The following is a 72,089-nucleotide window of genomic DNA, read 5'->3' on the forward strand; positions in this document are numbered from 1 at the left end:
TATTTATATTTGCATTACTATGGGTTAGTTAAGTTACCATTAGTTAGGTTATGTTAGGTTAGTTTAGCCTGCGTTATCTATGGCTGGGTTAGGCCGTCCTACTGTGAGGCTAATACTGTATAAATATATTTGGGTGGATCTGAGTAGCTTTCACAAAGTCCACTGCCCACTTGATAAAAAAAAAAAAAAAAAAAAAAAAAAATTATTTTTCATGAATCTATAATTTCCACTTTCCAGGGCAGCACCCTTCCCCTTGTACACACTTACAGTCACATTCTTCACCCAGTCATCTGGGACAACACACTCATATACAGTATAATTGTAAATATCGTCAACAACCCAGTCCTATACCTACTGAGGCCTTCAGCATTTCAGTTGTCAACCCAGACACACCAGCCACTTTCCCCACCTGCATCCTGCCTATTGTCTTGCTCACAGTAGCAGCATCATTCAAAGGCCAAGGACCAAACACTGGATCTCCAGACTACAAACCTACCCTGGTCCAGTCATTCAGCAACCGGTTATAATGCTCTCTCGAGGCATTTTCAATATCATCACTGTCCACCACTATCATGCCTTTATCGTTCTTCACACACTGCTCACCTACGATATCCCTGTTTTCCCTCTTCACCTCATTTGAGACCTTAAACACCATTTTTCTTTCTTTCAGCACTATTTAGGTTATAAAGTCTCAGAGACTAGGAGTTTCCGTTTGTACCTCCTTCTTGGCACTACATTTGGCAGCTAATTATTCATCTCTGTGACCACACCCTTTCCATTCCCAGAAATGCCTCTTTCCTTAACAGCAACATCTACACCCTGACTATTTTTGGTGTGCCCCTCACAACATTACCCTTGACGTTCATACCTCTCACCCAACTATCATTATCAATCCTCTTTACCTATTTGTTCTATTAAAAGATGCTTAATCTGATATGGGGTGGCCACAAACAAATTGCCTCCATGTCGCCATGTCCCCCATCATTTCATTGCCCTGCTACCAGCTCACACACCCCTCTCTCATATACATCTCCACTTCATCATTTCATCTCATCCTTTGCCTCCCCCTCCCATTCCCCCCTTCCACCTCATTCACATCCACTCTCCTCGTCAGTCTCTTCCTCTCCATCCTCTCTACAGAAGAAGAACCCCTGAATTATAGACCAGTGTCCCTAACCAGCATGGTCGCAAAATTGTGTGAAAGAATTCTGAAAGATAGATGGATAAAATATCTGAAGAGATGAATATTTTGGCTGATGGTCAGTTTGGATTTAGAAGTGGAAGGTCATGTGTTTCCAACTTGTTGAGTTTTTACTCAAGAGCGATTGACGTGCTTCAGGAAAGAGAAGGTTGGGTGGATTGTGTGTACAGTATTTAGATTTGGAGAAGGCCTTTGACAAGGTACCCCACAAGAGACTAATGTGGAAACTAGAGCATATAGCACGTCTGAAGGGGAACCTCCTAGAATGGAGGAGAGACTTTTTGAGAGACAGACAAATGAGGACGGAAATAACGGATAAGATGTCTGGATGGAGGGAAGTAACAAGTGGAGTCCCACAGGGCTCGGTGTTGGCGCTAGTAATGTTCCTGATTTACGTAAATGATAAGGTAGATGGAGTGAACAGTTATGCAAGTCTGTTTGCTGATGATGCAAAGATCATGAGGAAGGTAGAGGTTGAGGAGGATTGCAAAATGCTGCAGGAAGATCTGGATAGGATACACGAATGGAGCCGGATGTGGGAAATGAAATTCAATGGAAAGAAATGTAAAATATTGGAAATGGGTAAAAGTACCAAGACGCCATCATTGAATTATTTGATGGGTAATGAACCAATCACAAAAGCGAGAGAAGAGAAACATTTGGGTGTGCTGGTCCAGGACAGTTTGTCACCTGAAAAACACATTAACAAGACAGTTAGAGAGACGTATAAACTCCTGACTAATATAAGAGTAGCTTTTCATTATATCGATGAGGAGATTATGAAAAATTGATAGTGGCCATGATTCACCCCAGGTAGGAATATGCAGCAGTAGTGTGGTCCCAACACAAAAAGAAAGACATAAACAAGATTGAGAGAATACAAAGAACAGTAACCAAGATGGTCCCCAGTCTGGCAGATCTGTCGTACAGAGAGAGCCTGGAAAAGCTGGATTTGCCTTCCTCAGAAGAAAGGAGAAAGAGAGGCGACATGATTGCAGTGTTCAGGACCATGATGGGAGTAGATAAAATTGACAAAGAAGATCTGTTTTTATGGGATAAGAGAGTAACAAGAGGACACGGCATGAAACTGAGCAAGCCAAGCTGCTTCAAGGATATCAAGAAATATAGTTTTCCTTATAGATGTATAGACCTATGGAATAACCTGGACAAAGAGATTGTCCAGTCTAAAAACTTAAACGCGTTTAAAGCTAAATTTGACTTATTGAGAAACAGAGACGGGACCCCACGAGCGTAGCTCATTTCCTGTATATCACAATTAGGTAAATACAAGTATCAAGAAGAGCATAGTGATAGAAAACAGAAGAGGACAGGACAGAAAGAAAGACTGGAGACAAAAAGGCCTCTTTTAGTCGCCTCTTACGACAAGCAGGGATACTGGGGAAGTATTCTTTCCCCCCTTCCCCAGGGGGTCCACACAATCAAGAGAAATTACAAGTTTAATCCCTTCCCACCTGCTGCTTCTCTATTCAATCACTAATTCCTTAGGTCAAACTCTATGACCTCAACCTATTTCTTTTACGGAATGTTTCTCACAACTTTACCCTCAGCATTCACACCTCTCACCCTCTCCACTCAGTTGTCACCCTCCATCCTCTCCGGCATCAATGTACCCCTTCTTCTCATATCACTAAAACATTCAGGTCCCATCCTTCCTCTAAACTATATATATACAATCCTGATCCCACCAGGCCAGTCATTCCATGCCCACTTCACTGTTTCTTATCACTGCTTACACAAAATCAGCAACCTTCCTTCCTTGTTGTACATTTTCAAGCACTTCACCCTCCAAACTTCAATCCTTACTGATCACACTATCCAAGTACATAAACGCACCCACACTTTCCATCTCCTCATCATCCAACATCACTGTGCATCCCTCATATCTCTCGAGGACCATAACTTTACTCTTCCCTACATTCACCATTACATTCCATATCTTACACACTCTTAGAACCTCATTCACCAAGCCTTGAAGTTCCCCTTTGTCCTTACTTAACAATACAGTATCATCTGCAAACAACAGTACAGGGAGTTTCCAAATGTTGCTCTCTCTCCTTAAAGTCGCTCCAACACAATAGCATGGCTCTATTATCTATCCTTCATTATCAACATATTCTAATGTCAAACTCTGTACGCTGAGCTATGAATATCCACCTCCATTACTGACCAATTCACACTACCGTACAGCATTAAAATCCTAACACATGCTGCATAAAAGCACTTATTACCCTCCTACCGAGGTAGCCCCACTTCCAGCGCATATCATGTCCCACAAATAAAACTCCTCCACACACTGAAGACACACTCCACCAAACTTCATCCTTTCCTACATCTCTGTCTTGCCACACTCTCCCCTCCACACCAAACACACAAAATCGCCATTATTTTGTTTTGGAATCCTACCTTCTAATAATACTGTATCTCTTATGCACCCACTTATCACAAACACGCCCAAGGTGGAATTATTCCCCACAATCTTGTGGCAAATTGCATATGGACAAACTCGCCCTCCTTGGACAGCACCACCACCTGCCCTAAATATCATCACCTCAGCTTTATCCGCTCTTACTCTCTAACACACAAGTCCCATTCTATCCCAGTATTTCCTACATCTTTCAACCCTATCTCTCTCTGCCATCAACACTGTCATTAGCATAAAACAACTCCCATGGCAGTGTAGTTCTAAAGTCTCATAAGAGCTTCAAGAACCATGTGGAACAATAATGGGGTTGAAACTGACCCTTGATGCCCACCACCATTCACAGAACATTTATCACCCAAACCTCCGTTCACTTTCACCTGAGTGCGAGCACCTTCATACACTGCCATAACCACCCTAACTAGTCAGTTCTCCATCCCGAGCTTTCCAATTCCCACTGGCACTCTGTTAAAGACCTTCATGAAATCAACAAAAAAAAAGTAGAACTCTGTCCTCCTTCCTATATATTTTCCTTGAATGTTGTCATAATGGTATTGTATGGTTTATGAAGGCTCCAATTCTCCATGCTACTTGATTAAAGGCAGTCTCCCTATTCAGTCCTTTAATCCCGAGGATACAGTTTATAAAGATGACAACTCTTTTTTTTTTTTTTTTTTTTTTTTTTTTTTTTTAAATTCAAGGAAGAAGGAACCAAAGGCCACAAGCCCGCAATTGTTGTTCCTTACAAAAGAAAAACAAAATACGAGAGAGCAAAATTCAAGAACTGATCATTTCGAGATGAATGGACACACTGCATTTTAAAGTGTGGAGATCATAGGAAGTAGGCAATACAGACAGAGGGAGACAGTTCCTCAGCTGACCTGTTCCATAAATGAAGGACTGGGAGTAACTGTTAACTCTTGCATTAGAAAGTTGGACAGAAAAGGGATGAGAGTTTGTTGCTAGATGGGTGCTATGCGACCGTCATAGAGGTGGAGGAATGCATGCAGACGCTTCAGAGGAACAGTGACCAGTGAAGTAGCAATAGAAAAGATATAAAGATGCAATAGTGTGCCGATGAGAGAAGAGGTTGAAGGGAGTCAGTAAGAGGAGGAGAGTTAAAGAGACGAAAAGCCTTTGACTCCACCCTATTGAGAAGAGCTGTATGTGGGGAACCTCCCCACACATGAGAGTTGTACTCTAGACAGGGACGAATAAAACAAAAGTAAAAGGTCAACAACTGTGCAGGGGTAAAGAAGGCACGAAGTCAGCTTAGCACACCTAATCTTTTGGACGCAGATTTTACACGAGATGTAATACGTTCTTTCCATGATAAATCCCAAGAGAATGAAACCCCAAGTATGTTTAAAGATGATGCAGGATTGAGCTGGATACTATTAAAAAGTGAAGGGTACTCCTGTAGAAGACTGTCAGGTTGACAGATGTAAGAACTGAGTTTTTGATGCATTAAAAACAACTTTACTTTTACCCCTGTCAGAGATATGAGCCAAGTCAAACATTTGCTGTACCATAGCCTCATCCCTTGTTTGTTGAAATTGCTGAGATGGACGATGCAGGAAGCAAACAGAAAGGTGAAGGGTGGAGTCATCAGGATATAAGTGGATAGAGTTAGATGTACTGCTTAGGTCACTGATGATAAAAAGGAAGAGAGCTGGTGATAGGACAGAGCCCTGAGGAACACCACTACTGATAACTCTAGGAGAAGAACAGCCGCCGTCTAAAACCGCAGCTACAGAACGACAAGAAAGGAAGGTATAGATGAAGGCACAGATAGAAGAATAGAAGCCATAAGAAGGCAGTTTGGAAATTAAAGATTTATACCAAACTCAACTAAAAGTCTTTGAGATGTCAAGTGAAATGGCAGAGCTTTCACCAAAATCCTGAAAGGATTGGATAACACTAGAGCTTGATGGAGCAGGAGCAGGGTATGTCTGTCAGCAGCCTATCTAGTATGAGCTAGAACTTTTAAAAGGCTCACAACTTTCAGCCAAAAAACCTATATCTGCTTTAAATGTGGGATCCAAATAAGACAGGGGTCACAGATGAGGCCTAAAAACCTCATTTCCATACCAGCAATCCTTTGGCCCGGATTTATGGGTCAGGATGGGCCCCATGTAACTGGCAGAAGTGCACTGCAATGGTCTCAGATGAGGAAAATCTAAAAGCCATGTTTCGGTGCCCTGGTAACAGAATGATTTATTGCAAGTTGCAGCCAGCACTCTGCCACCAACATACTGGATGCAGCAAAGGAGACAGAGACATCATCCACAAAAAGGAAGCTCTTCACTCCCTCTGCTAGGATCTCCACAATGCCAGTAACCCTTTCGACAGTTAGGATAGTGGTGCAAAAGTCACCCGCTCATTACTGGACAACGCAAGCTGCGTCGAACAAAATCGCCCCTTGATGGAAGAAAGAAACATCATAAATTAGCACGTAATTTATATTCGCCAAACGTTTTTATATATGCAAGCGCAACTATCTGAGATTATGTGAATAACAAATCAGGCACATAGAGGCATAAATAAAGGCAGGGGAAAATATAATTTAGCCAAACACCGCTCCCACACCGCAGCACGACCGTAAGGTAATTTCCTTTTGTGGTAAGTAAGACCAATCCAAATTGTTCAACAGTAAATGTTTATATACCAAAATGTTGCTAATGAAATTTTGTAAAACTCTTTAATAGTAAAAATTACCATGAAACATATACAGTAAGACCTCACTATAACGGACTAATTGGGGCCCAAACCATTCCGAAAAATGCAAAATTCCGATAAAAGCGACATCCGGACTTCCCTCTGCTAAACCGGACATTTTCCGATATGCTGTATCAGACATTAGTCCAGATAGAATGAACAGTTGTTAAACTGTTTTAACTACCACTGTGGTACCATACTGTGTTATATCTTCACTAGAATAATCTATCTATCTATCTATCTATTACCAGACACCATAATCCCGTATGGGGTGGCCATTTGACTCTAAGTTATTTGTTTTACAGGGAGGGGCACTAACCCTCCACCAACCCACTTGACACGTAGGGAGCACGTATGGTTTGGTCAAATGGTATAATATATATAATAATACTGTACCGTACACTGATAAACATGTTTTTTATTTACCTTATTGTGGTGAACACAGCTGAAGTGGTCAGGCAGTCCACACTGCTTCTGCCTTTATCGGACATTTTCTGATATACAGCAATTTAGTCAGGTAGATCCTCGAGTCCGACAAAAGCGAATTCTGAACTATTGAAGTCTGTTATATCGAGGTTATCCTGTATTTCCATGAGGAAACGAGAAAGAAAGAAACATGGTAAATTAACACATTTTATATTCACCATAAGCAAGTACAGTACAACCATTTGAGACTAAGTGAATACAAAATCAGGCAGATAGAGGCATAAATAAAGGCAAGGGAAAAAAATAATTCAGCAACAACTCTGGCCGTCCAAAACACCGTTCCAGCACTGCAGCACAACCGTAAGATAATTTCCTTTTGCGGAACGTAAAACCGACCCAAACGGTCCAACAGGAAATGTTTGTATACCAAAATGTCACTAATCAAAAATCATAAAACTCTTTCTCAGTAACAATTACCATAAAACATATATTTCTATGAGAAAACACAAAGGAAATAAAAAACATTGTAAATCAGCGCATAATTTATGTTCGCCAAACATTCTTTGCAACACCATAAGCAAGCACAACTATTAGAGATTACAAGGAATAATATCTATTTATCTATCCATTGCCAGATGCCTCAATCCCCCACGGGATGGCCACAAACAAACTGCCTCTATGTCGCCCTGTCCCACACCATTTCACTGCCCTGCTCCCAACTCACACCCCCCTCTCTCATAAACCTCTCCACCCCATCCCTCCATCTCACCATTGGCCTTCCCCTCCCTCTCCTCCCCTCCACCTAACTCACACACACTCTCCTCATCAGTCTCTCACCCTCCACCCTCTCCACATGGAATAATAAAATCATGGAAATTGAAGCAAAACCAAGGGTCTGAGGACAAAAAGTTTAAGAAGTACCGCGAGTGCAGAAACAGAGGGGGGGGGGGTTCTACCAGCATTCAGCCAAGGCCGAGCCGGCCCACATCCTGAATAATTGCTCATGGTTGGACGCAGTCTGCGTCATCCAGTAATGAGAGGGTTAACTGCAACAGCAAAAAATGCTACACTCAAAACGCTCCTCTGTGGCAACTCCTCCTCCTCAGAGTACAGGAGAGAGTTCACATCCCACACACACACACACAGGAAACTTCCTGTCAAAGAGGAAGTTCTGGATAAAAATGGGTAAGCAACCCCAAAGACCATAAAAATGGACACTTGATAAACTGCCATCACACCAAGCTGCATCAAACTCCTTCTCAAGTCCGATTGTATCTGGAAGCACATTTGGAGCAGATGGATGGTTGAAGGTAAATAACATTGTCCATGGTGGATCTATGGTTCTCCATAGTGGATCACATCTGCCTGAACCCACAGGGATTTAGATACAAACCCACCATTTTCTGATGACTGAAAACCCAGCCCCAACCTCTCCTACCGCAATCACCAAAATATGGCGCTGAAGGCTCTCTCCCGGAAACAGTATAAATTGTTCAGCAAAAGCAGTAGCAACCACCTGAGATTCTGACACAATACCTCTACTGATCCTGGCCACTGGTGGGTTTGATGAACATTTCCCTTGTACCTTCCAAACCTGGCATGGAGGAGTGGAGGAGTTAATGGACGAAGCACAGGTTGCCCAGGGGCTACACTGTGCATTCTTTATGGTCAACCTGTATTTTGCAAGGACTTGGTGGAACTGCACCTTTAAAAACTCACTCCCTGTGCAGGGAAACTTGAGTATCCAGCTCTGTAGGCTCTGCAAACTGCTGCACACTTACTATTGCACTATGGCACAGCCCTATGAGGAGAGCAGCCACTTGTTCGGGGAACTGCCCTCACACCTGCCTGGTAAAGAGTACAGGTGAAACACAGTACAGCTTCATCAACACTATGAAACTCCACCCCCAAGAATGAGGAACACTTGGGTCTTGAAAAAGGTCCCAGTCAGTCCAGTCCAGACACCAACAGGAAACCTGTGGTGTGGATGAACTGCCAGCTGCGTGTAGTAAAACTGGGTAGTGGTCACTGCCATGGACATCAAAGACAATCCACATAAAATCTAGTGCACAGTCCGGTGATGACAGAATGAAGTCAATAGCTAAAAAGGTACCATTGTCAACTCCTATATGTGTAGGATCCCATGTACTCAGGACAAAGAGGTCTCAATCCTCCATCACTGACACCAGCAAATAACGTCGTGGATTGGATAACACGTTTCCCCACAACGGATGGCTTCCGTTCAAATCCTCAAGGTGAATGAACTGCCATGGCAGCTGGTGAACCAATCCATCAAGGTTCTCTCAAATGGCAACAGTATTTGGAAGGTGACAGGGATTACACACTATGCACCTAATGCCTAGGTGCAGCTGAACTGCCACTGCCTGGAGAGAAGACTGCAGGCAAAATATGAAAGGCAAATCAGCACAGCGGAAGATGGCACAGCCACCATGATAACCACCTGCAGAATGTGGGGTTGAGAATATTCCAGCATATCCCCTGGGTAGAGAAAATATCTGGTTCCTCAGAAAAGTGTCAAGCATGTAGTTGTTGCTGTGTAATATTTGCCACACAAGGTGGGGCAAGGGCAAACGAAGAGCCCGTCAGAGACACTCGTAGTAATGTAACCACACACACACACACACACACACACACACACACAAAAGATTCTAAGACAATGTCAGTGGTGGTGTATCAGTTAACAAGGAGGAGGGTAATCCCTGACCGTTTGTAAGAGGACAGGGAAAGGTGTGCCGCCCACAACCCCGTCCGTATCTGCAATGTCGTTGCCGGATCGAGCAAAACTCCCAAGATTGAGCACAGAGCAGAGTAGTGACCGGGCAATCTAGAATGTACTGGCAGAGAGGCTCAGCAGATCATGACAGGCAGTGGGGACATGGGTCAGGCTCCAAGCCAGCAATCTGCCTATAGCACAGGAACCCCATACGCAATCGTCGGAGTCTCACAAGGAGATAATTAGGCATGCCCAGTGGAATCGGAAGAGGAGTGTAGGCCACAGCCGAAGCATACCAGGCAGCCGATCGAGAGCCGGCGATACATAGTTGATGATCCTCCCTGGTGCGCCTGCCAATAATGTTGGCCACGCCAGAGAGAACAATTGAGACACTAGGGGGAAGCTGAAAAGTCACCACCGGGAACGAGCTAGCTCCTTCTGCTGAGTCTGCAAGCTCACTGCCCGCGAGACCGACATGCCCGGGGACCCAATGAAAAGTCACCGAGCCACTCTGCTGCTGTATGAGGGAAGACATAGTGTAAATTTTGGTCAGTAAAGCCGTGTGCTCAGTGATGGAAAATTATTGCAAGTGCTGAAGGGAGGAGAGGGAGTCCGTATGTATAAACATACATCAGAGATGGTTGCGATGGGCATGGCACAGCACACAGAGTAGCACCACCAGCTCTGCCTGGAAAGCAGAGACCCCCGAAGAGATATGACAGGATTCCATTAGGTTCCCACAGGCAAACACCACCCCTGCAGAACAATCAGAGCAGACTGACCTGTCGGTGTAATTTGCTGCCGATGCTGTGGAGTCCAAGGCAGCAATCCTACTGAGTCCCTCCTGCCGAAGGACGGTCGGAAAGGAGTGGCGAGGTGGTGTCTCCGTGGGAAATAAAACGGAATAAGGGAGAGATGTCCAGGGAGATGGAGGAGAGAACCCCAGACAAGTCAGGTCAGGTTTAAGACAAACCTCCAGTGCAACACCCAAGTCGTGTACAGTAGCGGTGGTGGCCCTAGCACAATCGTGGTGCGGCAGTGGGTCAACGGGACGACCTGTTAGCCGCCGTAAGAGGACAGAGACTGGCAAGAAGGGCCGGCGTTGCACCAGTTATAGAGTGACTGCCGTCGCCCGCAATGCAACACGATGAGCAAGGAAGGGAAATCCACTCTCCTCACGCAAGTTAACTAGGCGTGTCCAGCGGGGAGTGCCCAGCATAACCTGCAAAGGTACATTCTGAAGCACCTCCAGAGAACAAGCAAAAGATGGGGTAAGACTGGTGAGACGGATCGCACTGTAATCGACCAGCGAGCAGATTCCATGTGTGTGAAAGGTGAACAAGGCTGTGCAGGAAGCCCCTAGGCTGCGTTTAGATAGATAACGCAGCGCAGAAATGCATGTGGTGGCTCGCTCTTGAAAATACCTGACGTGCGTGGAGAAGGTGAGCCTACTGTTGAAAAAAGACCCATAAGTATTTGTGGAGCATCACAATCCGATTGTTGCCGGGCGAATAAATGTTATTCTGTGCTAATGGCTCATAAACATTTATTTCTTAAGCATTCCTGCTGGCTGGAACACACGATGTCTGAATGTTGTCAGGAGTACCGTAATAAGGAAGGACCTCTGCTGGCTGGAACACACGTTGTCAGGAGTACCGTAATATGGAAGGACCTCAGCTGCCTGGAACACACGTTGTCTGAATGTTGTCAGGAGTACCGTAATATGGAAGGACCTCAGCTGTCTGGAACACATGTTGTCTGAAGGTTGCCAGGAGTACTGTAATATGGAAGGACCTCACCTGGCTGGAACACACGTTCGAATGTCATCAGGAGCAGGTTACGCATGTTTTTTCTGAGTGACTGTTGTCCGTCTCCCTGCACCCACCCTTATTCCTAAGAAGCCCATTCAATGAAAACTTTAATTCAGCATTCCAATTTGCAGTTGATATCCCACCTCTTACTGAGAATTTTCAAGTATAGTCAAATGCCAGCAGAACTACAAAATCAATACGATAAGATGAATGATATATTTGTCGCCAAGTGACTTCAGTAACTTTAGCTGGCGGGAAAAAGTGACTAGGGAAACAATGTGTTAGTCTACTAAGCTTTTCTGAGCAATAAACCTTGTATGAATAAAGTTAATATATAATGCAACTCCGCAGCCTACTGATAAAATATTGTGCAAGTACTCACTCATCCTTACGAACATTGTTAGAGTCGAAGGACAGCTGGACAGTCATCCTCCACATCCACAGCTGATGTGGATGGCACTGGTTCTGGCTGCTGCGGCAGTTTTGATGACTACTGGGCAGCTTTCTGGAACATCATTCTAATGTCACTTTGTTTAATTTTCTTGCACCTCTCAGTAATCATCTGGTTATTGAGTTGGTGTACAAACATTATGGATTGTGAGAAAAAAAATGGCTTCGTCTCGGCAAACTTGATGACGGTGTTCATTGCATTTATTCAATCACTCCACGAAATTTTAGTCTCTTCAGGCTCTTCCTCGTCACTTTCTTGATCCTTGGTGTTTTCTTTTCCTCTGTTCATCACTACATCTATTATTTGCTCGGTACTGAAATTATGTGCGACAGGAATATTTTCATCAACTTTCATCCACTCCCGAACTTCTTCCTGGGGAACAATGTGGCCTGCCAAGTCGCATACCTCCTCCTGAAGATCCTCACTCGATGTTTTTTCAGTTGGGAAGCCCTCAAATTGTTCGTCGTCATCAGAGCTTTTGGAATCAGTCATAACCCTATGCCATATCTTGTGCCAACACCTACTGACGGTTTGTTTCCTCACATTTTTCCATGCGATTGCCAGAGTGTAAATGGCTTCTCTTAAGTTGAACTCCTTTCGAAACTCGCCAATTTTCCCATCAGCATTTAGAACTTTACGCATAAAGTCCCACGTGTACAACATCTTGAGATCTTGAATGACACCCTGGTCCATGGGTTGAACAAGGCTGGTAATACTGAGTGGCATGAACACTGCAAAACTGTTACCATTTACGAGCTGATCAGCTGGGGGAAGCGCTCGGCAGTTATCAAGCACAAGCACCACTTTACTGTCCTCTGGCTTACCAATTTTCTAAAGATGATTCTTAACACTTGGAACAAAGACGTGGTGAAACCACCAAAGAAAAATTTCACAGTCCATCCAGGCATTATTCTGTGCTTTGCAATAAACTGGCAAAATAAGACAACCCTTTAAAACACCGTGGCTTGCCGTACTTGCCAATAACCAGCAGCTTGAGTTTGTGTGTACGCGCCGCATTTGCACAGACAAACACAGTCACTCTATCCTTATTTTGTTTGAATCCAACTGCTACTTTCTCATGGCCACATGCAAGAGTTGATATTGGTAAGCAACGCCGCATTAGCCCAGTTTCATCGGCGTTATATATTAGCTCTGCAGTCAATCCATGTTCAGAAACTATCTATCTATCTATCTATTGCCAGATGCCTCAATCCTGCACAGGGTGGCCACAAAAAAATCATCTCCACGCCACCCTGTCCCCCACCATTTGAATGCCCTGCTCCCAACTCACACCACCCTCTCTCATATACCTCTCCACTCCATCCCTCCATCTCATCCTCGGTCTCCAAATCCATGAAAGCCGCATACATCTTCTTTCTCTTCTCCAGAAACTTTTCCACTAAAGATCTAAGAATGAATATCTGATCTACACAACCTCTTCCCTTCCTAAAACCACCCTGTTCTTCTTCAACTAATTCCGCTGTTATTTCTTTAACTCTGTCAATAAGTATCCTACCATACACTTTTCCTATTACACTAAGAAGACAAATGCCCCTATGATTACCAAACACTTATTTTTCCCCATTCCCTTTGTACAAGGGAATAATTATACCTGACTTCCAATCCAATCTGCACATCTTCCACATCCATTCTACTGCTATCTCTCCCCCATGCTTCAGCATACCACCACACACTCCACCAATTCCTGGGGCTTTCCCCACTTTGACTTTCTTCATTGCTTCCACAACTTCTATCCTACTGATTTCTTCTTGTCTTCTCACCTCCTTCTTTCTCCCAGCCATTCCCCAGCCGCTTATACTCACCTTACTTCCATCTTCTATGTTCAACGATTGCTTAAAAGGTTCATTCCATCTGCTCACTTTTTCTCCATTCTCCACTAGTAAGCTACCATTATTTATCTTTTACTCCCCTGCTAACTTGAATGCTACCCTGTCTTACTCTCTTCACCTCCTTCCAGAACATTTTCTTACAGTCTCTCCACTTTACACTCAAATTCCTTCCAAATTCTTCATCCACTCTCTTCTTACTATCGCTTACTAATCTTTTCACCTCTCTCTTTCTTTCTACATATAACTCTCTCTTCCACCTCTCAACTTCTTCCAAGACCCTATTTCTCATCCATTCATTGTATGCTTTCTGCTTTTGTGCCACAGCCTGTCTTACCTCTTCATTCCACCACGCTGTTCCTTGCACACCCCTCCATCTTCTCTTCACCCCACACACTACATCACATGCTGCACATATTTCTTCTGTAAATATCCTGCACACACTTTCCACGTCCCCCATCTGCTCTAATTCATATTTGCCCAATCGTTCCTCCACTTCTCTCTTATACTCTGCCTTTTTCTTACCCTCCTGTAACCTTTCCACTCTCCTTCCAAATACTCTTTCTTCCCTTCTCTCCCTTCTTCTATTTCTCCATCCTAATTGGTCCTTGATTCTGGCCACCACCAAGTAATGGTCAGAAAGTCCACTCACCCAACCTCTATAAGCTCTTGCATCCATTACACATTTTTGCATCCTTTCATCCACACACACATAATCAATCATTGCCTTCCTTTCATTCAGTTCACCACCCACCCTTCTCATCACTCACCATGTATACCTGTGAATCATCTTGTGCCTGAAGAGGGTATTGGCTATCACCAACCCCCTCCCAGCATTGCCATTCTCATTTATCTCAGCAGGCACACCCCACTCACCAACTATTCCATCCATCTTCACATTCCCTACTTTACCATTCATATCTCTGATCAAAAACACTCTTTCATTCCTTCCAAACTTTTCCATGCACACTTCCACATTTGTCCAGAATTCTTCTCTCACTCTGCTTGAATGATCTTGCGTTGGCGCATACACACACACTATCACCCACATTTGTATTCCAACTTTCAATCTTACCCACACAATCCTTGATGCAACTGATCCATACTCTCTTATGCTCTTCTTCCATTTTTTACTCACAACTATACATACTCCTTCTTTTGCCCTCTCATTCTCACCTACTCCTGCACATATACCCCATCCAGACTCCCATTCTCTCGCACTCTCACCTCCCCATCGTTTCAGTTATTCCGCATACATCAACTTTCGCACCCTCAAGCACCTGAACAATCTCTCTCTCTTTCACCTCATCATTCGCTCCCCTTACATTCCAAGATCCGATAACCATGTCCTTTGTCCGGTCCTTGGTCATCATCTTTTGGTCAGTCCTTGTCCAATGCTTATTGTTTGTCTTTTTAGTTAGTTGTTTTCCGGGGAGGGGCACTAACCCTCCGCCAACTCTTTTAGTCGCCTTTTAAGACAAGCAGGTTTACTGGGGGAGTATTCTTGAAAAAAAAAAACCCTACCCCCAGGGGGTCAATCTGACATATTTAGCAGACGTGGGGTAATCGTAATCTGTAATCGTAATCGATTGTAATCGATTACAGACTTTTGTGTAATCGTAATCGTCATTGACTACAGTAGGTATGCATAGTACCCGAGCTCACAGTAAGTGAATCTCATTGTACGCGAGGACCTATTTTTTATCGAATTGTAATGTATTTTTAATAGCATGTGAACTAAACTCATAATACGCGAGACAGCAGGGAAGAGAGGCTCAAATCCGGAGCTGAGAGCAACAGGGCTGAGAGCAGGAGACCGCGGCAGAACAGCCAGCACCACCAGTGATGGAGAATGGAGACTTGTCGATGATGGAGATCGGCTGGGTAGTGAGTGCCCTAGATAAGTTCAAGGAAGAATTGAAGGACATCGAACACTGTCAGTTGCGATTGGTGGAAGTGATGACTTCACTGGACAAAACCTTCTGCTACTACACAGACAGGCACAACCAGGTTAACAGACGGAAGCAAACCTTCATCACACACTTCCTGCAGCCTCAAGAAAGTGAGGAATCACTCCCTTCAACTTCAACAGAGCCATATCCTGGGGAAGATCAAGAGGATGATGCAATGTCTAAGGTGTCAGAAAGACTTTGAAAGGTTTATGAACAAAGTGGGTGCATTAGCTAGTGAAAATGTCGAAAGTGGTGGTGACGAGAGTGGCGAGGAAGGTGGTGTGTCGGGTGCTGCAGGAGGTGCACACTAGGTGCCTCACCCTGCCATCGATCCCCTTCTTAAGTCCATCAAGCTTGTTGTCCTCTTGAGTTAAGGTGAGCAGCCATATTCTTGTTGGTTTAGTTAAATCATATACTTGTTGATTTAGTAAAGCCATAATCTTGGTTCACTTTATTAGGTCATATGTCTTAGATATTTTCCCTGTACAGTACAATACTGTACTCAGGTCTGAAAGGAGTCTAAAGGGTTGCCCATGAAGGGGGGTGCCGCCCATATTATTATTATTATTATTATTATTATTTTTAGGTGGGAAAAAAGATCTAGATGATGATGATGATAATGATGTCAAACTTTAAATAACCTTCAATAAAGTTTGTTTTATTAAACCTGGCCTCCCCATCACCCCTTACAGCCAGCCCAGTCCACAGGCAATAACAAAATTACAAAAAGGATAATATACTACATTAAACCACCATCATCATCCAACTCTTTCCCTTATCAGACATGGCTTCAGCAAATCAGTTACAAAATAGTACAGACCACATACAACACTAGGTAGATCACGCAGAACATCGTGCTGAATCAAGTTCGTCCTAAAACATTACATATATTTACAGGTAAAATAGGGAGGTAGGTTCTGGAAGCCCAATACTATAAAGATAACTACTGTATATTAAGACAGGTTATTAAAAATGCCCCAAGGCAGTGCGTTTACACACAATATCGCCGACTGGACGCACCAGTGCATCCTAACCTAACAGAGAGGTTTTGTTCCCAAATACCCACCATAATTTTAACCACCAACGACTGCCACTAAACCTAACCTTGAAAGACTCCAATACCAACCGTGCAAAAAATTCTAACCTGATCAACACGTAAAAAATCGCTGCCTATATCATGCATATTTTGAATAAATCACTTTTGGAAAACTGTCATTGAGAAAAGGCAAAGTTTCATTTTCGTTTAGTTTTTAAAGGCTCCACCATGCTTGCATGTGTCAGCCTTGGTCACCTAATGGCAGCTTTCCATGCTGCTCATCTCAGGCAACTTCCCTATTCAGATCCTTAACCCCAAGGTCACACTCAATAACCTCGTCCAAGGTCTTTTTCTGTCTACCTCTGACAACCCTATCCCTAATGTTAATAAATAATCCCTCTAATATCCGAACGCCCAATATCCGAACATCCCCACTAACCGGACATGATCGTCCCGGGATCCAATATTCTTTAAAAAAAAAAAAAAAAAAAAAAAAATCCCACCCGTTATTTGAAATTGGCACGCAGGGCGCGGGACAGCTTTGTTGTGGCGCGTCATTCCTCCGACATCCGCTACAGCGAACCTGCATCCTCCCCAATTTCCGCCTCTCTCTCGTCGCAAGTGCACACTCGTCGTCATCCTGCCCACGTGCTCGCTTTTGTGGTGATGCCTTACCTGCTGCAGGCACTCCTGCTGCTCTTGTACCTCTCCTTCGTGTGTGTGATGATGGCCCCGCCGCCTGAGAAGACGAAGAGAATGGTGTTGACTCTAGAGAAAAAGCACGAGATATTGGAGAAAGTAGATGCAGGGTGGTCTTCTTCCCGCATCCTCTGCGAGTTCAGCCTGGCCCGATCTACTCTGTTTGATATTAAGAGATCCCGAGACAAACTCATGCAGTACACGGCTGACTTCTCGTCGAGAAGCAAACGCAACGTGAAGAGGAAAGTGATGTTTACTCCCAAGTTTGCTGAAGTCGACCGCTCCACATTGATTTGCTATCGACAGCAACATACTGCTGGTGGTAGGAATTACCAAACTGAAAGTAGAAGGAGAGATCTATAAAGATGCGGCAATGCAAGCAGAAATAATGAACAAATGTTTCCAATCAGTTTTCACTAGTGAAAAGGAGTTTGTGGAAGGGGAGGGAGTGCTACAAATGTAGTGATAAAAGACATAAGAGTGGAAGTATAGGAAGTGTATAAATTACTGGAAACTCAAGATGTAAGGAAAGCCCCAAGACCTGATGGAATCTCTAATTGGGTACTGAAGGAATTCAGAGAGCAACTGGGGGATAAGATTCACAGTTGAATTGTGTGTTCTCTGGAGGTGGCAAAAGTGCCTCAAGAATGGAAGAGGGCAAATGTGGTACCAATTTATAACGGAGGAAACAGGGAAGAACCCCTAAATTATAGACCAGTGTCCCTAATCAGCATGGTCGCAAAATTGTGCGAAAGAATTCTGAAAGAAAGATGGATAAAATATCTGGAAGAGATGAATATTTTGGCTCATAGTCAGTTTGGATTTAGAAGTGGAAGGTCATGTATTTCCAACTTCTTGAGCTTTTACTCAAAACTGATTGACGTGCTTCAGGAGAGAGATGGTTGGGTGGATTGTGTGTATTTAGATTTGGAGAAGGCCTTCGAAAAGGTACCCCATAAGAGACTAATGTCGAAACTAAAGCATATAGGAGGGTTGAAGGAGAACCTCCTGGAATGGATGAAAGACTTTTTGAGAGACAACAAACGAGGACAGTAATAAAGGATAAGATGTCTGGATGGAGGGAAGTAACAAGTGGAGTCCCAGGGATCGGTGTTGGCGCCAGTAATGTTCCTGATTTACGTAAATGATAAGGTAGCTGGAGTGAACAGTTATGCAAGTCTGTTTGCTGATGATGCAAAGATCATGAGGAAGGTAGAGGTTGAGGAGGATTGCAAAATGCTGCAGGACGATCTGGATAGGATACACGAATGGAGCCGGATGTGGGAAATGAAATTTAATGCAAAGAAATGTAAAATATTGGAAATGGGTAAAAGTACCAAGAGGCCATCATTGAATTATTTGATGGGTAATGAACCAATCACAAAAGCGAGAGAAGAGAAAGATTTGGGTGTGCTGGTCCAGGACAGTTTGTCACCTGAAAAACACATTAACCCCTACACCGCGGGCTTGTTTACCAATAACTTGCGTGTGCCGCGGGGTTATTTGGGCTCCGACAGACTCTCAAAAAATATTTGCCAAAAATCAGTTATTAGTCCTAGAATAATAAAATTATATATGCTTATGGCACATACCTTCAGCTTTCTCCTGGAATGATTGTTGAGCCTTCGTCGGTTACCGTAGGACTTGTGGAGACCTCTGAAGTAGAGTAACGAAGTCTCCACTTTACACTTCCCGACAACCCGTAATATGATTACCACAGCCAGATACAAACACTATAAACACTATTCTACAATTTTCAAGTAGTTTGGGATCCATACTAAAAAAAAAAAACACTGTAAAAGCAATGGAAATTACGAGCGCGTCTGATCGTCGCACTGGCACTAGTTCGCTCTTGGTAGTCTGTCATTTATTATTCATAAAACCCCTCACACTTTATATTTCTATTACTATATAACACTTATATATATCTATAGTCTTTATCCATAAGTTTCCTTCAGTAGTATTAGTTTATTGTCACCGTAGGGATTCAATTTCTTTCAGTAAAATACGTAGCATTCACTTTCTCGTCCTGTATACTGGCATTGAGAGTGAATGTCACTTTCATCTTCACTCTCATAACTCATAGCATTCAGACATGCTAGAGTGAAACTTTCACTTTCATTACTCCTAGGGTATATACTCGTATTCTTATAATACTACTAATTTACATTTCTATTTACGTTCTCTATTTTATTTACGTTATTTACATTTCTATTTTATTTACACTGTGTTGTGCACTGTCACTTGAAATAACTTATAAAACTATTTTCCATTGTTCACGTATATTTACATTCATTACTTTCACTTGCTGTTTACACATTATTTACACATTATTTACAATTCCACTTGCACTGTTTTACTCAATAGAAAGATCGTAGTCACTCTTTTATCAATTGTCAGCCCTTTACCTCTTTCCACACGAGGTTTAGTAGGGGGTAAAGGTCACAGGGCCATTTGCATGGGGGTGAAAAAAGGCCTTGAAGTCAGCAAGAAGAAACATACATACTCTCGCTTCGGAAGTTGAGAGAGAACTGAGTGATAACGGAGGACCACCAGCGTAGAGGCCTGCTAGGGGTTTTTCAGAGTTACCAATATTACTTCTTGAAACAGCTAAGTCTAGCACTGATATGATTGGCAGGAAATCTAGACAATACATTATAAATTTGGTAGTTCCAGGTGAATGTAAATATCGCTTAGGTTGCTCCCTTCCCTCCTTACATGTACATTTATTACGAAAATAGATTAGAGGCCTACTTAGGAGATATATATATTCAGAGCTACCAATGTTATATCTTGAAACAGCTTTGTCTAGCACTGATATGATTGGCAGGAAATCTAGACAATACATTATAAATTAGGTAGTTCCAGGTGAATGTAAATATCACTTAGGGTTCTCCCTTCCCTCCTTACATGTATATTTATTACGAAAATAGATTATAGGGCATATTTCAAGGGGAAAAAAACAGCGAAAATTAGCGAACGAGTGCACGTGAGGTGTTGTCAGGTGATAATTAGCCAATTCCAGGTGTATGGCACTCTCTCTTACCTTATTTCTTTCTTGTATATATTATTTGGTATAAGAATAGGATATAGGGCTTATTTCAATGGATGAAATCAGTGAAAAATTCCAGGGAAGATTTACTTAGCGTAGCACGGCCGGGCAGGCGAGAGGATAGGGTAATGGAGGGGGGGTAGGGAGGGGAGTCAAGAACGGGGAGAAATGGCTAAATTGTCAACAATGGATGGGAGTACAGATGAGATTAGGAGTGCTGACTAGTGTTGGACATTGGCAGTACCGATAGATGATACAAGCCCCCACTTGGAAGCCCGGGTGAATTCAAAATAACACAGAATCACAAAAGCGACGCCCCGCGGTATGATCCCTTGCTCCCAAGCGTCACGAAAGTGACGCCCCGCGGTCAAGGGGTTAACAAGACAGTTAGAGAGACGTATAAACTCCTGACTAATATAAGAGAAGCTTTTCATTATACGGATGAGGAGATGATGAAAAAATTGATAGTGGCCATGATTCACCCCTGGTAGGAATATGCAGCAGTAGTGTGGTCCCAACACAAAAAGAAAGACATAAACAAGATTGAGAGAATACAAAGAACAGCAACCAAGATGGTCCCCAGTCTGGTAGATCTGTCGTACAGAGAGAGGCTGGAAAAGCTGGATCTGCCTTCCTCAGAAGAAAGGAGAAAGAGAGGCGATATGATAACAGTGTTCAGGACCATGATGGGAGTAGATAAAATTGACAAAGAAGATCTGTTTTTATGGGATAAGAGAGTAACAAGAGGACACGGCATGAAACTGAGGAAGCCAAGCTGCTTGAAGGATATCAAGAAATATAGTTTTCCTTATAGATGTATAGACCTATAGAAAAACCTGGACAAAGAGATCGTCCAGTCTAAAAACTTAAACGCGTTTAAAGCTAAATTTGACTTATTAAGAAACAGAGACGGGACCCTACGAGCGTAGCTCATTTCCTGTATATCACAATTAGGTAAATACAATTACGAAAATACAAGTATCAAGAAGAGCATAGTGATAGAAAACAGAAGAGGACAGGACAGAAAGAAAGACTGGAGACAAAAAGGCCCCTTTTAGTCGCCTCTTACGACAAGCAGGGATACTGGGGAAGTATTCTTTCCCCCCTTCCCCAGGGGGTCCACACACTCAAGAGAAATTACAAGTTTAATCCCTTCCCACCTGCTGCTTCTCTATTCAGTCACTAATTCCTTAGGTCAAACTCCATGATCTCAACCTATTTCTTTTACGGAATGTTTCTCACAACTTTACCCTCAGCATTCACACCTCTCACCCTCTCCACTTAGTGGTCACCCTCCATCCTCTCCGGCATCAATGTACCTCTTCTTCTCATATCACTAACACATTCAGGTCCCATCCTTCCTCTAAACTATATATATATATACAATCCTGATCCCACCAGGCCAGTCATTCCATGCCCACTTCACTGTTTGTTATCACTGCTTACAAAAAATCAGCAACCTTCCTTCCTTGTTGTACATTTTCAAGCACTTCACCCTCCAAACTTCAATCCTTACTCATCACACTATCTATCTATCTATTGCCAGACGCCTCAATCCCGTTTGGGGTGGCCACAAACAAATCGCCTCCAAGTCGCCCTGTCCCCCGCCATTTCACTGCCCTGCTCCCAACTCACACCCCCCTCTCTCATATACCTCTCCACCCCATCCCTCCATCTCATCCTCAGCCTCCCCCTCCCTCTTCCACCCTCCACCTCACTCACATACACTCTCTTCGTCAGTCTCTCACCCTCCATCCTCTCCACATGGCCAAACCACCTCAGTGTGTTCCTCATAACGCTTCCTATCACATCCACATCCACACCACAACGCTCCTTTATATCCTCATTCGTCAGCCTGTCTCTCCATGTGACTCCACAGGCTCCTCGTAAATAACTCATTTCCACTGCTCTCACTCTTGACTTGTGTCCTTCCAACAATGTCCAAGCTACACTTCCGTACGTTGGAGTTGGTATCACAATACTGTCATGTAGTAACTTTTTCACTTCCATGCTCACTTCCCTGTTTCTTATCACTGCTTTCAAAGAACCAGCAACCTTTCTTCCCTGCTGTACCCTTTCAAGCACTTCACCCTCCAAACCTCCATCCTTACTCATCACACTACCCAAATACTTAAACGTACTCACATTTTCCAATTCCTCACCATCTAACCTCGCTGTACATTCACTAACTTCACCTCTCTCAAAGACCATCACTTTACTCTTCCCTACATTCACCTTTAGGTTCCGTTTCTTACACACTCTCCCAAACTCATCCACCAAGCCTTGCAGCTCCCCTTCGTCTTCACTCAACAACACAGTATCATCTGCAAACAACAGTGCAGGAAGTTTCCAAACACTATCCTCTCTCACCAGGGCCACTCCAACATCCACTACCCTACCTTGTACCTCTTTTATTACCCCATCCATGTACAGATTAAACAACCATGGAGACATGACACATCCCTGTTTCAAACCAACTTTCAAAGAGAAAAAGTCACTTAGTTCACCATCCACACGCACTGCAGCCTTCGCACCATCGTACATACTCTTCACAGCATTCAACAACTTCCCATCTACTCCATATATTCTTAACACTTTCCACAATCCTTGTCTATCCACCCTGTCATATGGTCTCTCCAAATCCATGACAGCCGCATACAACTTCTTTCCCTTCTCTAGAAACTTTTCCACTAAAGATCTAAGAATGAATATCTGATCCACACAACCTCTTCCCTTCCTAAAGCCTCCCTGTTCTTCTCCAACTAATTTCTCTGTTCTTTCTCTAACTCTGTCTATAAGTATCCTAAAATACATTTTTCCTATTATACTAAGAAGACAAATGCCCCTATGATTAACACACACTTCTTTTTCCCCTTTTCCTTTGTACAAGGGAATAATTATACCTGACTTTCAATCCTCCGGGACTCTACCTTCCTCCCAGGCCAATCTGCACATCTTCCACATCCATTCTACTACTATCTCTTCCCCATGCTTCAGCATTTCACCACACACTCCATCAATTCCTGGGGCTTTCCCCGATTTAACTTTCTTCATTGCTTCCACAACTTCACACTATCAAAGTACTTAAACGCACTCACACTTTCCATTTCCTCATCATCCAACATCACTGTGCATCCCTCATTTCTCTCGAGGACCAGAACTTTACTCTTCCCTACATTCACCATTAGATTCCATATCTTACACACTCTTAGAACCTCATTCACCAAGCCTTGAAGTTCCCCTTTGTCCTCAACAATACAGAATTATCTGCAAACAACAGTACAGGGAGTTTCCAAATGTTGCTCTCTCTCCTTAAAGTCGCTCCAACACAATACTATGGCTCTATTATCTATCCTTCATTATCAACATATTCTAATGTGAAACTCTGTACGCTGAGCTATGAATATCCACCTCCATTACTGACCAATTCACACTACCGTACAGCATTAAAATCCTAACACATGCTGCATAAAAGCACTTATTACCCTCCTACCGAGGTAGCCCCACTTCCAGCGCATATCATGTCCCACAAATAACAAAACTCCTCCACACACTGAAGACACACTCCACCAAACTTAATCCTTTCCTACATCTCTGTCTTGCCACACTCTCCCCTCCACACCAAACACACAAAATCACCATTATTTTGTTTTGGAATCCTACCTTCTAATAATACTGAATCTCTTATGCACCCACTTATCACAAACACGCCCAAGGTGGAATTATTCCCCACAATCTTGTGGCAAATTGCATATGGACAAACTCGCCCTCCTTGGACAGCACCACCACCTGCCCTAAATATCATCACCACAGCTTTATCCGCTCTTACTCTCTAACACACAAGTCCCATTCTATCCCAGTATTTGCTACATCTTTCAACCCTATCTCTCTCTGCCATCAACACTGTCATTAGCATAAAACAACTCCCATGGGAGTGTAGTTCTAAAGTCTCAAAAGAGCTTCAAGAACCATGTGGAACAATAATGGGGTTGAAACTGACCCTTGATGCCCACCACCATTCACAGAACATTTATCACCCAAACCTCCGTTCACTTTCACCTGAGTGCGAGCACCTTCATACATTGCCATAACCACCCTAACTAGTCAGTTCTCCATCCCGAGCTTTCCAATTCCCACTGGCACTCTGTTAAAGACCTTCATGAAATCAACAAGAACAAAGTAGAACTCTGTCCTCCTTCCTATATATTTTTCTTGAATGTTGTCATAATGGTATTGTATGGTTTATGAAGGCTCCAATTCTCCATGCTACTTGATTAAAGGCGGTCTCCCTATTCAGTCCTTTAATCCCAAGGTTACACTTTATAAAGATGACAACTCTTTTTTTTTATGCAAGGAAGAAGGAACCAAAGGCCACAAGCCCGCAATTGTTGTTCCTTACAAGAGAAAAACAAAATACGAGAGAGCAAAATTCAAGAACTGATCATTTCGAGATGAATGGACACACTGCATTTTAAAGTGTGGAGATCATAGGAAGTAGGCAATACAGACAGAGGGAGACAGTTCCTCAGCTGACCTGTTCCATAAATGAAGGACTGGGAGTAACTGTTAACTCTTGCATTAGAAAGTTGGACAGAAAAGGGATGAGAGTTTGTTGCTAGATGGGTGCTATGCGACCGTCATAGAGGTGGAGGAATGCATGCAGACGCTTCAGAGGAACAGTGACCAGTGAAGTAGCAATAGAAAAGATATAAAGATGCAATAGTGTGCCGATGAGAGAAGAGGTTGAAGGGAGTCAGTAAGAGGAGGAGAGTTAAAGAGACGAAAAGCCTTTGACTCCACCCTATTGAGAAGAGCTGTATGTGGGGAGCCTCCCCACACATGAGAGTTGTACTCTAGACAGGGACGAATAAAACCCATGTAAAAGGTCAACAACTGTGCAGGGGTAAAGAAGGCACAAAGTCAGCTTAGCACACCTAATCTTTTGGACGCAGATTTTACACGAGATGTAATACGTTCTTTCCATGATAAATCCCAAGAGAATGAAACCCCAAGTATGTTTAAAGATGATGCAGTATTTAGCTGGATACTATTAAAAAGTGAAGGGTACTCCTGTAGAATACTGTCAGGTTGACAGATGTAAGAAATGAGTTTTTGATGCATTAAAAACAACTTTACTTTTACCCCTGTCAGAGATATGAGCCAAGTCAAACATTTGCTGTACCATAGCCTCATCCCTTGTTTGTTGAAATTGCTGAGATGGATGATGCAGGAAGCAAACAGAAAGGTGAAGGGTGGAGTCATCAGGATATAAGTGGATAGAGTTAGATGTACTGCTTAGGTCACTGATGATAAAAAGGAAGAGAGCTGGTGATAGGACAGAGCCCTGAGGAACACCACTACCGATAACTCTAGGAGAAGAACAGCCGCCATCTAAAACCGCAGCTACAGAACGACAAGAAAGGAAGCTATAGATGAAGGCACAGATAGAAGAATAGAAGCCATAAGAAGGCAGTTTGGAAATTAAAGATTTATACCAAACTCAACTAAAAGTCTTTGAGATGTCAAGTGAAATGGCAAAGCTTTCACCAAAATCCTGAAAGGATTGGATAACACTAGAGCTTGATAGAGCAGGAGCAGGGTATGTCTGTCAGCAGCCTATATAGTATGAGCTAGAACTTTTAAAAGGCTCACAACTTTCAGGCAAAAAACCTTTATCTGCTTTAAATGTGGGATCCAAATAAGACAGGGGTCACAGATGAGGCCTAAAAACCTCATTTCCATACCAGCAATCCTTTGGCCCGGATTTATGGGTCAGGATGGGCCCCATGTAACTGGCAGAAGTGCACTGCAATGGTCTCACATGAGGAAAATCTAAAAGCCATGTTTCGGTGCCCTGGTAACAGAATGATTTATTGCAAGTTGCAGCCAGCACTCTGCCACCAACATACTGGATGCAGCAAAGGAGACAGAGACATCATCCACAAAGAGGAAGCTCTTCACTCCCTCTGCTAGGATCTCCACAATGCCAGAAACTCTTTCGACAGTTAGGGTAGAGGTACAAAAGTCACCCGCTCGTTACTGGACAACGCAAGCTGCGTCGAACAAAATCGCCCCTTGATGGAAGAAAGAAACATCATAAATTAGCACATAATTTATATTCACCAAACGTTTTTATCAACACCATATGCAAGCGCAACTATCTGAGATTATGTGAATAAAAAATCAGGCAGATAGAGGCATAAATAAAGGCAGGGGAAAATATAATTTAGCCAAACACCGCTCCCACACCGCAGCACGACCGTAAGGTAATTTCCTTTTGTGGTAAGTAAGACCAATCCAAATTGTTCAACAGTAAATGTTTATATACCAAAATGTAGCTAATGAAATTTTGTAAAACTCTTTATTAGTAAAAATTACCATGAAACATATACAGTAAGACCTCACTATAACGGACTAATCGGGGCCCAAACCATTCCGAAAAATGCAAAATTCCGATAAAAGCGACATCCAGACTTCCCTCTGCTAATGGTAAACCGGACATTTTCCGATATACTGTATCAGACATTCGTCCAGATAGAATGAACAGTTGTTAAACTGTTTTAACTACCACTGTGGTACCATACTGTGTTATAACTTCACTACAATAATCTATCTATCTATTACCAGACACCATAATCCCATATGGGGTGGCCATTTGACTCTGAGTTATTTGTTTTACAGGGAGGGGCACTAATCCTCCACCAACCCACTTGACACGTAGGGAGCACGTATGGTTTGGTCAAATGGTATAATATATATAATAATACTGTACCGTACACTGATAAACATGTTTTTTATTTACCTTATTGTGGTGAACACAGCTGAAGTGGTCAGGCAGTCCACACTGCTTCTGCCTTTATCGGACTTTTTCTGATATATAGCAATTTAGTCAGGTAGATCCTCGAGTCCGACAAAAGCAAATTCTGAACTATTGAAGTCCGTTATATCGAGGTTATCCTGTATTTCCATGAGGAAACGAGAAAGAAAGAAACATGGTAAATTAACACATTTTATATTCACCATAAGCAAGTACAGTACAACCATTTGAGACTAAGTGAATACAAAATCAGGCAGATAGAGGCATAAATAAAGGCAAGGGAAAAAAATAATTCAGCAACAACTCTGGCCGTCCAAAACACCGTTCCAGCACTGCAGCACAACCGTAAGATAATTTCCTTTTGCGGAATGTAAAACCGACCCAAACTGTCCAACAGGAAATGTTTGTATACCAAAATGTCACTAATCAAACATCATAAAACTCTTTCTCAGTAACAATTACCATAAAACATATATTTCTATGAGAAAACACAAAGGAAATAAAAAACATTGTAAATCAGCGCATAATTTATGTTCGCCAAACATTCTTTGCAACACCATAAGCAAGCACAACTATTAGAGATTACAAGGAATAATATCTATTTATCTATCTATTGCCAGATGCCTCAATCCCCCACGGGATGGCCACAAACAAACTGCCTCTACGTCGCCCTGTCCCACACCATTTCACTGCCCTGCTCCCAACTCACACCCCCCTCTCTCATAAACCTCTCCACCCCATCCCTCCATCTCACCGTTGGCCTTCCCCTCCCTCTCCTACCCTCCACCTAACTCACACACACTCTCCTCATCAGTCTCTCACCCTCCATCCTCTCCACATGGAATAATAAAATCATGGAAATTGAAGCAAAACCAAGGGTCTGAGGACAAAAAGTTTAAGAAGTACCGCAAGTGCAGAAACAGGTGGGGGGTTCTACCAGCATTCAGCCAAGGCCGAGCCGGCCCACATCCTGAATAATTGCTCGTGGTTGGACGCAGTCTGCGTCGTCCAGTAATGAGAGGGTTAACTGCAACAGCAAATAATGCTACACTCAAAACACTCCTCTGTGGCACCTCCTCCTCCTCAGAGTACAGCGGAGAGTTAACATCCCACACACACACACACACACACACACACACACACACACACAGGAAACTTCCTGTCAAAGAGGAAGTTCTGGATAAAATGGGTAAGCAACCCCAAAGACCATAAAAATGGAGACTTGATAAACTGCCATCACACCAAGCTGCATCAAACTCCTTCTCAAGTCACGATTGTATTTGGAAGCATATTTGGAGCAGATGGATGGTTCAAGGTAAATAACATTGTCCATGGTGGATCTATGGTTCTCCACAGTGGATCACATCTGCCTGAACCCACAGGGATTTAGATACAAACCCACCATTTTCTAAAAACAGTTTGCAAATGTACAATGTCAAAGAGGGTGTGCAGAAACTGGACACAATGGACTAGTCCTTCCCTGGCTTAGGGATCAGGATTATTGCCAGGTGCCAGCCAGTTGGCATCATCCCCTCCAGTTGAACAAGGCCAAGGACTCCTCCCCTAGATGGCGAATTACAGCATGTGGAATATCATCGTGTCCTGGAGCTGTGTCCATGCAGCAAGTACGGGCAGTTCTCTCTCAGTGAATAAGGTGTTGTCAGCCTCCCCTTCCCCGATGACTGAAAACCCAGCCCCAACCTCTCCTACCGCAATCACCAAAATATGGTGCTGAAGGCTTTCTCCTGGAAACAGTATAAATTGTTCAGCAAAAGCAGTAGCAACCACCTGAGATTCTGACACAATACCTCTACTGATCCTGGCCACTGGTGGGTTTGATGAACATTTTCCTTGTACCTTCCAAACCTGGCATGGAGGAGTGGAGGAGTTAATGGATGAAGCACAGGTTGCCCAGTGGCTACACCGTGCATTCTTTATAGTCCACCTGTATTTTGCAAGGACTTGGTGGAACTGCACCTTTAAAAACTCACTCCCTGTGCAGGGAAACTTGAGTATCCAGCTCTGTAGGCTCTGCAAACTGCTGCACACTTACTATTGCACTATGGCACAGCCCTATGAGGAGAGCAGCCACTTGTTCGGGGAACTGCCCTCACACCTGCCTGGTAAAGAGTACAGGTGAAACGCAGTACAGCTTCATCAACACTATGAAACTCCACCCCCAAGACTGAGGAACACTTGGGTCTTGAAAAAGGTCCCAGTCAGTCCAGTCCAGACACCAACAGGAAACCTGTGGTGTGGATGAACTGACAGCTGTGTGTAGTAAAACTGGGTAATGGTCACTGCCATGGACATCAAAGACAATCCACATAAAATCTAGTGCACAGTCCGGTGATGACAGAATGAAGTCAATAGCTAAAACGGTACCAATGTGAACTCCTATATGTGTAGGATCCCCTGTACTGAGGACAAAGAGTTCTCAATCCTCCATCACTGACACCAGGAAATTACGTCGTGGATTGGATAACATGTTTCCCCACAATGGATGGCTTCCGTTCAAATCCTCAAGGAGAATGAACTGCCATGGCAGCTGGTGAACCAATCCATCAAGGTTCTGTCAAATGGCAACAGTATTTGGAAGGCGACAGGTGTTACACACTATGCACCTAATGCCTAGGTGCAGCTGAACTGCCACTGCCTGGAGAGAAGACTGCAGGGAAAATATGAAAGGCAAATCAGCACAGCGGAAGATGGCACAGCCACCCTGATGACCACCTGCAGGATGTAGGGTTGAGAATATTCCAGCATATCCCCAGGGTAGAGAAAATATCTGGTTCCTCAGAAAAGTGTCAAGCATGTGGTTGTTGCTGTGTAATATTTGCCGCACAAGGTGGGGGACGGGCAAACGAAGAGCCCGTCAGAGACACTCATGGTGATGTAACCACACACACACACACAAAAGAATCTAAGACAATGTCAGTGGTGGAGTATCAGTTAACAAGCAGGAGGGTAATCCCTGACCGTTTGTAAGAGGACTGGGAAAGGTGTGCCGCCCACAACCCTGTCCGTATCTGCAATGTCGTTGCCGGATCGAGCAAAACTCCCAAGGTTGAGCACTGAGCAGAGCAGTGACCGGGCAATCTAGAATGTACTGGCAGAGAGGCTCAGCAGATCATGACAGGCAGTGGGGACATGGGTCAGGCTCCAAGCCAGCAATCTGCCTATAGCACAGGAACCCCATACGCAATCGTCGGAGTCTCACAAGGAGATAATTAGGCATGACCGGTGGAATCGGAAGAGGAGTGTAGGCCACAGCCGCAGCATACCAGGCAGCCGATCGAGAGCCGGCGATACATAGTTGATGATCCTCCCTGGTGCGCCTGCCAATAATGTTGGCCACCCCAGAGAGAACAATTGAGACACTAGGGCGAAACTGAAAAGTCACCACCGGGAACGAGCTAGCTCCTTGTGCTGAGTCTGCAAGCTCACTGCCCGCGAGACCGACATGCCCGGGGACCCAATGAAAAGTCACCGAGCCACTCTGCTGCTGTATGAGGGAAGACATAGTGTAAATTTCAGTCAGTAAAGCCGTGTGCTCTGTGATGGAAAATTATTGCAAGTGCTGAAGGGAGGAGAGGGAGTCCGTATGTATAAACATATGCCAGAGACAGTTGCGATGGGCATGGCGCAGCACACAGAGTAGCACCACCAGCTCTGCCTGGAAAGCAGAGACCCCGAGGAGATACGCCAGGATTCCATGAGGTTCCCACAGGCAAACACCACCCCGTCAGAACAATCAGAGCCAACTGACCTGTCGGTGTAATTTGCTGCCGATGCTGTGGAGTCCAAGGCAGCAATCCTACTGAGTCCCTCCTGCCGAAGGACGGTCGGAAAGGAGCGGCGAGGTGGTGTCTCCGTGGGAAATAAAACGGTATAAGGGAGAGATGTCCAGGGAGATGGAGGAGAGAACCCCAGACAAGTCAGGTCAGGTTTAAGACAAACCTCCGGTGCAACACCCAAGTCATGTACAGTAGCGGTGGTGGCCCTAGCACAATCGTGGTGGGGCAGTGGGTCAACGGGCCGACCTCTTAGCCGCCATAAGAGGACAGAGACTGGCAAGAAGGGCCGGCGTTGCACCAGTTATAAAGTGACTGCCGTCGCCCGCAATGCCACACGATGAGCAAGGAAGGGAAATCCACTCTCCCCACGCAAGTTAACTAAGGCGTGTCCAGCGGGGAGTGCCCAGCATAACCTGCAAAGCTACATTCTGAAGCACCTCCAGAGAACGAGCAAAAGATGGGGTAAGACTGGTGAGATGGATCGCACTGTAATCGACCAGCGAGCAGATTGCATGTGTGTAGAAGGTGCACAAGGCTGTGTAGGAAGCCCCTAGGCTGCGTTTAGATAGATAACGCAGCGCAGAAATGCCTCTTGAAAATACCTGACGTGCGTGGAGAAGGTGAGCCTACTGTTGAAAAAAGACCCATAAGTATTTGTGGAGCATCACAATCCGATTGTTGCCGGGCGAATAAATGTTATTCTGTGCTAATGGCTCATAAACATTTATTTCTTAAGCATCCCTGCTGGCTGGAACACACGTTGCCTGAACGTTGTCAGGAGTACCGTAATACGGAAGGACCTCTGCTGGCTGGAACACACGTTGTCTGAACGTTGTCAGGAGTACCGTAATACGGAAGGACCTCTGCTGGCTGGAACAGATGTTGTCTGAATGTTGTCAGGAGTACCGTAATATGGAAGGACCTCTGCTGGCTAGAACACATGTTGTCTGAAGGTTGCCAGGAGTACCGTAATATGGAAGGACCTCACCTGGCTGGAACACACGTTCGAACGTCATCAGAAGCAGGTTACGCATGTTTTTTCTGAGTGACTGTTGTCCATCTCCCTGCACCCACCCTCATTCCTAAGAAGCCCATTCAATGAAAACTTTAATTCAGCATTCCAATTTGCAGTTGATATCCCACCTCTTACTGAGAATTTTCAAGTACAGTCATATGCTAGCAGAACTACAAAATCAATACGATAAGATGAATGATATATTTGTTGGCAAGTGACTTCAGTAACTTAAGCTGGCGGGAAAAAGTGACTAGGGAAACAAAAAGTGACTAGGGAAACAATGTGTTAGTCTACTAAGCTTTTCTGAGCAAGAAACCTTGTATGAATAAAGTTAATATATAATGCAACTCCGCAGCCTACTGATAAAATATTGTGCAAGTACTCACTCATCCTTACGAACATTGTTAGAGTCGAAGGACAGCTGGACAGTCATCCTCCACATCCACAACTGATGTGGATAGCACTGGTTCTGGCTGCTGCGGCATTTTTGATGACTACTGTGCAGCTTTCTGGAACATCATTCTAATGTCACTTTGTTTAATTTTCTTGCACCTCTCAGTAATCATCTGGTTATTGAGTTGGTGTAGAAACATTATGGATTATGAGGAAAAAAAAGGGCTTCGTCTCGGCAAACATGATGACGGTGTTCATTGCATTTATTCCATCACTCCACGAAATTTTAGTCTCTTCAGGCTCTTCCTCGTCACTTTCTTGATCCTTGGTGTTTTCTTTTCCTCTGTTCATCACTACATCTATTATTTGCTCGGTACTGAAATTATGTGCGACAGGAATATTTTCATCAACTTTCATCCACTCCCGAACTTCTTCCTGGGGAACAATGTGGCCTGCCAAGTCGCATACCTCCTTCTGAAGATCCTCACTCGATGTTTTTTCGGACGGGAAGCCCTCAAATTGTTCGTCGTCATCAGAGCTTTTGGATTCAGTCATAACCCTACGCCATATCTTGTGTCAACACCTACTGACGGTTTCTTTCCTCACATTTTTCCATGCGATTGCCAGAGTGTAAATGGCTTCTCTTAAGTTGAACTCCTTTCGAAACTCGCCAATTTTCCAAGCAGCATTTAGGACTTTACGCATAAAGTCCCACGTGTACAACATCTTGAGATCTTGAATGACACCCTGGTCCATGGGTTGAACAAGGCTGGTAATACTGAGTGGCATGAATAATGCAAAACTGTTACCATTTACGAGCTGATCAGCTGGGGGAAGCGCTCGGCAGTTATCAAGCACAAGCACCACTTTACTGTCCTCTGGCTTACCAATTTTCTTAAGATGATTCTTAACACTTGGAACAAAGACGTGCTGAAACCACCAAAGAAAAATTTCATAGTCCATCCAGGCATTATTCTGTGGTTTGCAATAAACTGGCAAAATAAGACAACCCTGTAAAACACCGTGGCTTCCCGTACTTGCCAATAACCAGCAGCTTGAGTTTGTGTGTACCCGCCGCATTTGCACAGACAAACACAGTCACTCTATCCTTATTTTGTTTGAATCCAACTGCTACTTTCTCATGGCCACATGCAAGAGTTGATATTGGTAAGCAACGCCGCATTAGCCCAGTTTCATCGGCGTTATATATTAGCTCTGCAGTCAATCCATGTTCAGAAACTATCTATCTATTGCCAGATGCCTCAATCCTGCACAGGGTGGCCACAAAAAAATCATCTCCACGCCACCCTGTCCCCCACCATTTGAATGCCCTGCTCCCAACTCACACCACCCTCTCTCATATACCTCTCCACTCCATCCCTCCATCTCATCCTCGGTCTCCAAATCCATGAAAGCCGCATACATCTTCTTTCTCTTCTCCAGAAACTTTTCCACTAAAGATCTAAGAATGAATATCTGATCTACACAACCTCTTCCCTTCCTAAAACCACCCTGTTCTTCTTCAACTAATTCCGCTGTTATTTCTTTAACTCTGTCAATAAGTATCCTACCATACACTTTTCCTATTACACTAAGAAGACAAATGCCCCTATGATTACCACACACTTATTTTTCCCCATTCCCTTTGTACAAGGGAATAATTATACCTGACTTCCAATCCAATCTGCACATCTTCCACATCCATTCTACTGCTATCTCTCCCCCATGCTTCAGCATACCACCACACACTCCACCAATTCCTGGGGCTTTCCCCAGTTTGACTTTCTTCATTGCTTCCACAACTTCTATCCTACTGATTTCTTCTTGTCTTCTCACCTTCCTTCTCCCAGCCATTCCCCAGCCGCTTATACTCACCTTACTTCCATCTTCTATGTTCAATGATTGCTTAAAATGTTCATTCCATCTGCTCACTTTTTCTCCCTTCTCCACTAGTAAGCTACCATTATTTATCTTTTACTCCCCTGCTAACTTGAATGCTACCCTGTCTTACTCTCTTCATCTCCTTCCAGAACATTTTCTTACAGTCCCTCCACTTTACACTCAAATTCCTTCCAAATTCTTCATCCACTCTCTTCTTACTATCGCTTACTAATCTTTTCACCTCTCTCTTTCTTTCTACATATAACTCTCTCTTCCACCTCTCAACTTCTTCCAAGACCCTATTTCTCATCCATTCATTGTATGCTTTCTGCTTTTGTGCCACAGCCTGTCTTACCTCTTCATTCCACCACGCTGTTCCTTGCACACCCCTCCATCTTCTCTTCACCCCACACACTACATCACATGCTGCACATATTTCTTCTGTAAATATCCTGCACACACTTTCCACGTCCCCCATCTGCTCTAATTCATATTTGCCCAATCGTTCCTCCACTTCTCTCTTATACTCTGCCTTTTTCTTACCCTCCTGTAACCTTTCCACTCTCCTTCCAAATACTCTTTCTTCCCGTCTCTCCCTTCTTCTATTTCTCCATCCTAATTGGTCCTTGATTCTGGCCACCACCAAGTAATGGTCAGAAAGTCCACTCCCCCAACCTCTATAAGCTCTTGCATCCATTACACATTTTTGCATCCTTTCATCCACACACACATAATCAATCATTGCCTTCCTTTCATTCAGTTCACCACCCACCCTTCTCATCACTCGCCATGTATACCTGTGAATCATCTTGTGCCTGAAGAGGGTATTGGCTATCACCAACCCCCTCCCAGCACTGCCATTCTCATTTATCTCAGCAGGCACATCCCACTCACCAACTATTCCATCCATCTTCACATTCCCTACTTTACCATTCATATCACCAATCAAAAACACTCTCTCATTCCTTCCAAACTTTTCCATGCACACTTCCACATTTGTCCAGAATTCTTCTCTCACTCTGCTTGAATGATCTTGCGTTGGCGCATACACACACACTATCACCCACATTTGTATTCCAACTTTCAATCTTACCCACACAATCCTTGACGCAACTGATCCATACTCTCTTATGCTCTTCTTCCATTTTTTACTCACAACTATACATACTCCTTCTTTTGCCCTCTCATTCTCACATACTCCTGCACATATACCCCATCCAGACTCCCATTCTCTCACACTCTCACCTCCCCATTTCGTTTCAGTTATTCCGCATACATCAACTTTCGCACCCTCAAGCACCTGAACAATCTCTCTCTCTTTCACCTCATCATTCGCTCCCCTTACATTCCAAGATCCGATAACCATGTCCTTTGTCCGGTCCTTGGTCGTCATCTTTTGGTCAGTCCTTGTCCAATGCTTATTGTTTGTCTTTTTAGTTAGTTGTTTTCCGGGGAGGGGCACTAACCCTCCGCCAACTCTTTTAGTCGCCTTTTACGACAAGCAGGTTTACTGGGGGAGTATTCTTGAAAAAAAAAACCCTACCCCCAGGGGGTCAATCTGACATATTTAGCAGACGTGGGGTAATCGTAATCTGTAATCGTAATCGATTGTAATCGATTACAGACTTTTGTGTAATCGTAATCGTAATTGACTACAGTAGGTATGCATAGTACCCGAGCTCACAGTAAGTGAATCTCATTGTACGCGAGGACCTATTTTTTATCGAATTGTAATGTATTTTTAATAGCATGTGAACTAAACTCATAATACGCGAGACAGCAGGGAAGAGAGGCTCAAATCCGGAGCTGAGAGCAACAGGGCTGAGAGTAGGAGACCGCGGCAGAACAGCCAGCACCACCAGTGATGGAGAATGGAGACTTGTCGATGATGGAGATCGGCTGGGTAGTGAGTGCCCTAGATAAGTTCAAGGAAGAATTGAAGGACATCGAACACTGTCAGTTGCGATTGGTGGAAGTGATGACTTCACTGGACAAAACCTTCTGCTACTACATAGACAGGCACAACCAGGTTAACAGACGGAAGCAAACCTTCATCACACATTTCCTGCAGCCTCAAGAAAGTGAGGAATCACTCCCTTCAACTTCAACAGAGCCATATCCTGGGGAAGATCAAGAGGATGATGCAATGTCTATGGTGTCAGAAAGACTTTGAAGGATTTATGAACAAAGTGGGTGCATTAGCTAGTGAAAATGTCTAAAGTGGTGGTGACAAGTGTGGCGAGGAAGGTGGTGGGTCGGGTGCTGCAGGAGGTGCACACTAGGTGCCTCACCCTCATTGGATCCCCTTCTTAAGTCCATCAAGTTTGTTGTCCTCTTGAGTTAAGGTGAGCAGCCATATTCTTGTTGGTTTAGTTAAATCATATCCTTGTTGATTTAGTAAAGCCAAAATCTTGGTTCACTTTATTAGGTCATATGTCTTAGATATTTTCCCTGTACAATACAATACTGTACTCAGGTCTGAAAGGAGTCTAAAGGGTTGCCCATGAAGGGGGGTGCCGCCCTTATTATTATTATTATTATTAATATTATTATTATTTTTAGGTGGGAAAAAAGATCTGGATGATGATGATGATAATGATGTCAAACTTTAAATAACCTTCAATAAAGTTTGTTTTATTAAGCCTGGCCTCCCCATCACCCAGTCCACAGGCAATAACAAAATTACAAAAAGCATAATATACTACATTAAAACCACCATCATCATCCAACTCTTTCCGTTAACAGACATGGCTTCAGCAAATCAGTAACAAAATAGTACAGACCACATACAACACTAGGTAGGTCACGCAGAACATCGTGCTGAATCAAGTTCGTCCTAAAACATTACATATATTTACAGGTAAAATAGGGAGGTAGGTTCTGGAAGCCCAATACTATAAAGATAACTACTGTATATTAAGACAGGTTATTAAAAATGCCCCAAGGCAGTGCGTTTACACACAATATCGCCGACTGGACGCACCAGTGCATCCTAACCTAACAGAGAGGTTTTGTTCCCAAATACCCACCATAATTTTAACCACCAACGACTGCCACTAAACCTAACCTTGAAAGACTCCAATACCAACCGTGCAAAAAATTCTAACCTGATCAACACGTAAAAAATCGCTGCCTAGTATCATGCATATTTTGAATAAATCACTTTTGGTAAACTGTCATTACAAAAAGGCAAAGTTTCATTTTCGTTTAGTTTTTAAAGGCTCCACCATGCTTGCATGTGTCAGCCTTGGTCACCTAATGGCAGCTTTCCATGCTGCTCATCTCAGGCAACTTCCCTATTCAGATCCTTAACCCCAAGGTCACACTCAATAACCTCGTCCAAGGTCTTTTTCTGTCTACCTCTGACAACCCTATCCCTAATGTTAATAAATAATCCCTCTAATATCCGAACGCCCAATATCCGAACATCCCCACTAACCGGACATGATCGTCCCGGGATCCAATATTCTTTAAAAAAAAAAAAAAAAAAAAAAAAAAAATTCCCACCCGTTATTTGAACTTGGCACGCAGGGCGCGGGACAGCTTTGTTGTGGCGTGTCATTCCTCCGACATCCGCTACAGCGAACCTGCATCCTCCCCAATTTCCGCCTCTCTCTCGTCGCAAGTGCACACTCGTCGTCATGCTGCCCACGTGCTCGCTTTTGTGGTGATGCCTTACCTGCTGCAGGCACTCCTGCTGCTCTCGTACCTATCCTTCGTGTGTGTGATGATGGCCCCGCCGCCTGAGAAGACGAAGAGAATGGTGTTGACTCTGGAGAAAAAGCACGAGATATTGGAGAAAGTAGATGCAGGGTGGTCTTCTTCCCGCATCCTCTGCGAGTTCAGCCTGGCCCGATCTACTCTGTTTGATATTAAGAGATCCCAAGACAAACTCATGCAGTACACGGCTGACTTCTCGTCGAGAAGCAAACACAACGTGAAGAGGAAAGTGATGTTTACTCCCAAGTTTGCTGAAGTCGACCGCTCCACGATGATTTGCTATCGACAGCAACATACTGCTGGTGGTAGGAATTACCAAACTGAAAGTAGAAGGAGAGATCTATAAAGATGCGGCAATGCAAGCAGAAATAATGAACAAATGTTTCCAATCAGTTTTCACTAGTGAAAAGGAGTTTGTGGAAGGGGAGGGAGTGCTACAAATGTAGTGATAAAAGACATAAGAGTGGAAGTATAGGAAGTGTATAAATTACTGGAAACTCAAGATGTAAGGAAAGCCCCAAGACCTGATGGAATCTCTAATTGGGTACTGAAGGAATTCAGAGAGCAACTGGGGGATAAGATTCACAGTTGAATTGTGTGTTCTCTGGAGGTGGCAAAAGTGCCTCAAGAATGGAAGAGGGCAAATGTGGTACCAATTTATAACGGAGGAAACAGGGAAGAACCCCTAAATTATAGACCAGTGTCCCTAATCAGCATGGTCGTAAAATTGTGCGAAAGAATTCTGAAAGAAAGATGGATAAAATATCTGGAAGACATGAATATTTTGGCTCATAGTCAGTTTGGATTTAGAAGTGGAAGGTCATGTATTTCCAACTTCTTGAGCTTTTACTCAAAACTGATTGACGTGCGTCAGGAGAGAGATGGTTGGGTGGATTGTGTGTATTCAGATTTGGAGAAGGCCTTTGAAAAGGTACCCCATGAGAGACTAATGTCGAAACTAAAGCATATAGGAGGTCTGAAGGGGAACCTCCTGGAATGGATGAAAGACTTTTTGAGAGACAGACAAATGAGGACAGTAATAAAGGATAAGATGTCTGGATGGAGGGAAGTAACAAGTGGAGTCCCAGGGATCGGTGTTGGCGCTAGTAATGTTCCTGATTTACGTAAATGATAAGGTAGCTGGAGTGAACAGTTATGCAAGTCTGTTTGCTGATGATGCAAAGATCATGAGGAAGGTAGAGTTTGAGGAGGATTGCAAAATGCTGCAGGAGGATCTGGATAGGATACATGAATGGAGCCGGATGTGGGAAATGAAACTTAATGCAAAGAAATGTAAAATATTGGAAAAGGCCAAAAGTACCAAGAGGCCATCATTGAATTATTTGATGGGTAATGAACCAATCACAAAAGTGAGAGAAGAGAAAGATTTGGGTGTGCTGGTCCAGGACAGTTTGTCACCTGAAAAACACATTAACAAGACAGTTAGAGAGACGTATAAACTCCTGACTAATATAAGAGTAGCTTTTCATTATATGGATGAGGAGATGATGAAAAAATTGATAGTGGCCATGATTCAACCCAGGTAGGAATATGCAGCAGCAGTGTGGTCCCAACACAAAAAGAAAGACATAAATAAGATTGAGAGAATACAAAGAACAGCAACCAAGATGGTCCCCAGTCTGGCAGATCTGTCGTACAGAGAACCCTTCTTTTCTCCTTAACTGCAGCTTCTGCAACCTCATCCCACCACCAAGTTTATTTCTTGGTGGGCCTCTTGTCCAACTGCATACTGAATCTGCAACTCTCAAGAGGTTGTTCGTGAGGGCTCTGTACTGTTCATTAACACTTATGTTATTGTCTCCCTGTTCAGCCACCACTCACCTCATCTCACTGTACAGGGCATCCCTTACTGTTTGGTTTTTCAGCTTCAGTAGTTTCCTCCTAGGTGCATAGGTTCTCTTTTTTATTACCCTCTTCTTCAGCACCATGTCATATATAAATAAGTTTTGTTACTGCACACACTCCTCGCTCCCTATAACTTGAACATCACTAACGAACCTCCTATCAGCCCTCATACCATGAAATACTCTTATCTGGCTGCTATTCTCCCCAGACTGGTATGTAACCAACCTACATTCTCTTTTCTTTAAATGTGTGTTGCACACAATCATGTTTATTGTCTCCCCAAATTCAAGTATCCATTCCCCTTCCTCATTTCTTGTACCATATGCACATTCACCATGTACTCCTTCATATCCTTCAACTGCGTCACCTACATGACCATTTAAGTCCCCTCCCAAAACTACAATTTCATCATCCCCCATACCACTTACTACATGTATTAAGTCATCCCAGATTCTATCCTTCTCTACCTCATCCAGACCTGCCTATGAAACATACACTGATAAAATATGAAAAACTGACTTCTTGCACATATCCAACATCCACCCACCTCCTACTGAATGCCTCAGCTACTTCCTTCGCTCTACCCCTCTCATAACCCTGTATCCTCGTCCTTGTTTACCTGTCTCATAGTACTCCCTTTTATCATTCTTGTACTGATCAATTATCCTTCTTCCATACTCATCATACTCTCACTGTCTGGCTTCATCTACCATTTGCTTTACTCTCTTTTCAAACCTCCTATATTCCTATTTCCATCTTTCTATCACTTCCAAAGACACACTTCTCTGAAGCATCTTCTTCCAAGGCTTCCTTTTCTTCTTCAAGTCTATATCTCTATCACTTCTGTCCTTTTAGACACTCATTCAACTGCTGCCTTTCTTTGTTTATAAGGGCTCCAACAACCTTGCGTGTATTGGTCTTGCTCACCACTGGCCAGCTCTCCATGCAGATCAACCTCTAGCAGCTTCTCTATTCAGTCCTTTAATCATAAGGTCACACTCACTGACTTTGCCCCAAATATTTTTCTGGTCTTTCTCTTGCACGTCTACACTCAACATTCACACCTCTCACCCTCTGCACGAAGTTGTCATCCTTCATTCTCTCAACTATTTATGTTATCCACGAAAAGTCTCTGAAACTAACACTTTGCCCTATATACAGCTGACCTTCAAAACTACACACAAATAGGGGAAGAGGCTGTCTCACTATACCGACAGTTCAAAGTTTCTGATGAACTAAGAAATAATTATTGCTGTATATTCCTGAATCACTATTAATAATATATATATATATACATATAAAATATGCACATAAAAATACTGAGCTCAAGCAATAGTAAATTGACCAGAATATAAATGTAAAATAAGTGGCGATAAGTGGAATTTTAGCTCACCAGGGTTTGACTTCCCGAAGAGCATTTATTTTCCGGGCGTAATGGTGGACTCTTATTAATACAACACCTTCTCATATCAACATAAATATATTTATATTTGCATTACTATGGGTTAGTTAAGTTACCATTAGTTAGGTTAGCATAACTTGGTTAGGTTAGGTTAGTTTAGCCTGTGTTATCTATGGCTGGGTTAGGCCGTCCTACTGTGAGGCTAATACTGTATAAATATATTTGGGTGGATCTGAGTAGCTTTCACAAAGTCCACTGCCCACTTGGTAAAAAAAAAAAACTTATTTTTCATGAATCTATAATTTCCACTTTCCAGGGCAGCACCCTTCCCCTTGTACACACTTACAGTCACATTCTTCACCCAGTCATCTGGGACAACACACTCATATACAGTATAATTGTAAATATCGTCAACAACCCAGTCCTATACCTACTGAGGCCTTCAGCATTTCAGTTGTCAACCCAGACACACCAGCCACTTTCCCCACCTGCATCCTGCCTATTGTCCTGCTCACAGTAGCAGCATCATTCAAAGGCCAAGGACCAAACACTGGATCTCCAGACTCCAAACCTACCCTGGTCCAGTCATTCAGCAACCGGTTATAATGCTCTCTCGAGGCATTTTCAGTATCATCACTGTCCACCACTATCATTCCATTATCATTCTTCACACACTGCTCACCTATGATATCCCTGTTTTCCCTCTTCACCTCATTTAAAACCTTAAACACCATTTTTCTTTCTTTCAGCACTATTTAGGTTATAAAGTCTCAGAGACTACGAGTTTCCATTTGTACCTCCTTCCTGGCACTACATTTGGCAGCTAATTATTCATCTCTGTGACCACACCCTTTCCATTCCCAGAAATGCCTCTTTCCTTAACAGCAACATCTACACCCTCATCCTGACTATTTTTCTTGTGCTCCTCACAACGTTACGCTTGACGATCATACCTCTCACCCTCCTCACCCAACTATCATTATCCATCCTCTTTATCTATCTATTCTATTGCCAGATGCCTCAATCTCATACGGGGTGGCCACAAACAAATTGCCTCCATGTCGCTATGTCCCCCATCATTTCATTGCCCTGCTACCAGCTCACACCCCCCTCTTTCATATACATCTCCACTTCATCCTTCCATCTCATCCTTTGCCTCCCCCTCCCATTCCCCCCTTCCACCTCATTCAAATCCACTCTCCTCGTCAGTCTCTAGCACTCCATCCTCTCCACAGAAGAAGAACCCCTGAATTATAGACCAGTGTCCCTAACCAGCATGGTCACAAAATCGTATGAAGGAATTCTGAAAGACAGATGGATAAAATATCTGAAGAGATGAATATTTTGGCTGATGGTCAGTTTGGATTTAGTAGTGGAAAGTCATGTGTTTCCAACTTGTTGAGTTTTTACTCAAGAGCGATTGACGTGCTTCAGGAAAGAGAAGGTTGGGTGGATTGTGTGTATTTAGATTTAGAGAAGGCCTTTGACAAGGTACCCCATAAGAGACTAATGTGGAAACTAGAGCATATAGGAGGTCTGAAGGTGAACTTCCTAGAATAGATGAGAGACTTTTTGAGAGACAGACAAATGAGGACAGTAATAAAGGATAAGATGTCTGGTTGGAGGGAAGTAACAAGTGGAGTCCCACAGGGCTCGGTGTTGACGCCAGTAATGTTCCTGATTTATGTAAATGATATGGTAGATGGAGTGAACAGTTATGCAAGTCTGTTTGCTGATGATGCAAAGATCAAGAGGAAGGTAGAGGTTGAGGAGGATTGCAAAATGCTGCAGGACGATCTGGATAGGATACACGAATGGAGCTGGATGTGGGAAATGAAATTTAATGCAAAGAAATGTAAAATATTGGAAATGGGTAAAAGTACCAAGACGCCATCATTGAATTATTTGATGAGTAATGAACCAATCACAAAAGCGAGAGAAGAGAAAGATTTGGGTGTGCTGGTCCAGGACAGTTTGTCACCTGAAAAACACATTAACAAGACAGGTAGAGAGACCTATAAACTCCTGACTAATATAAGAGTAGCTTTTCATTATATGGATGAGGAGATGATGAAAAAATTGATAGTGGCCATGATTCACCCCAGGTAGGAATATGCAGCAGTAGTGTGGTCCCAACACAAAAAGAAAGACATAAACAAGATTGAGAGAATACAAAGAACAGCAACCAAGTTGGTCCCCAGTCTGGCAGATCTGTCGTACAGAGAGAGCCTGGAAAAGCTGGATTTGCCTTCCTCAGAAGAAAGGAGAAAGAGAGGCGACATGATTGCAGTGTTCAGGACCATGATGGGAGTAGATAAAATTGACAAAGAAGATCTGTTTTTATGGGATAAGAGAGTAACAAGAGGACACGGCATGAAACTGAGGAAGCCAAGCTGCTTCAAGGATATCAAGAAATATAGTTTTCCTTATAGATGTATAGACCTCTGGAATAACCTGGACAAAGAGATCGTCCAGTCTAAAAACTTAAACGCATTTAAAGCTAAATTTGACTTATTGAGAAACAGAGACGGGACCCCACAAGCGTAGCTCATTTCCTGTATATCACAATTAGGTAAATACAATTAGGTAAATACAAGTATCAAGAAGAGCATAGTGATAGAAAACAGAAGAGGACAGGACAGAAAGAAAGACTGGAGACAAAAAGAACCCTTTTAGTCGCCTCTTACGACAAGCAGGGATACTGGGGAAGTATTCTTTCCCCCCTTCCCCAGGGGGTCCACACACTCAAGAGAAATTACAAGTTTAATCCCTTCCCACCTGCTGCTTCTCTATTCAATCACTAATTCCTTAGGTCAAACTCTATGACCTCAAGTTATTTCTTTTACGGAATGTTTCTCACAACTTTACCCTCAGCATTCACACCTCTCACCCTCTCCACTCAGTTGTCACCCTCCATCCTCTCCGGCATCAATGTACCCCTTCTTCTCATATCACTAACACATTCAGGTCCCATCCTTCCTCTAAACTATCTATCTATCTATCTATCTATTGCCAGACGCCCCAATCCCGTTTGGGGTGGCCACAAACAAATCGCCTCCAAGTCGCCCTGTCCACCGCAATTTCACTCACCTGCTACCAACTCACACACCCCTCTCTCATATACCTCTCCACCCCATCTCTCCATCTCATCCTCGGCCTCCCCCTCCCTCTTCCCCCCTCCACCTCACTCACATACACTCTCTTCGTCAGTCTTTCACCCTCCATCCTCTCCACATGGCCAAACCACCTCAGTGTGTTCCTCATAACGCTTCCTATCACATCCACATCAACACCACAACGTTCCTTTATATCCTCATTCGTCAGCCTGTCTCTCCACGTGACTCCACAGGCTCCTCTTAAATAACTCATTTCCACTGCTCTCACTCTTGACTTGTGTCCTTCCAACAATGTCCAAGCTTCACTTCCGTATGTTAGAGTTGGTATCACAATACTGTCATGTAGTAACTTTTTCACTTCCATGCTCACTTCCCTGTTTCTTATCACTGCTTTCACGGAACCAGCAACCTTTCTTCCCTGCTGTACCCTTTCGAGCACTTCACCCTCCAAACCTCCATCCTTACTCATCACACTACCCAAGTACTTAAACGTACTCACATTTTCCAATTCCTCACCATCCAACCTCGCTGTACATTCACTAACTTCACCTCTCTCAAAGACCATCACTTTACTCTTCCCTACATTCACCTTTAGGTTCCGTTTCTTACACACTCTCCCAAACTCATCCACCAAGCCTTGCAGCTGTATATAAAAAATTTTGTGAATTTTATGAAATAGGAGTCCAGAAGTACATCCCACAGCACAAAGAAGCAGAATGTAAAAAAATCAAAAGAAAGAAGAGATTTGTTGTGGAATAGATACAGAAGACACAATAGTGAAAGGGCGTATAATAATTACAAACAGGCAAGAAACGACTATACAAGAATAAGGAGGGAAGCCCAAAAACAGTTTGAGGAGGATATAATAAATAAAAGTAGTGATCAACCAAAGCTGTTTTACAGCTATATCAAAGCAAAACCAAAGTAAAAGATATAATACAATCCATTACGGATGAGGGAATCACTTATACACAAGAGAAAGATATTTGTGAAGCACTAAATAAGAATTTCCAATTAGTTTTAACAGAAGAAAAAAATTTTGAGAGGGACTATGTGGAACACGCATGTCCACACATACTACCAGATATACAAATAGCAGAAAAAGTAATACAGGAGGAGTTAAGTAGATTAGACAGAGGAAAAGCAAGTGGTCCTGATGAAATTTCATGTTGGGTGTTACGAGAATGTGCAAAGGAGTTAAGCAAACCATTATTTTTAATTTTCAAGAAATCCTTGAGTCAAGGGAAACTACCTGCTATTTGGAAAAAAGCAAATATAGTCCCCTTATTCAAGAAAGGAAATAGACAAAATCCTCTCAACTACCGACCAGTATCACTGACCAGTGTTGTAAGCAAGGTATTAGAAAAACTTATAAGAAAAGCTTGGGTAAATCATCTAGAAGAACACAGTATGATAACAGAAAGACAGTTTGGTTTCAGAAAAGGAAAATCATGTGTTACTAATCTGTTGAGCTACTATGACAGAGTAACAAACACAATACAGGAAAGGGAAGGATGGGTGGGCAGTATCTATTTAGATTTCAAGAAAGCTTTTGACACAGTACCACACCAAAGACTTTTATGGAAGCTGTACCATCAAGGAGGAATTCGAGGCAAACTGTTTTGTTGGATGCAAGACTTTCTCATAAAAAGAGAAATGAGGACAGTACTAAGAGGAAACTACTCATCATGGAAAGAAGTGACTAGTGGAGTACCACAGGGTTCGGTGCTGGCACCAATCATGTTTTTAGTGTACATAAATGATATAAACAGTAACACTGGAAATGAAAGCTATCTGAATATCTTTGCAGATGATGCAAAAATACAAAGGAGAATTACTAGCACAGACTCTTGTAGGGAGCTACAAGAAGAATTAAATAAACTTCATGAATGGAGTAGTACATGGCAAATGGAATTCAATGTGGACAAGTGTCATGTAATCAAGTTTGGTAAAAGTGGAAAAAGACCTGATTGGGATTACAAGTTAGGAAATAAAACCCTATACACATCAGAAAGAGAGAAAGACCTAGGTGTGATTATCAATAACAGACTATATCCGGCTGACCAGATCAGTGAGAAGGTACGGAACATGTATACACTGCTTGCAAATATGAGAATAGCATTCACATACATAAATGAAGACATGCTAAGAAGGATAATAACATCATTCATTAGACCAGCCCTGGAATATGCATCAATAGTCTGGAGTCCTCATCTCAAAAAGCATATAGACAAGATTGAAAAAGTTCAAAGGGCCGCTACAAGATGGATACCAAGCTTAAGGGACCTAGGCTACGAAGAAAGACTAAATAAACTGAATCTACCAACACTACAGGAGAGAAGGAAAAGAGGTGACATGATAATGCTATATAAGTGCATATCAGGGAAGGAGAAAATAGACATAAATGATTACTTAACATATGGAGAAGCATCAGCAAGAGGACACTGCAAAAAACTGCATAAGAAGAGAGGTGATAAAGACATAAGGAAATTCAGTTTCCCAAACAGAGCAATTGATCAATGGAATGCACTACCGAATGAAACAGTGTGTGCCAAAACAATTCACAAATTTAAGGATATGTATGATAAATATGGTCTAAGACACGGGACAGTACGAGCTTGACTCATTCCTGTAAAGATACAATTAGGTAAGAACAATTGGGTAAGAACAAAAGAATCTAAGACAATGTCAGTGGTGGTGTATCAGTTAACAAGGAGGAGGGTAATCCCTGACCGTTTGTAAGAGGACAGGGAAAGGTGTGCCGGCCACAACCCTGTCCGTATCTGCAATGTCGTTGCCGGATCGAGCAAAACTCCCAAGGTTGAGCACTGAGCAGAGCAGTGACCGGGCAATCTAGAATGTACTGGCAGAGAGGCTCAGCAGATCATGACAGGCAGTGGGGACATGGGTCAGGCTCCAAGCCAGCAATCTCCCTATAGCACAGGAACCCCATACGCAATCGTCGGAGTCTCACAAGGAGATAATTAGGCATGCCCGGTGGAATCGGAAGAGGAGTGTAGGCCACAGCCGCAGCATACCAGGCAGCCGATCGAGAGCCCTTGGCGATACATAGTTGATGATCCTCCCTGGTGCGCCTGCCAATAATGTTGGCCACGCCAGAGAGAACAATTGAGACACTAGGGGGAAGCTGAAAAGTCACCTCTGGGAACAAGCTAGCTCCTTCTGCTGAGTCTGCAAGCTCACTCACCGCGAGACCGACATCCCCGGGGACCCAATGAAAAGTCACCGAGCCACTCTGTTGCTGTATGAGGGAAGACACAGTGTAAATTTCGGTCAGTAAAGCCGTGTGCTCTGTGATGGAAAATTATTGCAAGTGCTGAAGGAAGGAGAGGGAGTCCGTATGTATAAACATACGCCAGAGACAGTTGTGATGGGCATGGCGCAGCACACAAAGTAGCACCACCAGCTCTGCCTGGAAAGCAGAGACCCCGAGGAGATACGCCAGGATTCCATAAGGGTCCAACAGGCAAACACCACCCCTGCAGAACAATCAGAGCCAACTGACCTGTCGGTGTAATTTGCTGCCGATGCTGTGGAGTCCAAGGCAACAATCCTACTGAGTCCCTCCTGCCGAAGGACGGTCGGAAAGGAGTGGCGAGGTGGTGTCTCCGTGGGAAATAAAACGGTATAAGGGAGAGATGTCCAGGGAGATGGAGGAGAGAACCCCGGACAGGTCAGGTCAGGTTTACGACAAACCTCCAGTGCAACACCCAAGTTGTGTACAGTAGCGGTGGTGGCCCTACCACAATCATGGTGGGGCAGTGGGTCAACGGGCCGACCTCTTAGCCGCCGTAAGAGGACAGAGACTGGCAAGAAGGGCCGGCGTTGCACCAGTTATAGAGTGACTGCCGTCGCCCGCAATGCCACACGATGAGCAAGGAAGGGAAATCCACTCTCCCAACACAAGTTAACTAGGCGTGTCCAGCGAGGAGTGCCCAGCATAACCTGCAAAGCTACATTCTGAAGCACCTCCAGAGAACGAGCAAAAGATGGGGTAAGACTGGTGAGACGGATCGCACTGTAATCGACCAGCGAGCAGATTCCATGTGTGTGAAGGGTGAACGAGGCTGTGCAGGAAGCCCCTAGGCTGGATTTAGATAGATAACGCAGCGCAGAAATGCACGTGGTGGCTCGCTCTTGAAAATACCTGACGTGCGTCGAGAAGGTGAGCCTACTGTTGAAAAAAGACCCATAAGTATTTGTGGAGCATCACAATCCGATTGTTGCCGGGCGAATAAATGTTATTCTGTGCTAACGGCCCATAAACATTTATTTCTTAAGCATCCCTGTTGGCTGGAACACACGTTGTCTGAATGTTGTCAGGAGTACCGTAATACGGAAGGACCTCTGCTGGCTGGAACACGTTGTCTGAACGTTGTCAGGAGTACCGTAATATGGAAGGACCTCAGTTGGCTGGAACACACGTTGTCTGAACGTTGTCAGGAGTACCGTAATATGGAAGGACCTCAGCTGCCTGGAACACATGTTGTCTGAACGTTGTCAGGAGTACCGTAATATGGAAGGACCTCAGCTGCCTGGAACACATGTTGTCTGAACGTTGTCAGGAGTACCGTAATATGGAAGGACCTCTGCTGGCTAGAACACATGTTGTCTGAAGGTTGCCAGGAGTACCATAATATGGGAGGACCTCACCTGGCTGGAACACACGTTCGAATGTCATCAGAAGCAGGTTACGCATGTTTTTTCTGAGTGACTGTTGTCCGTCTCCCTGCACCCACCCTCATTCCAAAGAAGCCCATTCAATGAAAACTTTAATTCAGCATTCCAATTTGCAGTTGATATCCCACCTCTTACTGAGAATTTTCAAGTACAGTTATATGCTGGCAGAACTACAAAATCAATACGATAAGATGAATGATATATTTGTTGGCAAGTGACTTCAGTAACTTAAGCTGGCGGGAAAAAGTGACTAGGGAAACAATGTGTTAGTCTACTAAGCTTTTCTGAGCAAGAAACCTTGTATGAATAAAGTTAATATATAATGTAACTCCGTAGCCTACTGATAAAATATTGTGCAAGTACTCACTCATCCTTACGAACATTGTTAGAGTCGAAGGACAGCTGGACAGTCATCCTCCACATCCACAGCTGATGTGGATGGCACTGGTTCTGGCTGCTGCGGCAGTTTTGATGACTACTGTGCAGCATTCTCGAACATCATTCTAATGTCACTTTGTTTAATTTTCTTGCACCTCTCAGTAATCATCTGGCTATTGAGTTGGTGTACAAACATTATGGATTGTGAGGAAAAAAAATGGCTTCGTCTCGGCAAACTTGATGACGGTGTTCATTGCATTTATTCAATCACTCCACGAAATTTTAGTCTCTTCAGGCTCTTCCTCGTCACTTTCTTGATCCTTGGTGTTTTCTTTTCCTCTGTTCATTACTACATCTATTATTTGCTCGGTACTGAAATTATGGGCGACAGGAATATTTTCATCAACTTTCATCCACTCCCGAACTTCTTCCTGGGGAAAAATGTGGCCTGCTAAATCGCATACCTCCTCCTGAAGATCCTCACTCGATGTTTTTTCGGACGGGAAGCCCTCAAATTGTTTGTCGTCATCAGAGCTTTCGGATTCAGTCATAACCCTACGCCATATCTTGTGTCAACACCTACTGACGGTTTGTTTCCTCACATTTTTCCATGCGATTGCCAGAGTGTGAATGGCTTCTCTTAAGTTGAACTCCTTTCAAAACTCGCCAATTTTCCCAGCAGCATTTAGGACTTTACGCATAAAGTCCCAGTGTACAACATCTTGATGTCTTGAATGACGTCCTGGTCCATGGGTTAAACAAGGCTGTTAATACTGAGTGGCATGAACAATGCAAAACTGTTACAATTTACGAGCTGATCAGCTGGGGGAAGCGCTCGACAGTTATCAAGCACAAGCACCACTTTACTGTCCTCTGGCTTGCCAATTTTCTTAAGATGATTCTTAACACTTGGAACAAAGACGTGATGAAACCACCAAAGGAAAATTTCACAGTCCATCCAGGCATTATTCTGTGCTTTGTAATAAACTGGCAAAATAAGACAACCCTTTAAAACACCGTGGCTTGCCGTACTTGCCAATAACCAGCAGCTTGAGTTTGTGTGTACCCACCGCATTTGCACAGACAAGCACAGTCACTCTATCCTTATTTTGTTTGAATCCAACTGCTACTTTCTCATGGCCACATGCAAGAGTTGATATTCGTAAGCATCACCGCATTAGCCCAGTTTCATCGGCGTTATATATTAGCTCTGCGTAAATCCGTGTTCAGAAACAATCTATCTATTCCCAGATGCCTCAATCCTGCACGGGGCGGCCACAAAACAAATCACCTCCACATCGCCCTGTCCCCCACCATTTCACTGCCCCGCTCCCAACTCACACCACCCTCTCTCATATACCTCTCCACCCCATCCCTCCATCTCATCCTCGGCCTCCAAATCCATGAAACCTGCATACATCTTCTTTCCCTTCTCTAGAAACTTTTCCACTAAAGATCTAAGAATGAATATCTGATCTACACAACCTCTTCCCTTCCTAAAACCACCCTGTTCTTCTCCAACTAATTCCACTGTTATTTCTTTAACTCTGTCAATAAGTATCCTACCATACACTTTTCCTATTACACTAAGAAGACAAATGTCCCTATGATTACCACACACTTATTTTTCCCCATTCCCTTAGTACAAGGGAATAATTATACCTGACATCCAATCCAATCTGCACATCTTCCACATCCAGTCTACTACTATCTCTCCCCCATGCTTCAGCATACCACCACACACTCCATCAATTCCTGGGGCTTTCCCCACTTTGACTTTCTTCATTGCTTCCACAACTTCTATCCTACTGATTCCTTCCTGTCTTCTCACCTCCTTCCTTCTCCCAGCCATTCCCCAGCCGCTTATACTCGCATTACTTCCATCTTCTATGTTCAACAATTGTTTAAAATGTTCTTTCCATCTGCTCACTTTTTCTCCCTTCTCCACTAGTAATCTACCATTTTTATCTTTCACTTCCCTGCTAACTTGAATGCTACCCTGTCTTACTCTCTTCACCTCCTTCCAGAACATTTTCTTACAGTCCCTCCACTTTACACTCAAATTCCTTCCAAATTCCTCATGCACTCTCTTCTTACTCTCTCTTATTAATCTTTTCACCTCTCTCTTCTTTCTACATATAACTCTCTCTTCCACCTCTCAACTTCTTTCAAGCCCCTATTTCTCATCCATTCATTGTATGCTTTCTGCTTTTGTGCCACAGCCTGTCTTACCTCTTCATTCCACCACACTGTTCCTTGCACACCCCTCCGTCTTCTCTTCATCCCACACACCACATCACATGCTGCACATATTTCTTCTGTAAATATCCTGCACACACTTTCCACGTCCCCCATCTGCTCTAATTCATATTTGCCCAATCGTTCCTCCACTTCTCTCTTATACTCTGCCTTTTTCTCACCCTCTTGTAACTTTTCCACTCTCCTTCCAAATACTCTTTTTTCCCATCTCTCCCTTCCTCTATTTCTCCATCCTAATTGATCCTTGATTCTGGCCACCACCAAGTAGTGGTCAGAAAGTCCACTCCCCCAACCTCTATAAGCTCTTGCATCCATTACACATTTTTGCGTCCTTTCATCCACACACACACACATAATCAATCATTGCCTTCCTTTCATTCAGTTCACCACCCACCCTTCTCATCACTCGCCATGTATACCTGTGGATCATCTTGTGCCTGAAGAGGGTATTGGCTATCACCAATCCCCTCCCTCCACAAATGTCCACTAACGCACTGCCATTCTCATCTATCTCAGCAGGCACACCCCACTCACCAACTATTCCATCCATCTTCACATTCCCTACTTTACCATTCATATCTCCGATCAAAAACACTCTCTCATTCCTTCCAAACTTTTCCATGCACACTTCCACATTTGTCCAGAACTCTTCTTTCACTCTGCTTGCACGATCTTGCGTTGGCGCATACACACACACACAATCGCCCATATTTGTATTCCAACTTTCAATCTTACCCACACAATCCTTGATCCAACTGATCCATACTGTCTTATGCTCCTCTTCCATCTTTTACTCACAACTATACATACTCCTTCTTTTGCCCTCTCATTCTCACATACTCCTGCACATATACCCCATCCATACTCCCATTCTCTCACACTCTCACCTCTCCATTTCATTTCAGTTATTCCGCATACATCAACTTTCGCATCCTCAAGCACCTGAACAATCTCTCTCTCTTTCACCTCATCATTCGCTCCCCTTACATTCCAAGTTCCGATAACCATGTCCTTTGTCCGGTCCTTGGTCGTCATCTTTTGGTCAGTCCTTGTCCGAGACTTATTGTTTGTCTTTTTAGTTAGTTGTTTTCCGGGGAGGGGCACTAACCCTCCGCCAACTCTTTTAGTCGCCTTTTACGACAAGCAGGTTTACTGGGGGAGTATTCTTGAAAAACCCCCCTACCCCCAGGGGGTCAATCTGACATATTTAGCAGACGTGGGGTAATCGTAATCTGTAATCGTATTCGATTGTAAACGATTACAGACTTTTGTGTAATCGTAATTGTAATTGACTACAGTAGGTATGCATAGTACCCGAGCTCACAGTAAGTGAATCTCATTGTACGCGAGGACCTATTTTTTATCGAATTGTAATGTATTTTTAATAGCATCTGAATTGAACTCGTAATACGCGAGACAGCAGGGAAGAGTGGCTCAAATCCGGAGCTGAGAGCAAGAGGGCTGAGAGCAGGAGACCGCAGCAGAACAGCCAGCACCACCACTGATGGAGAATGGAGACTTGTCGATGATGGAGATCGGTTGGGTAGTGTGTGCCCTAGATAAGTTCAAGGAAGAATTGAAGGACATCGAACACTGTCAGTTGCAATTGGTGGAAGTGATGGCTTCACTGGACAGAATCTTCTGCTACTACACAGACAGGCACAACCAGGTTAACAGACGGAAGCAAACCTTCATCACACATTTCCTGCAGCCTCAAGAAAGTGAGGAATCACTCCCTTCAACTTCAAAAGAGCCATATCCTGGGGAGGATCAAGAGGATGATGCAATGTCTGAGGTGTCAGAAAGACTTTGAAGGGATTATGAACAAAGTGGGTGCATTAGCTAGTGAAAATGTCGAAAGTGGTGGTGACGAGAGTGGCGAGGAAGGTGGTGGGTCGGGTGCTGCAGGAGGTGCACACTAGGTGCCTCACCCTGCCTTGGATCCCCTTCTTAAGTCCATCAAGCTTGTTGTCCTCTTGAGTTAAGGTGAGCAGCCATATTCTTGTTGGTTTAGTTAAATCATATCCTTGTTGATTTAGTAAAGCCATAATCTTGGTTCACTTTATTAGGTCATATGTCTTAGATATTTTCCCTGTACAGTACAATACTGTACTCAGGTCTGAAAGGAGTCTAAAGGGTTGCCCATGAAGGGGGGTGCCGTCCATATTATTATTATTATTATTATTATTATCATCTTTAGGTGGGAAAAAAGATCTGGATGATGACGATGATAATGATGTCAAACTTTAAATAACCTTCAATAAAGTTTGTTTAATTAAGCCTGGCCTCCCCATCACCCCTTACAGCCAGCCTAGTCCACAGGCAATGACAAAATTACAAAAAGCATAATATACTACATTAAAACCACCATCATCATCCAACTCTTTCCGTTATCAGACATGGCTTCAGCAAATCAGTAACAAAATAGTACAGACCACATACAACACTAGGTAGGTCACGCAGAACATCGTGCTGAATCAAGTTCGTCCTAAAACATTACATATATTTACAGGTAAAATAGGGAGGTAGGTTCTGGAAGCCCAATACTATAAAGATAACTACTGTATATTAAGACAGGTTATTAAAAATGCCCCAAGGCAGTGCGTTTACACACAATATCGCCGACTGGACGCACCAGTGCATCCTAACCTAACAGAGAGGTTTTGTTCCCAAATACCCACCATAATTTTAACCACCAACGACTGCCACTAAACCTAACCTTGAAAGACTCCAATACCAACCATGCAAAAAATTCTAACCTGATCAACACGTAAAAAATCGCTACCCAGTATCATGCATATTTTGAATGAATCACTTTTGGAAAACTGTCATTGAGAAAAGGCAAAGTTTCATTTTCGTTTAGTTTTTAAAGGCTCCACCATGCTTGCATGTGTCAGCCTTGGTCACCTAATGGCAGCTTTCCATGCTGCTCATCTCAGGCAACTTCCCTATTCAGATCCTTAACCCTGAGGTCACACTCATTGACTTCGTCCAAGGTCTTTTTCTGTCTATCTCTGACAACCCTATCCCTAATGTTAATAAATAATCCCTCTAATATCCGAACATCCAAACTAACCAGACATAATTGTCCCAGGATCCAATAATCCCAAAATGGTCCGAAAACCGCAAACAAATCGGGGGGGTGGGGGTGGGGGGGGGGGGGAATTCCCGCCCGCAATTTGAACTTGACATGAAGGGCGCGGGACAGCTTTGTTGTGGCGCGTCATTCCTCCGACATCCGCTAGAGCGCCTCTGCATCCTCCCCACTTTCCGCCTGTCTCACGTCGCAAGTGCACACTCGTCATGCTCCCAACGTGCTCACTTTTGTGGTGGTGCCTTACCTGCTGCAGGCACTCCTGCTGCTCTCGTGCCTCTCCTTCGTGTGTGTGATGATGGCCCCGCCGCCTGAGAAGAGGAAGAGAATGGTCTTGACTCTGGAGAAGAAGCGGGAGATATTGGAGAAAGTAGATGCAGGGTGGTCTTCTTCCCGCATCTTCTGCGAGTTCAGCCTGGCCCGATCTACTTTGTTTGATATTAAGAGATCCCGAGACAAACTCATGCAGTACACAGCTGACTTCTCGTCGAGAAGCAAACGCAATGTGGAGAGGAAAGTGATGTTTACTCCCAAGTATGCTGAAGTCGACCGCTCCACGCTGATTTGGTATCGACAGCAACGTGCTGCTGGTGTGATGGTACCTGGTACGGAGCTGAAGGCTGCTGCTGAGAAGTTTGCCAGGCTTTACGACGCCCTAGACTTCAAGGCATCCGAGGGTTGGCTCTTCGTATTTAAGTTACGGCATGGCCTTACCAACAGTAAAGCTCATGGCGAAGCTTTGGACGCTAACGAGGATGGAGTTGACGAGTTTCGGCACAAGGTGAAGGGCTTGATCGACAGGGAGGGCCTCACTCTCGGTCAAGTCCACAACGCTGACGAAACTGGTTTATTCTATCACTCTTTGCCAACGAACACTCTAGCCGAGGAGACGGAGAAGCATGTACCTGGCCGCAAGCTCTCCAAGCAACGGATATCTGCTTTGTGTTGTGCCAATGCTAACGGCATGCACCGGCTTAAGCACGTTATTGCTGGCCGCGCAAAGCAGCCTCGGTGTCTTCGTGGGGTGATGGATGTCCTTCCTGTTGTCTGGTACAGTAGAACCTCGGTCCTCGAACACAATCCGTTCTGGAAGGCTGTTCCAGGACCGAATTGGTCGAGGACCAAACTAATTTTCCCCATAAGAAATAATGTAAATCATTTTAATCCGTTCCAAGACCCCAGATGCTTACCTATTTAAGTTTCAGCACTGGTACCAGTGTTTTCCTTTATGAGGTGACTGTATATTTCTCTTGCCTTTTCACAAATTATATACTCACTAACACTGTCTCCTGCTAACTGTTTCTCATTGATGAAGATAAGCAATAATTTTTCCACTTCTTCAATTATTTTAAACACTACTTTCCTCTCTTCACTGCCAGTAGCCGTACTGGATGAACTTGCTTTCTTTGGAGCCATTATTAGGGGCTAATATTGCACTGAATCAAGAAAAATGTGAAGCAAAGCAGGACGACCACGTTGACAAACAACAAAGGTGGATGCGTGACTGTCGGTCGGCCAGCTTCCCTTCGTTTGGCTACGTTCAGGATGGTCGAGGTCCGATATTTTCGTCGACCTCTGAAGCAATAATTTCTTGAATTTTTTGGTAGAGGTCCGATTTGTTTGACATGTGAGACGTTCGAGGACCGAGGTTCCACTGTATCAGTCTTTGAAGGCATGGTTTACAGCCCAGATCTTCAAAGACTGGTTCCACCGCCATTTCGTCAAGGAGGTCATACATTACCAGACGGAGAAACTGGGAATCCCACGCGACCAGGTAAAGGCCCTCCTTCTCCTCGACAATCCACCTGCCCACCCGTGCGACAAGGACTTGGTGGCTGAGAATGGCCACATTAGGTGCATGTTTCTGCCACCTAATACGACTGCTCTCATCCAACCAATGGACCAAGGAGTGATCATGGTAACGAAGAGGCTGTACCGAAGAAAGTTCCTGGACGAGGTGATGGTTGTTCTCAAGGACGAGGATGAGCGCAGGGAGGGACGGGACACGCGAGGCCAGCGGACTTTGGAAAACCTTCGCCACTACAACATCAGGTCTGCAATCTACAACTGGGCCAGTGCATGGAAGGAAATCCCTTTCAAGACTCTAGGAAATGGTTGGTCTCGTCTGCTTCTCGGAACGGATGTGGAGTATGATTTCCTAGGTTTTGACGTGGATGACTTCCATGCACATCTAGGTACGCATGGCAACGATGTTGATGTGGACGACGTGCGTGAGTGGTTGGATGACGACGAGGACGATCCTGGGTATCAGACCTTGTCTGATATCGAGATACATCTTCAGTTGCAGGTGTCAGTACACAGCTTGAAGATTCCGACGAGGACGGCGACGATGATGCAGACTCCTCTCAGCATGACACTACTCCAGCCATCCCCAACCTGAGCGCACTCCAGGAACACCTAGGGTTCGTTCTGGACTACCTGGAACACCCGGACTGCGACAGGGAGATGGGGCCCTTGGGACTTGTGGAGGAAGTGCGTGCTTTCAGGAAGCGCATCATTAATCGTCAGACTCGTCATTCCTTGCGTCAATCAACGATTGACAGTTTTTTCAGGCCAGTGACCCCCGCTGTGCCCTGCCCTGGCTCCACTCCGTTGTCTCCCCAAGAGAGGCCCTCATGCTCTGAGCCACAGCCCAGCACATCAGCCACGGTGGAGTCACCGCTCGACGTGAGTTTGCGTCTGTCTTCAGAGTCGTCTGCAGTGGGTACGCCATCACCACGACCCAGCGACGCACCCCTAGGTCACCTGCCAGCGATACTCTCGGACTCTGACAGTGAATAAACGCCAAGAACTTCTCCACTAGACCACACGGGAATTTACAGTGTTGAGCAGTGGAAAAAAACAGTGCATTATATTAAGGATATACAGTTGTGAGTGAAAAGACAAACAGTTTTTGGACTAATTTTAACGTAAATAGACTTGTGTGTTTTTGCTTTAGAAAATGGTCATAAGAGTGGAAAGACTTAAAGTGCAAAGTGCAACACTTATTAAGTTACAATGACCATAAGTTAGACAAGAGTGGCACTGTGAACAGAATGGACTTCTGAGTGCGAATGACTAAGTTCAGTGCAAGACTTCAAGAACAGTGTACTGCAAGTGCTTCAGGAAATCCTTCTTACTGTCACAGTCTGAGAGGAGGCGGTTATTCATCGAGATGGCAATGGACTTGCTGTAAGTAGGCAGAATGTTTCATACTGTACTCTACTGTATTTTCCATACTATACTTACCTCAAACACCTCATTTCGCTCTTTTATGTCCCTAACTGGTGTGAATATGCTATGTCTTAGGTGCAATGCATGTGCAGTAGGGAGGTGTTTTTCTGAGTTAGGCTAGGTTAGGGTCCATAACTACCAGTCCAGAAGCCAGGGACTTGTAAGTACCCAGAGTGTTGAATATTGTATCAACCTACCTCAAAAACCTCATTTTATGCTTCGTTTGCATTTATTTCAGTCTTTTATGTCCCTTATTGGTGTGATTTGGGTCTTAAATAGGTGCTATGCATGTCCAGAGGGAGTTGTATAGGTGTTTTTCTGAGTTAGGGTCCATAAGTACAAGTCCAGAAGCTGGGGCCCAATATCCGGACAGGACCACTATCCGGACCTGTCTATGGCTCTATTACGTCGGATATTTGAGGGATTACTTTGTCATTTTATGCACCCAATTATCATCCCCCATCCTCTCCATATGCCTCAACCATTTCAATCTACCTAACCTCATCAAAACATCAATACCCTCCAGTCCGATCCTACCTCTCAACTCTTCCATCGTAAACTTAGCCCCAACAGGCCTCGCACTCAAGGACGCACTGCACATCCACTTAATCATTATCATTTCTGTACATTTGTGACTGCGAATATCCTCTTCCTTTACTGCCCAGGTCTCACAGCACTCCACTCCTAACACATTCTGAATACAAAGATCCCTTAGCAAGGAGATAGAGACCTCTCAGTGTCCAGAGAGGGAATAGCTCCCTGAAATTCTTCCATCCACTCCTCACTATAGCCACAGAGCTGCTCCAGCCCCACCTCCAGCATATAACATGTCTCCCAGATAACAAAACTGTTCCACACACACAAGAGACTCACCAGCAAGATCAATCCTTTCACACCTGACAATCTCCACATAGTATCCCCAACAGACAACAATATAATTTTAATGGGTGACTTCAATTGTAAAGTGATGAACTGGGAGCAATGGGACTCAAGAGGCAGCGAAGATTCGCTGGGCAATACATTATTAAATATAACAATGAACAATGTCATGATGCGGTGGGTCAAAGAAAAGACACGGTTCTGAGGTGGGGACACACCAGCAAGACTAGACTTACTGTTTACCAAAGAACCCGATGTAATAGAGTCCTTGGAATATCTGTGTCCTGTTGGAAAAAGTGATCATGTGGTCACTGAGTTCCAGATGATAACAGGGCACATGGAGCCAAGAGATGAGCTTTATAGGCAAGGAAGAAAAAACTTTGGGAAAGCAAACTTTACAGGATTGAGAAAATTTTTCGAAAATTCAGATTGGAGAAAATTCAGAGAAACAAGAGAGATACAAAGGAAGTGGGATATCTTTCTAGGCCTCTATAATTTGGGAGTGGAAAAATTTGTGCCAAGAGTAAGGGGGAAAGAAAACAGGAAAAAGGAGTGGTTTAACAGAAGGTGTATGATAGCAAAAAAAAAAGAGAGAACAATTGGAGAAAGATAGGTAACAACAGAACAAAGGACGACTATAAAAGAACTAGAAATGATTACACAAGAAAACGTAGAGAGGAAAAAAGGAATTTTAAAAAAGGTATAAGAGACAAATATAAGGATGAACTCAAACTGTTTTATAGACTTATTAATGGCAAACTGAAACAAAAGGAAGGAATTACCAAACTGAAAGTAGAAGGAGAGATCTATAAATATGCGACAATGCAAGCATAAACAATGAACAAATGTTTCCAATCAGTTTTCACTAGTGAAAAGGAGTTTGTGGAAGGGGAGGGAGTGACTAGAAATGTAGTGATAAAAGACATAAGAGTGGAAATACAGGAAGTGTATAAATTAATGGAAACTCATAACCCTGTATCCTCGTCCTTGTTTACCTGTCTCATAGTACTCCCTTTTATCATTCTTGTACTGATCAATTATCCTTCTTCCATACTCATCATACTCTCACTGTCTGGCTTCATCTACCATTTGCTTTACTCTCTTTTCAAATCTCCTATATTCCTATTTCCATCTTTCTATCACTTCCAAAGACACACTTCTCTGAAGCATCTTCTTCCAAGGCTTCCTTTTCTTCTTCAAGTCTATACCTCTATCACTTCTGTCCTTTTAGACACTCATTCAACTGCTGCCTTTCTTTGTTTATAAGGGCTCCAACAACCTTGCGTGTATTGGTCTTGCTCACCACTGGCCAGCTCCCCATGCAGATCAACCTCTAGCAGCTTCTCTATTCAGTCCTTTAATCATAAGGTCACACTCACTGACTTTGCCCCAAATATTTTTCTGGTCTTTCTCTTGCACGTCTACACTCAACATTCACACCTCTCACCCTCTGCACGAAGTTGTCATCCTTCATTCTCTCAACTATTTATGTTATCCACTAAAAGTCTCTCAAACTAACATTTTGCCCTATATACAGCTGACCTTCAAAACTACACACAAATAGGGGAAGAGGCTGTCTCACTATACCGACAGTTCAAAGTTTCTGATGAACTAAGAAATAATTATTGCTGTATATTCCTGAATCACTATTAATAATATATATATATATATACATATAAAATATGCACATAAAAATACTGAGCTCAAGCAATAGTAAATTGACCAGAATATAAATGTAAAATAAGTGGCGATAAGTGGAATTTTAGCTCACCAGGGTTTGACTTCCCGAAGAGCATTTATTTTCCGGGCGTAATGGTGTACTCTTATTAATACAACATCTTCTCATATCAACATCAATATATTTATATTTGCATTACTATGGGTTAGTTAAGTTACCATTAGTTAGGTTAGCATAACTTGGTTAGATTAGGTTAGTTTAGCTTGTGTTACCTATGGCTGGGTTAGGCTGTCCTACTGTGAGGCTAATACTGTATAAATATATTTGGGTGGATCTGAGTAGCTTTCACAAAGTCCACTGCCCACTTGGTAAAAAAAAAAAAACTTATTTTTCATGAATCTATAATTTCCACTTTCCAGGGCAGCACCCTTCCCCTTGTACACACTTACAGTCACATTCTTCACCCAGTCATCTGGGACAACACACTCATATACAGTATAATTGTAAATATCGTCAACAACCCAGTCCTATACCTACTGAGGCCTTCAGCATTTCAGTTGTCAACCCAGACACACCAGCCACTTTCCCCACCTGCATCCTGCCTATTGTCCTGCTCACAGTAGCAGCATCATTCAAAGGCCAAGGACCAAACACTGGATCTCCAGACTCCAAACCTACCCTGGTCCAGTCATTCAGCAACCGGTTATAATGCTCTCTCGAGGCATTTTCAGTATCATCACTGTCCACCACTATCATTCCATTATCATTCTTCACACACTGCTCACCTATGATATCCCTGTTTTCCCTCTTCACCTCATTTAAAACCTTAAACACCATTTTTCTTTCTTTCAGCACTATTTAGGTTATAAAGTCTCAGAGACTACGAGTTTCCATTTGTACCTCCTTCCTGGCACTACATTTGGCAGCTAATTATTCATCTCTGTGACCACACCCTTTCCATTCCCAGAAATGCCTCTTTCCTTAAAAGCAACATCTACACCCTCATCCTGACTATTTTTGTTGTGCTCCTCACAACGTTACCCTTGACGTTCATACCTCTCACCCTCCTCACCCAACTATCATTACCCATCCTCTTTATCTATCTATTCTATTGCCAGATGCCTCAATCTCATACGGGGTGGCCACAAACAAATTGCCTCCATGTCGCTATGTCCCCCATCATTTCATTGCCCTGCTACCAGCTCACACCCTCCTCTTTCATATACATCTCCACTTCATCCTTCCATCTCATCCTTTGCCTCCCCCTCCCATTCCCCCCTTCCACCTCATTCACATCCACTCTCCTCGTCAGTCTCTTGCTCTCCATCCTCTCCACAGAAGAAAAACCCCTGAATTATAGACCAGTGTCCCTAACCAGCATGGTCGCAAAATTGTGTGAAAGAATTCTGAAAGACAGATGGATAAAATATCTGAAGAGATGAATATTTTGGCTGATGGTCAGTTTGGATTTAGTAGTGGAAGGTCATGTGTTTCCAACTTGTTGAGTTTTTACTCAAGAGCGATTGACGTGCTTCAGGAAAGAGAAGGTTGGGTGGATTGTGTGTATTTAGATTTAGAGAAGGCCTTTGACAAGGTACCCCATAAGAGACTAATGTGGAAACTAGAGCATATAGGAGGTCTGAAGGTGAACTTCCTAGAATAGATGAGAGACTTTTTGAGAGACAGACAAATGAGGACAGTAATAAAGGATAAGATGTCTGGATGGAGGGAAGTAACAAGTGGAGTCCCACAGGGCTCGGTGTTGACGCCAGTAAAGTTCCTGATTTATGTAAATGATATGGTAGATGGAGTGAACAGTTTTGCAAGTCTGTTTGGTGATGATGCAAAGATCAAGAGGAAGGTAGAGGTTGAGGAGGATTGCAAAATGCTGCAGGACGATCTGGATAGGATACACGAATGGAGCCGGATGTGGGAAATAAAATTCAATGGAAAGAAATGTAAAATATTGGAAATGGGTAAAAGTACCAAGAGGCCATCATTGAATTATTTGATGGGTAATGAACCAATCACAAAAGTGAGAGAAGAGAAAGATTGGGTGTGCTGGTCCAGGACAGTTTGTCACCTGAAAAACACATTAACAAGACAGTTAGAGAGACGTATAAACTCCTGACTAATATAAGAGTAGCTTTTCATTATATGGATGAGGAGATGATGAAAAAATTGATAGTGGCCATGATTCACCCCAGGTAGGAATATGCAGCAGCAGTGTGGTCCCAACACAAAAAGAAAGACATAAACAAGATTGAGAGAATACAAAGAACAGCAACCAAGATGGTCCCCAGTCTGGCAGATCTGTCGTACAGAGAGAGCCTGGAAAAGCTGGATTTGCCTTCCTCAGAAGAAAGGAGAAAGAGAGGCGACATGATTGCAGTGTTCAGGACCATGATGGGAGTACATAAAATTGACAAAGAAGATCTGTTTTTATGGGATAAGAGAGTAACAAGAGGACATGGCATGAAACTGAGATAGCCAAGCTGCTTCAAGGATATCAAGAAATATAGTTTTCCTTATAGATGTATAGACCTCTGGAATAACCTGGACAAAGAGATCGTCCAGTCTAAAAACTTAAACGCGTTTAAAGCTAAATTTGACTTATTGAGAAACAGAGACGGGACCCCACAAGCGTAGCTCATTTCCTGTATATCACAATTAGGTAAATACAATTAGGTAAATACAAGTATCAAGAAGAGCATAGTGATAGAAAACAGAAGAGGACAGGACAGAAAGAAAGACTGGAGACAAAAAGAACCCTTTTAGTCGCCTCTTACGACAAGCAGGGATACTGAGGAAGTATTCTTTCCCCCCTTCCCCAGGGGGTCCACACACTCAAGAGAAATTACAAGTTTAATCCCTTCCCACCTGCTGCTTCTCTATTCAGTCACTAATTCCTTAGGTCAAACTCTATGACCTCAACCTATTTCTTTTACGGTATCTTTCTCACAACTTTACCCTCAGCATTCACACCTCTCACCCTCTCCACTCAGTTGTCACCCTCCATCCTCTCCGCCATCAATGTACCCCTTCTTCTCATATCACTAACACATTCAGGTCCCATCCTACCTCTAAACTATATATATACAATCCTGATCCCACCAGGCCAGTCAATCCATGCCCACTTCACTGTTTCTTATCACTGCTTACAAAAAATCAGCAACCTTCCTTCCTTGTTGTACATTTTCATGCACTTCACCCTCCAAACTTCAATCCTTACTCTTCACACTATCCAAGTACTTAAACGCACTCACACTTTCCATTTCCTCATCCAAAATCACTGTGCATCCCTCATTTCTCTCGAGGACCATAACTTTACTCTTCCCTACATTCACCATTACATTCCATATCTTACACACTCTTAGAACCTCATTCACCAAGCCTTGAAGTTCCCCTTTGTCCTCACTTAACAATACAGTATCATCTGCAAACAACAGTACAGGGAGTTTCCAAATGTTGCTCTCTCTCCTTAAAGTCTCTCCAACACAATAGCATGGCTCTATTATCTATCCTTCATTATCAACATATTCTAATGTCAAAATCTGTATGCTGAGCTATGAATATCCACCTCCATTAATGACCAATTCACACTACCGTACAGCATTAAAATCCTAACACATGCTGCATAAAAGCACTTATTACCCTCCTACCGAGGTAGCCCCACTTCCAGCGTATATCATGTCCCACAAATAACAAAACTCCTCCACACACTGAAGACACACTCCACCAAACTTAATCCTTTCCTACATCTCTGTCTTGCCACACTTTCCCCTCCACACCAAACACACAAAATCACCATTATTTTGTTTTGGAATCCTACCTTTTAATAATACTGTATCTCGTATGCACCCACTTATCACAAAGACGCCCAAGGTGGAATTATTCCCCACAATCTTGTGGCAAATTGCATATGGACAAACTCGCCCTCCTTGGACAGCACCACCACCTGCCCTAAATATCATCACCTCAGCTTTATCCGCTCTTACCCTCTAACACACGTCCCATTCTATCCCAGTATTTCCTACATCTTTCAACCCTATCTCTCTCTGCCATCAACACTGTCATTAGCATAAAACAACTCCCATGGGAGTGTAGTTCTAAAGTCTCATAAGAGCTTCAAGAACCATGTGGAACAATAATGGGGTTGAAACTGACCCTTGATGCCCACCACCATTCACAGAACATTTATCACCCAAACCTCCGTTCACTTTCACCTGAGTGCGAGCACCTTCATACATTGCCATAACGACCCTAACCAGTCAGTTCTCCATCCCGAGCTTTCCAATTCCCACTGTCATTCGTTAAAGGCCTTCATGAAATCAACAAAAATAAAGTAGAACTCTGTCCTCCTTCCTATATATTTTTCTTGAATGTTGTCATAATGGTATTGTATGGTTTATGAAGGCTCCAATTCTCCATGCTACTTGATTAAAGGCGGTTTCCCTATTCAGTCCTTTAATCCCGAGGTTACACTTTATAAAGTTGACAATTTTTTTTTTTTTTTTTTTTTTTTTTTTTTTTAATGCAAGGAAGAAGGAACCAAAGGCCACAAGCCCGCAATTGTTGTTCCTTACAAGAGAAAAACAAAATACGAGAGAGCAAAATTCAAGAACTGATCATTTCAAGATGAATGGACACACTGCATTTTAAAGTGTGGAGATCATAGGAAGTAGGCAATACAGACAGAGGGAGACAGTTCCTCAGCTGACCTGTTCCATAAATGAAGGACTGGGAGTAACTGTTAACTCTTGCATTAGAAAGTTGGACAGAAAAGGGATGAGAGTTTGTTGCTAGATGGGTGCTATGCGACCGTCATAGAGGTGGAGGAATGCATGCAGACGCTTCAGAGGAACAGTGACCAGTGAAGTAGCAATAGAAAAGATATAAAGATGCAATAGTGTGCCGATGAGACAAGAGGTTGAAGGGAGTCAGTAAGAGGAGGAGAGTTAAAGAGACGAAAAGCCTTTGACTCCACCCTATTGAGAAGAGCTGTATGTGGGGAGCCTCCCCACACACAAGAGTTGTACTCTAGACAGGGACGAATAAAACCCATGTAAAAGGTTAACAACTGTGCAGGGGTAAAGAAGGCACGAAGTCAGCTTAGCACACCTAATCTTTTGGACGCAGATTTTACACAAGATGTAATACGTTCTTTCCATGATAAATCCCAAGAGAATGAAACCCCAAGTATGTTTAAAGATGATGCAGGATTGAGCTGGATACTATTAAAAAGTGAAGGGTACTCCTGTAGAAGACTGTCAGGTTGACAGATGTAAGAACTGAGTTTTTGATGCATTAAAAACAACTTTACTTTTACCTCTGTCAGAGATATGAGCCAAGTCAAACATTTGGTGTACCATAGCCTCATCCCTTGTTTGTTGAAATTGCTGAGATGGACGATGCAGGAAGCAAACAGAAAGGTGAAGGGTGGAGTCATCAGGATATAAGTGGATAGAGTTAGATGTACTGCTTAGGTCACTGATGATAAAAAGGAAGAGAGCTGGTGATAGGACAGAGCCCTGAGGAACACCACTACTGATAACTCTAGGAGAAGAACAGCCACCGTCTAAAACCGCAGCTACAGAACGACAAGAAAGGAAGCTATAGATGAAGGCACAGATAGAAGAATAGAAGCCATAAGAAGGCAGTTTGGAAATTAAAGATTTATACCAAACTAAACTAAAAGTCTTTGAGATGTCAAGTGAAATGGCAAAGCTTTTGCCAAAATCCAGAAAGGATTGGATAACACTAGAGCTTGATGGAACAGGAGCAGGGTATGTCTGTCAGCAGCCTATCTAGTATGAGCTAGAACCTTTAAAAGGCTCACAACCTTCAGGCAAAAAACCTTTATCTGCTTTAAATGTGGGATCCAAATAAGACAGGGGTCACAGATTAGGCCTAAAAACCTCATTTCCATACCAGCAATCCTTTGGCCCGGATTTATGGGTCAGGATGGGCCCCATGTAACTGGTAGAAGTGCACTGCAATGGTCTCACATGAGGAAAATCTAAAAGCCATGTTTCGGTGCCCTGGTAACAGAATGATTTATTGCAAGTTGCAGCCAGCACTCTGCCACCAACATACTGGATGCAGCAAAGGAGACAGAGACATCATCCACAAAGAGGAAGCTCTTCACTCCCTCTGCTAGGATCTCCAGAATGCCAGTAACCCTTTCGACAGTTAGGGTAGCGGTGCAAAAGTCACCCGCTCGTTACTGGACAACGCAAGCTGCGTCGAACAAAATCGCCCTTTGATGGAAGAAAGAAACATCATAAATTAGCACATAATTTATATTCGCCAAACGTTTTTATCAACACCATATGCAAGCGCAACTATCTGAGATTATGTGAATAAAAAATCAGGCAGATAGAGGCATAAATAAAGGCAGGGGAAAATATAATTTAGCCAAACACCGCTCCCACACCGCAGCACGACCGTAAGGTAATTTCCTTTTGTGGTAAGTAAGACCAATCTGAATTGTTCAACAGTAAATGTTTATATACCAAAATGTAGCTAATGAAATTTTGTAAAACTCTTTATTAGTAAAAATTACCATGAAACATATACAGTAAGACCTCACTATAACGGACTAATTGGGGCCCAAACCATTCCGAAAAATGCAAAATTCCGATAAAAGCGACATCCAGACTTCCCTCTGCTAATGGTAAACCGAACTTTTTCCGATATACTGTATCAGGCATTAGTCCAGATAGAATGAACAGTTGTTAAACTGTTTTAACTACCATTGTGGTACCATACTGTGTTATAACTTCACTACAATAATCAATCTATCTGTCTATCTATTACCAGACACCATAATCCCGTATGGGGTGGCCATTTGACTCTGAGTTATTTGTTTTACAGGGAGGGGCACTAACCCTCCACCAACCCACTTGACACGTAGGGAGCACGTATGGTTTGGTCAAATGGTATAATATATATAATAATACTGTACCGTAAACTGATAAACATGTTTTTTATTTACCTTATTGTGGTGAACACAGCTGAAGTGGTCAGGCAGTCCACACTGCTTCTGCCTTTATCGGACTTTTTCTGATATACAGCAATTAAGTCAGGTAGATCCTCGAGTCCGACAAAAGCGAATTCTGAACTATTGAAGTCTGTTATATTGAGGGTTCTATGAGGAAACGAGAAAGAAAGAAAGATGGTAAATTAACACATATTATATTCACCATAAGCAAGTACAGTACAACCATTTGAGACTAAGTGAATACAAAATCAGGCACATAGAGGCATAAATAACGGCAAGGGAAAAAAATAATTCAGCAACAACTCTGGCCGTCCAAAACACCGTTCCAGCACTGCAGCACAACCGTAAGATAATTTCCTTTTGGGGAATGTAAAACCGACCCAAACTGTCCAACAGGAAATGTTTGTATACCAAAATGTCACTAATCAAACATCATAAAACTCTTTCTCAGTAACAATTACCATAAAACATATATTTCTATGAGAAAACACAAAGGAAATAAAAAACATTGTAAATCAGCGCATAATTTATGTTCGCCAAACATTCTTTGCAACACCATAAGCAAGCACAACTATTAGAGATTACAAGGAATAATATCTATTTATCTATCTATTGCCAGATGCCTCAATCCCCCACGGGATGGCCACAAACAAACTGCCTCTACGTCGCCCTGTCCCACACCATTTCACTACCCTGCTCCCAACTCACACCCCCCTCTCTCATAAACCTCTCCACCCCATCCCTCCATCTCACCGTTGGCCTTCCCCTCCCTCTCCTCCCCTCCACCTAACTCACACACACTCTCCTCATCAGTCTCTCACCCTCCATCCTCTCCACAAGGAATAAGAAAATCATGGAAATTGAAGCAAAACCAAGGATCTGAGGACAAAAAGTTTAAGAAGTACTGCGAGTGCAGAAACAGGGGGGGGTTCTACCAGCATTCAGCCAAGGCCGAGCCGGCCCACATCCTGAGTAGTTGCTCGTGGTTGGACGCAGTCTACGTCGTCCAGTAATGAGAGGGTTAACTGCAACAGCAAATAATGCTACACTCAAAACACTACTCTGTTGCACCTCCTCCTCCTCAGAGTACAGGGGAGAGTTCACATCCCACACACACACACACACAGGAAACTTCCTGTCAAAGAGGAAGTTCTGAATAAAAATGGGTAAGCAACCCCAAAGACCATAAAAATGGAGACTTGATAAACTGCCATCACACCAAGCTGCATCAAACTCCTTCTCAAGTCACGATTGTATCTGGAAGCACATTTGGAGCAGATGGATGGTTCAAGGTAAATAACATTGTCCATGGTGGATCTATGGTTCTCCATAGTGGATCACATCTGCCTGAACCCACAGGGATTTAGATACAAACCCACCATTTTCTAAAAACAGTTTGCAAATGTACAATGTCAAAGAGGGTGTGCAGAAACTGGACACAATGGACCGGTCCTTCCCTGGCTTAAGGATCAGGATTATTGCCAGGTGCCAGCCAGTTGGCATCATCCCCTCCAGTTGAACAAGGCCAAGGACTCCTCCCCTAGATGGCGAATTACAGCATGTGGAATATCATCGTGTCCTGGAGCTGTGTCCATGCAGCAAGTACGGGCAGTTCTCTCTCAGTGAATAAGGTGTTGTAAGCCTCCCCTTCCCCGATGACTGAAAACCCAGCCCCAACCTCTCCTACCGCAATCACCAAAATATGGCGCTGAAGGCTTTCTCCTGGAAACAGTATAAATTGTTCAGCAAAAGCAGTAGCAACCACCTGAGATTCTGACACAATACCTCTACTGATCCTGGCCACTGGTGGGTTTGATGAACATTTCCCTTGTACCTTCCAAACCTGGCATGGAGGAGTGGAGGAGTTAATGGACGAAGCACAGGTTGCCCAGGGGCTACACCGTGCATTCTTTATGGTCCACCTGTATTTTGCAAGGACTTGGTGGAACTGCACCTTTAAAAACTCACTCCCTGTGCAGGGAAACTTGAGGATCCAGCTCTGTAGGCTCTGTAAACTGCTGCACACTTACTATTGCACTACGGCACAGGCCTATCAGGAGAGCAGCCACTTGTCCTGGGAACTGCCCTCACACCTGCCTGGTAAAGAGTACAGGTGAAACGCAGTACAGCTTCATCAACACTATGAAACTCCACCCCCAAGACTGAGGAACACTTGGGTCTTGAAAAAGGTCCCAGTCAGTCCAGTCCAGACACCAACAGGGAACCTGTGGTGCGGATGAACTGCCAGCTGTGTGTAGTAAAACTGGGTAGTGGTCACTGCCATGGGCATCAAAGACAATCCACATAAAATCTAGTGCACAGTCCGGTGATGACAGATGAAGTCAATAGCTAAAACGGTACCACTGTGAACTCCTTTATGTGTAGGATCCCCTGTACTGAGGACAAAGAGGTCTCAATCCTCCATCACTGACACCAGCAAATAACGTCGTGGATTGGATAACACGTTTCCCACAATGGATGGCTTTCGTTCAAATCCTCAAGGAGAATGAACTGCCATGGCAGCTGGTGAACCAATCCATCAAGGTTCTCTCAAATGGCAACAGTATTTGGAAGGCGACAGGTATTACACACTATGCACCTAATGCCTAGGTGCAGCTGAACTGCCACTGCCTGGAGAGAAGACTGCAAGGAAAATATGAAAGGCAAATCAGCACAGCAGAAGATGGCACAGCCACCCTGATGACCACCTGCAGGATGTGGGGTTGAGAATATTCCAGCATATCCCCTGGGTAGAGAAAATATCTGGTTCCTCAGAAAAGTGTCGAGCATGTAGTTGTTGCTGTGTAATATTTGCCGCACAAGGTGGGGCATGGGCAAAGGAAGAGCCCATCAGAGACAATCATGGTAATGTAACCACACACACACACAAAAGAATCTAAGACAATGTCAGTGGTGGTGTATCAGTTAACAAGGAGGAGGGTAATCCCTGACCGTTTGTAAGAGGACAGGGAAAGGTGTGCCGGCACAACCCTGTCCGTATCTGCAATGTCGTTGCCGGATCAAGCAAAACTCCCAACGTTGAGCACATAGCAGAGCAGTGACCGGGCAATCTAGAATGTACTGGCAGAGAGGCTCAGCAGATCATGACAGGCAGTGGGGACATGGGTCAGGCTCCAAGCCAGCAATCTGCCTATAGCACAGGAACCCCATACCCAATCGTCGAAGTCTCACAAGGAGAAAATTAGGCATGCCCGGTGGAATCGGAAGACGAGTGTAGGCCACAGCCGCAGCATACCAGGCAGCCGATCGAGAGCCCTTGGCGATACATAGTTGATGATACTCCCTGGTGCGCCTGCCAATAATGTTGGCCACCCCAGAGAGAACAATTGAGACACTAGGGCGAAACTGAAAAGTCACCTCTGGGAATGAGCTAGCTCCTTGTGCTGAGTCTGCAAGCTCACTGCCCGCGAGATCGACATGCCCAGGGACCCAATGAAAAGTCACCAACCCACTCTGCTGCTGTATGAGGGAAGACACGGTGTAAATTTTGGTCAGTAAAGCCGAGTGCTCTGTGATGGAAAATTATTGCAAGTGCTGAAGGGAGGAGAGGGAGTCCGTATGTATAAACATACACCAAAGACGGTTGCGATGGGCATGGCGCAGCACACAGAGCAGCACCACCAGCTCAGCCTGGAAAGTAGAGACCCCGAGGAGATACACCAGGATTCCATTAGGTTCCCACAGGCAAACACCACCCCTGCAGAACAATCAGAGCCAACTGACCCATCGGTGTAATACGCTGCCGATGCTGTGGAGTGCAAGGCAGCAATCCTACTGAGTCCCTCCTGCCGAAGGACGGTTGGAAAGGAGTGGCGAGGTGGTGTCTCCGTGGGAAATAAAACGGTATAAGGGAGTGATGTCCAGGGAGATGGAGGAGAGAACTCCAGACAAGTCAGGTCAAGTTCACGACAAACCTCTGGTGCAACACCCAAGTCGTGTACAGTAGCGGTGGTGGCCCTAGCACAATCGTGGTGGGGCAGTGGGTCAACGGACCGACCTGTTAGCCGCTGTAAGAGGACAGAGACTGGTAAGAAGGGCCGGCGTTTCACCAGTTATAAAGTGACTGCCGTTGCCCGCAATGCCACATGATGAGCAAGAGAGGGAAATCCACTCTCCCCACGCAAGTTAACTAGGCGTGTCCAGCGGGGAGTGCCCAGCATAACCTGCAAAGATTCATTCAGAAGCATCTCCAGAGATCGAGCAAAAGATGGGACAAGACTGGTGAGACAGATCGCACTGTAATCGACCAGCGAGCAGATTGCATGTGTGTAAAAGGCGCGCAGGACTGTGTAGGAAGCCCCTAGGCTGTGTTTAGATAGATATCGTAGCGTAGAAATGGGTGTGGTGGCTCGCTTTCGAAAATACCTGACTCTCATGGCGAAGGTGAGCCTACTGTTGAAAAAAGACCCCTAGGTGTTTGTGGAGCATCACAATCTGATTGTTGCAGGGCGCAAAAATGTTATTCTGT

This window comes from Coenobita brevimanus, chromosome 66 (assembly GCF_032717465.1).
Source record: "Coenobita brevimanus isolate Jiangsu-jjx chromosome 66, ASM3271746v2, whole genome shotgun sequence".
Classification (NCBI taxonomy): domain Eukaryota; kingdom Metazoa; phylum Arthropoda; class Malacostraca; order Decapoda; family Coenobitidae; genus Coenobita; species Coenobita brevimanus.